The sequence below is a fragment of the Ursus maritimus genome, unplaced genomic scaffold, assembly GCF_017311325.1.
Source record: "Ursus maritimus isolate PB19 unplaced genomic scaffold, ASM1731132v1 scaffold_32, whole genome shotgun sequence".
Classification (NCBI taxonomy): Eukaryota; Metazoa; Chordata; class Mammalia; order Carnivora; family Ursidae; genus Ursus; species Ursus maritimus.
Window position 1 is genome coordinate 16,537,587 of NW_024425786.1, and position 69,978 is coordinate 16,607,564.

At 54.1% G+C, this 69,978-nt stretch overlaps 2 protein-coding genes across 2 annotated transcripts; both read left to right on the forward strand.

Moving 5' to 3' along the window:
- The first annotated feature begins 26,430 nt into the window (after positions 1 to 26,430).
- Positions 26,431 to 34,509, forward strand: LOC103666575 (complement C1q subcomponent subunit A-like). The gene is made up of 4 exons (XM_008694634.2): positions 26,431 to 26,587; positions 27,479 to 27,648; positions 28,680 to 29,264; positions 34,272 to 34,509. Exons 2-3 carry the CDS (start codon positions 27,486 to 27,488, stop codon positions 29,252 to 29,254), a joined length of 738 nt encoding a protein of 245 aa, XP_008692856.1. The 5' UTR covers positions 26,431 to 26,587; positions 27,479 to 27,485; the 3' UTR covers positions 29,255 to 29,264; positions 34,272 to 34,509.
- Positions 31,438 to 51,511, forward strand: LOC103666572. The gene is made up of 8 exons (XM_008694632.2): positions 31,438 to 31,594; positions 32,486 to 32,655; positions 33,687 to 34,259; positions 37,860 to 37,995; positions 38,294 to 38,487; positions 41,223 to 41,773; positions 49,449 to 49,635; positions 50,788 to 51,511. Exons 2-8 carry the CDS (start codon positions 32,493 to 32,495, stop codon positions 51,360 to 51,362), a joined length of 2,379 nt encoding a protein of 792 aa, XP_008692854.2. The 5' UTR covers positions 31,438 to 31,594; positions 32,486 to 32,492; the 3' UTR covers positions 51,363 to 51,511.
- The last annotated feature ends 18,467 nt before the right edge of the window (positions 51,512 to 69,978 follow it).

The following is a 69,978-nucleotide window of genomic DNA, read 5'->3' on the forward strand; positions in this document are numbered from 1 at the left end:
AGGGCTGTGAGGCAAATATGGCAAAATGTTAACACCCATTTAATCTTGGGGGGCACATCCGCATCTGTTACTTTATGGGTTTTCTGTATATTGAAATGTTTTGTAATTAAAAATAAAGATGTTTAAAAACCACAAGAGAGGAAGGAGTTCTGAGAGCTGCCCTCAGGAAGCTCAGTGTCTCTTGAGAAACGGAATCAGGCTTTCTGGGGGGAACCTGAGAGGCTTGCGCTGTCCGCGGTGCTGAATCCCAATGGCGGGAGCTCGTGGGTGTGCTGCAACAAATCTCTTGTCAGCTCTCTCTTCAAACTGTATTCCCAATGTAACCCTTTATCTCCATCTGCCCCGCCCCCCTCTGCAGGAGCTTCCTCACTGGTCTCCCTGCTTCCTCTCTCACCCCCGTAATCCATTCTCTGCAAGCGGCTGAAGGGAGCTTTTAAAAACCAGAGCATGCCACTTTCCTAATTATAACCCCCCAAAAGTTTCCTATCAAGTTTGTAGTAACATCTAAAGTCCTCACCTGGCCTACAACATCCCACATGATCAGCTCCTGCTGGCCTCTCTGACCTGCCTCCAACCATCCTCTCCCTCACTCATGCCTTTCATTTCTGGAATGTGCCAGGCCTCGGCATTAGTTCCTCCTTCCGCCTGGGATGTTCTTTCATGTCTGCAAAAGGTTCAGCCCAAATGTGACCACCTCCCACCTGAGTCACTCTCTACCATGTTACCCAATATTACCGTATTTGTAGCATTTACAACCAGTTGGATTTTTCTATCATTAACTTATTTGTTTCTTTTCTGCTCCCATAATTCAGTACGGTCTGAAAAAAGCAGGTACTCTAATTTACTCAGTGCTTTACCCACAGCACACAGCGAATCGATGGCCCTCATTCTCGATGGCCCTCATTCGTGTGCAACAGATATTTGTTGAAAAAATGAATGTATATCTTCTGAGCACCTGTCCTGTGACAGGCCCTGTGCTTGGCTAGGGATATGAATTCTAGAATAAATAAGATAATTCTTGCTCTCAAGATGCTCACAGGCTGGAAAAAACAGAGAAGCCAAATCACAAGATCACAGAATTCATAGAATGTTGGAATAAGTCCCTTTGCTCTTTTTAAAAAAGATTTTTTAATTAATTTATTTATTTGAGAGAGAGAGACACACACACACACACAGGTGTGAGAGGCAGAGGGAGAGAGAGAATCCCAAGTGGACTCCGTGCTCACATGGAGCCCAACACAGGGCTCATTCCCACAACCCTGAGATCATGACCTGAATCCAAAACAAGAGTTAGACGCCCAACTGACTGAGCCACCCAGGCATAGCCCCTTTGCTTTTATTATAGAATTAGAGAGCTTTAAGGGAATCAGATTGGTCATTCTCCACATGCTTCTTTTTTCTTAAATAAAGAAATCCAGCCTTACCCAGAGACAGAAAAGGGCACACCCAAGTTCACACAGCATCAGAGGCATACTCTGGGTATGAAATTCTCCACCTAATTTCTTATAGTTAGCACTTCAAGAAAGTCCTTCCACAAAGCAGCACTTTCACCACACTCTTCCACCACCTGGTTCTTGAGTGCCCTTCGAGGCACCGCCTGCAGAAGGGAAACAAATTCCCAGAGGAGTGGTTTGAGGAGCAACAGGAAATCCTCAGGCAGATGGATGCTTTAGCTTTTAATCAAACACAATGCCTGGATTTTCACCATTGGGACCTCATCTCTTTGAAGCAAGACTTGCTGTCTTTGGACTTCCCTGAGAAAACACAAAAGCCCCCTGGAAGTACAATTCTCTGAGCCCCCAGTGTGGGCAAAGCCAGCCAAACCTTCCCACCCCTATGAGGGGGCTCACTGGGACGGAAGAATAGATAATATGGTTGGGGGTTGGAGGAAGTATAGAAAGATAGTGTAGTCCAAGAAAGATAGCGTAATCCAAGACACCAAGAGAAACTTTCTAACCTGGTGCCACCCATGTCTCTTGCCTCATCCCCTGCTCTTACTCCCCAGCAAACCTACAGAGGAACTTCCAGCCAGGAAGAAGTACCTGCAGACCCATAAATACTCTTGGCCCTCTTCCATGACTGAGCCATAAGCGTTTTCCACTAGAGGAATGTTCCTCCTCTCCCTTCCCACCCTGTGTAATTCCTACTCATGCTTCAGCTCTCAATCTCTCTCTGGGGCCTCTCCCTAATTTAGGTTTGGGTTTCTCCCTTCTCTGAGATCCCACAGACCAGGCCTCCTCATTAAAAGCACTTATATTGCACTGTGATAGATCTCCCACCTTCACTGTGGACCAATTAAAGTCAAAACTGTCCCTATTTAGCTCGAGAACCCCAGTGCCCAGCCAAGGTCTGGCTCACGGTAAGGATTCAGTGACCAACAAAGGCACAGGCAAATAACCCTTCCTGGGGACCTGGGTATCCGTCCTGTTGTGGGGTCAGTTTCTTCTTCCTTCCCTTCCATGTGACTCTGAGCATGTCACTTGCTTCTTTGAGCCTCATTTCATCACTTATCACCTGCAATCTGAGGTCAGTACTTACACGCACTGCACAGGCTTGTCATGAGGTTTAGAGGATAATATGAAGGTAAGACAGAGGGACAGTGCCTGGTGTTGGTCACTATAGCAGGAGGAGAGTGGCTGGGTGGCTCTGGGATGGTGTAAGGGCAAGGCTGTTGGTGAGTGTGGGTGAGGTTTTAGAAGTGGGAAGGGGTGGAGAGCTCCAGAACCCAGGACAGTCCCCTCTATCTCTCGCTTCACCCAGTGGGTGATGACCTGGGCCCACGGGCCACCACCTGTCACATTCCATCCCCATTGCCCAGGCACCTCCTTCATTAGGTACACCTCCACCTCCCCAACCCCAGGCTGCTGGGGAAGGGTCAGCTGCTGGTGTGAAATTCGCAGTCCTTGGAGAGTTTGCATTTCCATGTCTCCTGTGTTGGGGCCGGTGGAAGGTGATGAATAAAAGATGGGAATAGGGGGAGCTCCTATGGCTTTAAGAGAAATGTGATGAGCATTTAAAGTGGAGAGATTAGTGCAAGAGCCTCTCTCTGAATACCAAAAATGAGGGGTCCAGTATCAAACGTAAAATAAACCAAAATAAACCAGAAAGCCACCTTGCTGCTTTGATATGGTAGGAACCCAAGGGAAGGAGCAGGGGGCCTGGGGGCGTTGAGTAAATGTAGAGACCCAGATGAAGGGTCTGGAACCATCAGGAGAAAAGTTCAAGAGGAGGCATGGTCAAGGTGACCCAAGGGCTGAGAACAGGGCAGTGAGGGGAGAGGAGTCCAGGTGCAGCCCCCTCCTTCCCTATGCTGACACTCTTTTTAGATGCTGAATGTAATTACTGCCCCCCCAACACAAACATATACTCCTGTGAAAGAGACCGTGAAGAAAAGGCTGTCTGTGTGGCATGTAATGGGAGCCTATGTGGGTGGCTTACTGTTATTAATAATAATGAATCACTATTTACTGCACTTCTGTCATGTACCAGACCCAGTGACAAGTGCTCTCCATGCATTACACTTTCCAGTCCCCACAGCAACCTTATGAGAGTGTCACTATTACTATCCCTCTTTCATTAGTAAGGAAACTGAGGCATCGAGAGGTTATGTAACATGCTCCATGTTACACAGCTAGTGAGTGGTGGATCAGGATTTGAATGCATGTCAGCCTGACTCCCTGGGGAGCACTAATGGTGGGGTGTGCTGAAGGCAGTGGTTAAGGACGTCAGCTGTGTCCTAAGCTCAGGAATCACCCAGCAGTTCACATCTGTATCTGTCTTCTGGACAGTTGCTCCTGGGGGAAAGCATCCGAGACCCACTGGCCAAAGGGATGAGTGATGGAGTAGTGGGGTGGGGTGCATTGCTGCCGATTTGTGCTCAGTGTAAGTGGATGACCACAAGGTGTTGTGTGGACATTTCTGTGCATTTGGTGGCATGAGACTATACAAAAGGGCACGTGTGACGTTATCTCCAGGTGTGTGTATGACTTGGCATATGATTGTATGTACCTGTGTCTGTGTGAATATGACTGTGATGGGTAAGCACATCCCATGAAGGTGAGGGGGGCTGACATTACTGCATGTGCTTTTGCATGTAGAATTCAGTGACTAACATACATAAAACACACAAACGTGCGTGATTGGTGTCGGTATGTTATTGTGTATATGTCTGTATGTGTGTGAAGGGCATAGGCATTTCCGTGACTAACACGAGCCCGTGTGTGACTGAGCAGATGAATGGTGCACCTGTGTGTAGACGCAGGTAGGAGCATGTGTGTATGTGTGTGTGTGCCAAGCCCAGATGGTCACCTCCGATTCCCTCCCTCCCCCAGTCTCTCTCCCAGTGACAGAACTGAATGTCTGTCAAGATGCTCAAAGTAGGAGTCATTGTGCCTCAATGTAAGGATTCCCAAGGCAACATTCTGGACATGGAACTTTCAAGTGCAGATACACAGCAGAGCCCCAGAGTCCTGCTTAGCCCTGAGATCCTCCCAGCAGCCCTCCCAGGCCAGGCAGGCACTCCTGGCTCTATCCTTAAGAAAGGTCAAGCCGCAGGGTGCCTGGGTGGTTCAGTCAGTTAAACGTCTGCCTTCGGCTCAGGTCATGATCCCAGGACCCTGGGATCGAGCCCCACATCGGGCCCCCTCTTCCATGGATCAGGGAACCTGCTTCTCCCTCTTCTTCTGACTGCTGCTCCCCCTGCTTGTGTGTGCTCTTTCTGTCAAATAAATAAATAAAATCTTAAAAAAAAAAAAGTCCAGCCTCAGAAGGATTACGTGTGTGTGTGTGTGTGTGTGTGTGTGTGTGTGTGTGTATCCACTCGTCTTCCCATCCTTTCACAGCTGGAGAAACTGAGGTTCAGACAAGTTAAGACTCTTACCTGCAACTTCAGGTCCAAATTGCTTCCCCCAAGGTCCCCTAATTTTCTGAGCTTTTGCTTCATAATTTTCCCTCTTGTCCTGTCTGAAATGAAGACAACCAATTATTCATTCAACAGTTATTCAGCACTTCCACCCTGTGACCAGATGATACTGTCTTTCAGCCTATAACCAACTCTTCAAGGACTAGGTAGTCATCTTCCCCAGACTCCCCTGAGCTTCAAATCCAGGGGGAAAGTCTTGCAGCCCCACAATGGTATGGAACTGTCCTTGGTGCTGATGCTGCACGGCCAGCATCTGCCTCCAAGGCCTGATCTGGGGTCACCTCTGGACTTTGGGAGGACCTGAAGCTGAATTATTGGAAGCACAGAGTCACGATCAGGGGAGGTGATTTTCCTGTCATGCACCATGCTGGCCTGTCACATCTAGAGCCTTGCCTCTTTTCTTGCCTGAACAATCTTCATGGAGCTTCTCAAAGGCTGGATATGGTTGATACAGCCCAGGTCCTGGTTTAGTGATATTTGCTGGACTGAGCTGAAGGAAAAATAACAGGCTCTTGACTGTGTCCATGGGAGCATACCATGGTGGAGGTGATCTGGGAGTCTTAGCAAGGGGAGTGTCACCAATCATTATCTTCAGATCCTGGAGGGACTGTCCTGGGAAAGAAACTCAGGCTAGCTCTTCCTGGGACCAGACACTGGACACTTCAGGAAGAGAGGAGCTTCCCAAAAGTGAGAAAGATAAAACATGCAGTTTTTTTAGGGTCTTCATGAGAGCAGACCAGTCCTTAGGCACAATGGCTACCATTTACTGAACACCTATCACATGCCTGCCGCAATGCAGGGACATATATATCATTAGCCCCATGTTACAGATAAGGAAACTGAGGCCCAGAGAGGGGAAGTGACTTGTTCATGGTCACGTGGCTGGCAAGTAATTGGGCTGAAATGATACCCAGGCATGTGATTCGGTGTGCTGTTAACCTGACCAATCCAGAAGGTGTAGAATTCCTACCTTCTCCCTCATGTCTCCCCGCAGCCTTCTCTCAGCTCCTTCCCCTCGTCCTCCCCTTGGGTTGAGTTTTAAGGAAAAAATAAATTAAAAATGGATGAGGCACCCAGCCCAGAGTGTGGGTCCTGATCCGATTAACACTGATGTTTCTTTCATGAGGGATGGGACAGTGTTTCTCACCCGCAGCAACCCAGGGCAGTGGAGGAAGCCGCCTGCAAGTCACCAGGCCTCCCGGCTCTGCAGGTTCTCCGACCCGCCCTGCCCCACCATCTGCCACCACCTTCCCCGCCTCCTGTGCTCCCCACGGCCCAGCCACAGCTCTCAGAAGCTCCACCGACCTCCAGCTGCATTTCCCAGACAGCCCGGGGCAGCAAAACAAGCCCAGACTTTGGATCAGACCAGAGTCTAGATCCTGGCTCTGCCTCTTTCCCTGAGATCTTAGAGAAGCCACGTAAGCTTTGGCTTCTCCTCCAGTAAAATGAGGAAGATGCCCGCCTCACAGAGCCATTGTGAGGTGAGCTCATACATCGAGGGCTTGCAACAGAGTTTATCTTCTCTTGGTTAACCCTCAACAAATGGTCATTACTGTTACTGCTGCTGCTGGAGTGGTGGTAGCAGCAACACTGCTGCAGCCACTACTACCAGTTGTAGTAATGCTACTAGTATTAGGAGTAATACTATTGCTGCTAGTAGTACTAGTAGTAATGCTGCTGCTGCTAGTAGTGCTAGTAGTAATGCTGCTGCTGCTAGTAGTGCTAGTAGTAATAGTGCTGCTACTACTAGTCCTAGTAATGCTGCTGCTTGTAGTACTCATAGTAATGCTACAACTTCTGTACTACCACTACTATCATTGTGTTGCTGAATGGAAGCATTTGCCATCCTGAGTGTTAATGACCAAAAAAGACATAGGTGAAAATCAAGATGGTCGGAGTTGAGGTGCATTCTTGGAGGAGCAGGACACGCCTTAGGGAAGCCCCCACTTTCTATCCACCAGCCATGTCACCAGGGGTAAAGGGGACAAGCAACGGAGATTCTGCTGGATCAGGCCCCAGTTATTGGGAATTTGCCTGGCCTGACTTTGCAGCTAACTGAGACAGGTGGGAGTGCCTCAGATGGAGACCAAAGGCATCTCGATCACTGGAAAAGCTGATGCTGGATGATGGGGCTGGCATCTGAGGACTAGTAGGTTTCCTATGGCTAATCCCAGGGTCCAACAGACTCACTGCACAGCCACAAGACCACTGACCAACCACAGGGGAGCAGGGCACACATGGGCTTCCTGTAGGCAGCCTGGCTCCCAGAAGGAAAGATCCCATCACCTTCATGCTGTGAGCCCTTGGCCTGAGCACTGCCCCTCTCTGAGCCCCTGTTGGCTACTCTGTGAAATGGGACAACAGCAGAACCGACCACATACAGCTGTGGCCTGGGTTACAGGGTGCAAATGGGGCAGAGGAGTAGCAGGGCAGAGGCTGCCTCCAAGCCTTCCCACACCCCATGTTCTCAGGGCTAGGACTTTTCACTGGGTCTGAACCCCCCCCCACAGACACCTGGCACAGGTGACCCACAGAGGGGTCCAGGAGCTGCCCCCACTCCCCAACCATGGAGCAGCCCTCAGCAGCAGCTCTGAGCCTCCCCGCGTTGCGTGCGAGACAATGCATGTGGCTGTGAGGAGGAGAAGGCGGGGAAGAAGCCGGGAAGCCTGGGGCCCAGGGGAGAACCCTGCTCGCCAGTCTCCCTCATGCAAGGGGCTTGACACGCAATGTGAAGGCCTCCGCCAGGCCTCTTCCTCACTCTTCCTCCCTCCCCTTAAGCACACCTAGGGAAGCTCAGTGACCCCAACCTCTGCCCCAGCTCCAGTTTCTCTTCCCCGTCCACCCATCTGTCCATCCATCCTCTCAATGGGTAGACTGGCTGCCTGCCTCTCCTTTGATCTGCTTCCTGGACTATCCCTATGTCTTTCTGTCTGCCTGTGATCCTGTCAGTCTGCTTGTCAGTTGTCAGGCTCCTTGTGGGTTAGACTGGCTGTCAGTCTGTCTTTCTGTTGGTCTTCTTTTCTGTTTTCCCATTAAGTCTGTCTGTCCTCCCAATGGACAGATTGGCCTCCTGTTTCTCAGTCTACCTGCTGTCTGTCATCACAACTGTCTGTCAGTCTGTCTGTTAACTATCCTTTTACTGGTCAGCCTGGCTGTCCATCTGTCTTTGAGTTTGTGTGTTTCCCTCTGTCTACCTGGCGGTCAGTCTGTCCTGCCTTCCTATCTGTCTGCCTGCCTATTCACCCCGTTATTCCCCATCCCCACTTCTCTCCATGTGTGGAGCTGGGTTTACTCTTCACCAAAAGCCACCTTGCTTGGCCCTGAACCAGGACTGGCTTCCCCCAGTGAGGCAGAGCAGGCAGCCAGTGAGCCAGGACCCCCCTCCAGCCCTCCGGCCCCAGCCCAGCCCCCAGCCTCCATGGCACAGCCTCCCCTTCGTTCAGCCCCACCCTCCTCTCTCCAGCCTTAGAGTCTTACAGAAAGATCTATCAAAAGGTATTTGGGGAAGACTAGGTTCAAATTAATGGTGAAAATAAGGTTTTATGATTCCATTTCGGCTTTATTTCTCCACTGATTTTCTCCATTACCACTGAGCGTCACTTGTGAATGGCTGCTCTCCGCAGTAGTTACGGTAATGCAGGTTAATGTCTGAGTTCGAGGAGCTCAATTAGCAAATTCATGGACAAGGGGGTCTGTTCGCACTTCTGAGCCCAATGATTCATTAGCCACGGGGAGAATGCTGGGTTTCACGTCCGCATGCAAAACACCAGCCACTGTTCTCCCAGGTGTGTGGTGCCTTGTTCAGAGCTGGTGTTTAGGGAGCAAGTGGCTCTTTGTTCCCTGTACCCATTGTAGTCCTTGGCAAAGAGTAGGACCTCAATATCTGTTTGGCACCCAGCCTCGAGCACATGGCAGTCATCTCTAAACATTAAGTCAATCAATCAATCACTTTGTCCTCAGTAGTGGCTGCGTCCTCAGTGCCAGGCAGAGAGCCTGGAACAAAGGAGGTGCTTGATATTTGCTAAAGAATTGATACATTCCTGATCTCCTGTGCCTAACATGGGGTTGCCACATGGTAAATGCTGGATGAGTGTCTGTTGACTGACCAACTGATCGATAACAAATGAATGGATGGATGGATGAACGTCACTGGTCTTTTCTAGTAGCATGGCTGTCTGGATCCCCAGAAATGCCCCGAGGGTGACTAGAAGAAACAGGATTTCAAGGAGGGGTCCCAGTATGGAGGGTCTAGGGCTGGAAGAGACGGGCAGAGCTCCTGCTCCCACCCCAGGGCCAGACTTGAGAAAGTCGAACAGCCACAACCAGGTTCATAGCTTCGGGGTTTGCTGGGCTGGGGCATCCAGGCTGAGTAGAAGAGTTGCAGGTGGCACCCACCTGTCCTCTGATAGTTGCCCAGCCCTGATTCTCAGGGTGGGAAAGCTGTAGAGAGAGAGGAGACTGGTCTCCCTAGTGCCTTCCCTTCTTGATCTCTTGGTAATGCAAGGCTGGGTGATTAGTCTCATTTTGCAAATGTGGAAACTAAAGCCCAGAGAGGGGAAGTGCTTTTTCCAAAGTTACACAGCAAGTTAGTGGCTGAGTTGGAATTTGAACAGAGGTGTTCCGTGTTCTTTCCTCTGCTTCCTGCTGCTCCCCAGCCCCATCCCTTGTCCTCTCTGGGCCTCTGATTTCCCACGCCCTCTCCCACTAGAATGTCAACTGCATGAGGGCAGGGATCTTTTCTGTGCTCACTGATGTCTTACCGATGCCTGGGACTGGGCAGGCAAATCACAGAAGTGTATAATAAAGCCTTATTGAATAAGTGAATGAAGAGCCCCATGCCCACCTGGGAGAGCAAGAGCATAACAACCTTCCTAGCATCTCCCACTCATGATGTTCCTACTGTATGTGTCAGAAATTGGCGGCTCTCCAGTCTTCCAACCGTCCTGTGGAGACAGCGTGAATCCTGTCCTCATTTTCAGTGAAAAAACCTGAGTTTAGAGAGCTGATCTGGCTTGCCCTAGGTTGCATGGCTAGTGAGTGGTAGAGTCAGGATCAGGATTTCAACCCAGTTCACTCTGTGTGTATCAGAGCCCTGAACCCATACCCACTGGCCACCTACCCTCTGCACCCCTTGCTCGAAGCTGAGCCCACCCAGCTGCCCACCCGCCAGCTCCAGTTAAGGCTGGTCCCTGGAATGATGGCTCCCGAGCCCCAGGCAACATTCGGGTGGCCTCCTGGGGCTGGAACCACAGCTGTGACAGGGAGACCAAGAAAGGCCAGGCCCAGGGGGAGCGAAGCTAGGCCCTGGGCCGCTCCCTGCCCACTCCGCCTGCCAGGGGTCTCATCAGTGTCAGCAGAGGCCTCTCCATGAGAGGAAGTTGACATTTCCTGCACAGCCTGCCATGGGCTGCCTGTCTCTCCCAGGAAGGGGCTCGGGTGGGAGGGGGTATGGCGTGAAAGGCAGGCATGACAGCAAGGCCCCGGAGACCGGCCCAGTGTGCCCTCTTTCTCCAAGTGCTTGACGAAGAAAGCAGATAAAGCTCCAGCCCCATGCTAAAGGCTAGCAAGAGGCGCTGTCAGCACTTAGGTCCGCGCGTGCCAGGCCCCATGCCGAGCACTTCACGGGCATCCTCTCCTTTGGCCTCACCGCTACACATAAAGGAGGCCTAAGGAATCGCCCCATTTTACAGTTAGGGAAACTGAGACTCAGAAGTGTAAAATCAATGGCCTAAGGTCACACAAACAGAGCAGCAGATGCAAGACCAGGTTCTGTTTGACCCCAAGCTCTCACCCTTAAGCTGCACTCCCTAGAGCCTCAGTAGAAAAATGTAAGCCACATAAACACAGCCCCAGGTTTCTGGAAACCTCCTCCTCCAGCTTAATGAGGCAGGGGAGTTAAAAGACACAGAATCAGTCCTGCTTCTACCACGGACTCCCCCGCTGTGTGACCTTGGGCGAGCCGCTTAACCCCTCTGATCTCCAGCTGTGACATCCTCAAAATGGAGATCTGCGCACCCATGCCTGAGGGATCATCCTGCTCAACTCACCCCCAGAGGCCCCTCCACCTGCCTCTTGATTTCCTGGGTTCAGGAAGACTTTCATATTGAGGAGGAGGGGGGGGGCCTGTGGCAGTAAGTCTTAGGGAGAACCAACAGCACAGTCTCTAAGAAGGCCCCCAAATGTGGAGCGGGATAGAACCAGTCAAACCCTCATTAGGGATGTGACAACCAGAGAGAAGGGACTTGCCCAAGGTCACACAGCACATGAGCATCCAGGAAAGGATTCCCACGTCAGCACCTTCCCCCACGCGGCTACCACGACAGTAAAAATGTTCAAAGAAATGTAAAAGCTTTACCTTTGGCCCTTAGTTTTTTCTTTTTAAAAATCTTTATTCCTTTTTCTTTGAAGAGAATAAAACATTGGGGTTCTTGAAAACTCTTTTCCCCCCCCAACCTTTCAAACAGAAAATAAGCAAACTCAGTCTAGAAGACCCTGAAGACAGAAATGGCATGTGGGCTTCCTCTTCACCCTCCCCCCACCCCTCCCCCGGAGACCCGGCGGCTGTCTCCCGGAGTCCCTGGCGGCTGGCACCACCGTGGAAAGGCCCGGCGGGGGTACTTTCTGGACCAGCTGCTGCATAAGCAGCTAGCAACTTCAGACAGACTGGAAAATCAGGCGCCACTTCAAAGGCTCAATGACAGGCGGCAGCGGAGGTAGGAGCATGGAGGTGGCCTCCCCTGACGACCAGCCATGAAGGGGAGGCACGGAGAAACAGCCAACAGAAGGACAGGCAGCACCTTTCCCCGCCAGCGACGAAGCTCTTACAATATTTGTCAACCCCTGAGTTCCAGGGGGCGGATGGGCCCACCGGGGGGAGGGGGGGGTGCGGTTGAACAGAGCACAGGCCCCGGGGTCTGGGACAGGGGGACCTGACCCCTCCCAGAGCCACGCTTCACCTACAGAGCTGCAGGTGTCGGCAGAGGGTGGGCGGCTGGGAGCCCAGCACGCCCCTGCCTGGCTGAGATGGGGGAACAGGAGAGGCCCGGCCCACTCACCAAGCCCCCCAGCACGTGCGCCAGGCGGCCAGCCGGCCACAGCAAGGAACCCCGCGGTCCCTCTCTCACTTCACGGATGGGGGAAGCTGGACTCACCAGCACCGGACAGGCAGCAGGAAACCCCGCTAGAAAGGTTGGGGGCGGTGCTCAGGTGTGTGCATGCGCATGCACGTGCATGAGTGTGCATGTGCGCATGCGTGTATATGCGCATGCGCGTGCGTGTGTGCGTGCGCATGCTCCCCCACACAGGCCTTTAGCGGCACATCTTTCATATCACCCTGTGCTAGTGTTCCCCAATTGCTCACCCCACCTGAGGGCCCCTCTCACCCTCCCTGCCCTCTGTCTTCCCTCCTCCTCTTCAGAGACAACCCAGTTCCAGACCCAGTTCCGGACCCAGCCCATCACTCCAGGCCCTGTGACGTCAGACTGGGGACGCCATCTCTCCAAGCCTCAGCTTCCCATCTGTGAAATGGGACACATTGCTCCGCGTTCACAGAGTGGTGGAGGTAAGGAAATCTCGCGCTGGCACGCACAAGCCCCTGGTGTCCACACGCCCTTCCCCTCCACCTTCCAACCTCCAAACTCTTCTCTCCTCCTCTCTCCTTAGTTCCTTCCAGGCCCGCTCTGTGCCTCTGTTTTCCCATCTGTAAAACAGGGATGACACTTCCTGTCTCTAAGCCTCATGGGAAAGATTAGGAAAGGTATGTGGTGACAGGGCCTGTGGTTTCATCACGTGCTGGCTGTCTTCCTTGTCATCCTCATGTCTTAACCCTGGCACGTAAAAGTGAGTTATTGTTACTGAATGGGAGGAGGCATTAGTCTGTGTGTGTGTATGTGTGTGTAGGCATGTGCACATGTGTGTATAACAGCTTGCACTGATCTTAAGCGTACTGCAAAAGGGCTTATTACATAGGTATACACCCATGAAACCACCACTCGAATAGAAATGTAGAGCATCCCCAGAGTCCTAGAGTGTTCTCTCCCAGTCCATAGCTGCCCCTACCACCAGAGCTAACCATTACTCTGGGTACAGCCCAAGTTTTAGTCTAGAAAATCTACCGGGTTAGACTGCACGCAGGAGACCGAATGGGACAGGCAAGGGTGAGGCGGGGTAGGGGGTGGAGGTGGGGGGGCCCCAGGCCACAGGGACGCGGGCAGGGATAGAGCAGAGATTGCATTTGAGGTGGGGCGGTAGGTAGAAAAATGCTGGCTGTCAGAGAAGGCCCCTGAGCCTGGGGTCTCAGGGGACCCCTTCTCCAGGAGCCTCCTGCTGCCTGAGGGAGAGACAGGAAGCGTGCACAGTGGCTTGCGGTCACATGCACCTGGGGACTCTGGGCTGGGCTGGCCCAGCAGAGCCAGAAACGTGGGCAGCTGCTGCCCCTGGGCCTTTGATGTGACAGAGATGGAGACACACACACGCCCGACAATTAATTAATTGTGACTTTCACCGTGCAGCGGCCGCTTCCTATTGATCTCCGCCGGTTTGGAGTGAGAGAGACAATTAGGAGGGAGCACAGTGGCGGCAGCTAATTACCCACAGAATGAAAACCGTGCCTTTCAATTTATTAAACTTTTATCACAAAATAACCGAGCCGCCCCCTCCTGCTGAGAAGCAAAGGGGGTGCTCTGGAGAGGCACCCCCAGTTAGCCTTTCCCAGATGTTGCAAGTGTTAGGACATCTGAACTGCCTCCTTGCAGCAGAAGACCTCGCACGCACACACGGGAGCTCTGGGAAACAGCTGGGAGGGGGGTGCCGACAGCCGAAACAAGCCCCGAGGCCTGTGGCCTGGGTTCGAAGCAAAATCAGGCAGAGGCCTTCAAGGAATCTGGAGGCTTCGATGAGGCCTGGGAATGTCCAAGTCAAGCTGCAAAGGCTCCCGGTGCCCACTGGCCCCCCTGCCGGGTGCCAGAGGCAGCCTGGTGTGCAAGTAGGACCAAGGGGTCCTGTAGCCCCCGGCTCAAACCTCAGCCAGGCCTCCTAGGGTTTTTGCTGCCTGCCACTATTTAGTGTCTGCCCCAGAGAGACTGCTACTTCCATTTCACAGGAGTAGAAACCGAAGCTTTGAGAGGCAAAGTGCTTGCTCGAGGCCACACAGCTGCCCGTGCTAAGGCCCAGGTGGAGCCTCCACTCCCCTAGTCTTTAGCAGGTGGCCTGGAGCAAATGACACCGTCTCCCAGAGCCCCCGCTTCCTTGTCTGTAGACTGGGAATGATTGTATCTACCATGCAGGAAAGTTAACGAACATTTAGATACTAGAAAATGAAGCAAACAAAACCCCTGCCTGTCGTGCAGCATGGCTAACTGCCGTTGCCCTCCACAACAGGGAAACTGAGGCCGAGACGGCATCCTGGCTCCAGGCCAGCGTGCAGGCTGCACAGGGGGCAGAGAACTGCCAGCCAGCGCACTTTCTGCTCCAGAGGTGTCTCTAAGTTCAGACCTGGCTCTGCCTCTTGCTGATGTCTGTGGGGGACCCCGAGTGAGTTACCCACTGGCGGGACCCTGATGCCCTTAGATGTGCCCGGCTTTGGGACGCTGATGAGCGTCCTCCCACGGAGCCAGCCCACAGCCCCACGAGGCAGGTGGGACAGTGCCTGCTAGAGATGAAGATGCCAACACCCTGAGGAGGTGGAGAGGAGGCCGAGGCAGCATGAACAGAGCCCGGAGGAGCACCGGCCTCTAGGCTCCCAAGCCAGGGCCCTTTCTCGGCACAGCTGGTGCTCCGGCCTGGCTCCCAGAGCAGCAGACCCCATGGCCCAGGCCGGCCCCAGAGGCCAGCCCACGAGCTGTGCTTCCTGTCTGCCCTACCAGGTCAGGCCAGCCTCTGGAAAGCCCCCTGCAGCCCCGGTTCCTGTGGGAGCTGGTAGGAACTAAGCCAGGGTGCTTCTCCCTCCAGCCCCTTTCCCAGTGTGTTCCAACCCCCACGAGCATGTCCCAGCAACTGCCTGGAGCCAGGGGGCTGCAGAAATTGAGCGGGGAGACCCCAGAGAGAGCTGCTCAGAAGCCCCTTTTGCAGGGGAGGCTATGGCTGAGCTGGGGGCCGTTTGCCCTGCTTCCCCCCCCCCATGCTTGCCCCTCAAGTCCCCCGTGATGTCCATGACAGCCTTGCAGTGAGGGCAACAAGAATCATGTTCTTCGTGTTGCGGAGGAGACAGGGAGACTCCCGGGGGCCAAGGAGCTCTCTCAGGGCAACCCGGGCACTTGCTGACTTTGAACACAAGCTCCTTCTGCAGGCTCAGCCTTCCCATTAATTCGGCCACGGTTCCCTGAGCAAGCAGTGTATATTTCTTGAATAAAAAATATCTGGTATTTCCTAAGCACTTGCTAGGTGCTTGACACCATTCTAAAGACATTACCATATTGACTTCATTCCTCCTCACTACAGTCATGTGAGGTGGCTTCTATTACTACCCCCATTTTGTGGATGGAGTCACTGAGGCACGGAGGAGTGAGGAAGAAAGTAACTTGCCTGGTATCACACAGCTAGGGAGGGGAAGGGGCAGGGGCAGGATGTGAACCCAGGCATCTAGGCTGCTTCTCTGGCCGGTGAGTAGGGGTGAGGGAAGCGAGCGGGAAGAAAGGGTAGGGGAGGTGCCACGTACATGCCACGCACTGTATCAAGCCGGGAGAAGGTGACTCGGACCTGTCCTGCCCTCCAGGATTCACAGTCTGCTGGGGTTTGTATGTGGTTCAAGGAATTCAATGTCCGTTATGACCCTTCCTGAGCTGTCATGGAGTCTAGACACAAGGACCTTCCAACTGAGGCATCCTCCACCCAGAAAAATAAGAGGTCTCTTACCTGGGGATCAGGGGCTATGCCAGAGAAAAAGGGGAGTCTGTATCCCTTGTCCCCCTGCCTCTGCCCTCCCCCATTTCCTCTGGAGAAGACAGAGCTAATGGGAACTTGGTTATGGCTGGGCCCCCTTTTCAATCAGGTGTTCTCACGGACAAGCTCCTGGGGCGGAGCCAGGCCTCAGATCCCCATCAATAAAGCACGATGAGGCCGCTGGGGCTCTTACCCACTGTTTCTCCCTGCCCACCTCCCCTCACTCTGGGGGGTCGGCTCCCAGGGCCCTCCCACCTATATCTCCCCAGGGCTTGCTCAGTTCCAAGGCTGCCTCAGAAGAGGAGTACTTAACTGTTGGCTCTGCTGCCTTTTTTAGCTTGAAAAGACAGAGTGTGGCAAGACCCAGCAAGCCACAGCGCTTCTAATGTGTCACACAGGTGCAGTAAAACCATAAGATTCATTGGTCACGTAAGCTGGACACATTTTGGAAGGGGACTCTCATTTTTGCTTTTCTTCACAAGGGGACGTTATCTCCACAATATTTATTTATTTATTTATTTATTTATTTATTTATTTATTTATTTAAAGATTTTATTTATATATATATATGTATGTACAAGCAGGGGAGTGGGAGAGGAAGAAGCAGGCTCATAGCGGAGGAGCCTGATGTGGGGCTCGGTCCTAGAACGCTGGGATCACGCCCTGAGCCAAAGGCAGATGCTTAACGACTGCGCCACCCAGGTGCCCCAATCTCCACAATATTTAAAGGAAATTCCCGATTCTGGAAGGGAGGGTGTAGTTGAGACCAGGCATAGATAGCAGTCATCTAAGGTTTAAAGTAATCAGAGACTGGAGCACGGGACAGATGGGGGGTCGGGTACCATAGGGGTAGGAGAAGGCCACGGAGGGTAGAGAGTGCTTCCTGGAGGGCTGGTTCACTCGAGATGAGCCTTGGGGAATGGGTGGATTTGGACCGTGGAGGTGGTGTAGAAGGACAGGCCAGGAGAGAGGAACTGACCGCAAGGGCATGGAGCTGACAGGACAGAAGGACGGGCAGTGTGCTGTGGGCTGGGTGGGGGTCCGGCTGCGGGATCATTGGGAACTCTGGGTCCTGGCAAGGCCCTTGGGGTGGCCCCGGAGGCGGTGGCCGCAGCGAGCAGACTCTAGCAGATAAACGTACACCCACCTTCGTGGCAGCAGTATTAATAGCCCAAAGGTGCCAGCAACCCAAGCATCCATCAGTGAATGAACGGATAAATCAAATGTGAAATATATACACAAAGGAATATTATTTGCCTTTAAGAAGGAAGAAAATTCTGACACCTGCTACAACATGGAGGAAACGCGAGAGCTTTATGCTAAGTGAAATAAGCCAGACAAAAAAGGACAAATAGTGCATGATTCCACGTATCTGAGGTGCCTAGAGTAGTCAGATTCATAGAGACAGAAGGTGGACTAGTGGTTGCCAGGGGCTGGGGGAGGGGAGGGATGGACTTAGTGTTTAATGAGGACAGAGTTTCAGTGTGGGAGGATGGTAACCGGTCTGGAGACGGACGGCGGTGGTGAAGATCACACAGCACGGTGACTGTAACTAATGCTACTACACTGTACCCTTAAAAGTGGTTTAAATGGTAAACATTTTTCTGTATATTTTGCCACAATAAGAAGACCGTGGGGTCTCAAAGGTCAGGCATCGAAAGAGTGGGAGATGCGGTCAAGCCAGAGGGAGTAATGAGGCTCCAGGTCTGAAGATACAAATCCTAACCCCAGACAGGCTCTGGTTAAAGGCAGGCCCAGCATACGTTACACGCTCAGGCACTTCCTAGCTGTGTGCTTTAAGCAAGTCACTGGCCCTCTCTGAGCCTTCTTTACCTCATCTGTAAAGCAGAGATAATCCTAGTTATTTCGATTCTCTTGCAGGGTTGTTGCAAGGGCCAAATGAGATTGTAATAACAGCTGTTTATTGAGCAATTGCTATATGCCAGGCACTGAGTAAAGCACTCTACCTGTATTAACTTGTTCGAGTCTCACGACAACCCTATGAAGGTGGACTTTTATGTCCCCATTTTACAGATGAGAAAACCAAGGCTTTAGGAGGGAAAAATGCCCGCTCGGCATTATCGAATGGGAAGTGGAAGAACTAGGACTCAGACCTGAGTCATGAGGGGAACCTATGAATATCCGGGAGGGAGTCCCTGCTGCCACCTCCTTCCTCTCCCCCCTCCCCCTCCGCCAAGGAGTCTCCCAAGATTCCTGCCCTGGGGTGACTCTTGTCTTACCTTTTGGGAGCTCCCACCTCTGGTTTCTAGGTGTCTCTGGCACCCCATGAGCTGCTCATTTTGGGAATTATGCCTGTCTGCCTCCCCTCACAGAACGTAAGCTCTCCAAAGGCGGGTCTGGGTATTTTTCACTGTAGAATCCCGGGTGCCCAGCCTGGATGGCATGGAACTGATGAAAGTCTGGGCAGTGGTGGAGGCTCAGGCAGAGGGCAGGACCCGGGACAGCTCAGCAGAGATGAGCCCCCTGAAGCATCCTGCCGCGTTGTCATGACAATGACAGCCCTGGAACCGGAGAGGAGGAGGGCGGGGACTAGACTATGAGGTTGGCAGTCATATCAGTGTCGGGCCCATCGGTCAGGATAAGTAAGTTATGCGGTAGTAACAGCCCACACCTCAGCGGCTTGACACCACCAGGGTTTACTCATCCCTCCTGCAAAGCCTGTTGTGGCCCAGATGACCCTCCGGGACAGTTGTCCTCTATGAAGACACTCAGCAAGCCGGGCCGTTGTAGCCTGGGGCGCCGCCATCACAACACGAGGTCTCTACAACAACATCAGGGCATGAGCATGTTGGCGGATCTGTACCGGCATCACTCTGCTCTGCAGTCGTTGCACGAACTAGCCCAGACCCCACCTAGCTGCGAGGATGGGCAGGGGAGGTGCAATTCACCTGTGTCTCCAGGTGTGCAGGAGCTCTTACTCTCTCCCCACAAGGGACAGACATTTCACATATCACACTTATGACGATTCCTGAGCACACACAATCCTGGGACAGTCAGTAGAGAAGAGACCAAGGCCTTGGACCCTGGAGTCAGATCTGGGTTCAAATCCCAGTCCCACGCCAAACAAGTGATATCCTGGCTCCACGGGTGGTGAGCTCCCCATCACAGGAGGTATACAAGCAGAAGCTGGATGACCACTTTGGTCATCATCATCATCACCATTGTACACTAATGTGTGATATCTCCCAGAAGATACCTACATTTGATTTACTTGTAAATTATGTTTTATTGAGGTCAAATGTATATACAGTGAAATGCATATAACTTAAATGTACCATTTGATGAATTTTGGCAAAGGGACACATCTGTGTAACTGACACTTCAGTTAGGATATAAAATATTTCTGTGACCCAGAACATGTGCTCAGGCCCCCATCCCTGCAGCGTTAGAGCGAAGTGCTGGATGCTGAGGGAGGTTGACTCAACAGAAGTAGAGTGCCAGCAGGAGCTGGACAAGGGGAGGGGAGCGAGATGCCTGCCTGGGGCATAGCCGTGTAAGCAGGTGCTCACTCCCAGGGTCGATTCTGCACTCGCACAACCTGAGAGTGAATGCCTCCGGAAATGTTGCTCCCGGGGTGCTTCACACTCTTACCCTGGGCCCGGTGCAGAATTTCAGGCAAGACAGGAGACTTACGTGCCTGGGAGCAGGAGGGCCATTCCTGAAGCCTTTCAAATCTTGTATCACAAGGCCGGCCGTACCCCTGAAAGGCAGACCAGGTGGTGATGAGCCTCCAAGGGGACTGGGCCTTGACCAGGCAGCACGTGGCCACAGGGATGCTATGGGCCTATCCTGATCCTTTCTGCAAAGAGCTCCTACTTACAGAACACCCACTAAGCACCAGACCATGTTAGGCACTTTATGTGTGGTCTAGCTCTCAGTATGAGCCTAAAAAGTATGTATTTGTATCCCCATCTCTCAACGAGGAAACTGAGGCTCAGGAGTGTGCAAGTGACTTGCCCAAGCCACATAGGTGAGGACCAGTGGGGCTCAGCCAGTCCTCTCTGAGCCTGGTTCCCCCTCAGCCTCCCCACAGTGCTCCAGACACAGGGACTGCAGATGTGCCGGGGAGCCCAAAAGGTGAACCTCCACTCCTACTCCGACCCCTCCAGCCCCCCTCAGCCTGAGGGATGAGGTCCCTGGCAGCTGGAACCACTGTTCCTAGAGCCTGTCCCTCCTTGGCAGCCAACGCTTCAGGCTCAGGCAGCCTTTCCCAGGAGCCCAGAGAGGTTGGTTTGCATACTATGGGTGTCATTTGCATACTACTTAGGAAAAGCCTTCGCTTTTCCCACCTGCAGCAAACTCCAGGCTGATTAGCTCTCCCCACATTGGAGAGTTAATTACTCTCCCGCGTAGACTGGGTGTTTATTTGTAATCAGCAGAGGGCTGGAAGAGGGGGAGGAAACGGGGCAGAAGCAGCTGTCCTTAGCCTCGGTTCTGGAGTTCTCCGCAGATGGAAGAATGAGTGTGAGCTGGAGCACCCCAGACCCGCACCCAGTCCCGGCTCTGTGTCAGGGCTTGCCCTGTGACCCTGGGCACGCCCTGGCTCAGGGAGAGGAGGAGGGATGATTGTGGATTGGACTTGAGCTGGGGAGGGGGACAGTCGCCCCCAGGGAGCTGCTGGCAGGACAGACATGGGGCTCAGAACATCACAATGAAGAAATGCCCAGAACCCAGGAGGCTGGGAAGGGAAGGGACTGGGAAAGGACCTTCCAGGACCACCCGAGGGTGGGGCTGCTGGGTAGAGTCCTGGCCCCAGAGACTGGAGAGTGGACCAGCTCTGCTGTGTGACACCAGGAACCCACTGCCCTCTCTGAGTCTTGGTCTTCCCATCAGTGGGGCTAACAACCTGGTGGGGAATCGTGAGCCAGTCAGAGGCTGTGAAAAACATAAATCTCTACTCAAATGTCAGACATATTTCTGGATTCCCAGGTTGGAAATGGTCCCAGCCCCAGGGGAGATTTAGTGACCTTCCCTCGCTCCTCCTCCCACCCAGCATATCTGGACTCTCCTACTCCATCAAGGCATTTCTAGATCTTTCTGCCCCTGGTCTCTACTTGTAAGATGCAGAATGGTCATGTTCAAAGGTCCAGGGTGGGCACAGCCAATGTGTCAAGGTTGGAAAGAGCCTCAGCTGCTGTCAGAGCTCCAGAACGGTGCTGAGCTGCCTGGATGAGATCACCCAGGGCACCTTTGATAAACCCCGAAGCCAGGGGTTCTAAAGCAGGAGGGAGGGGTGCAGCTGGGACAGGGGTGTCCCAGTGACTCTGACCCAAGGAAACCACTGCTCTGGTTCAACCCCTCCCTCTTTTCCACAGATGGAGAGACTGAGGCCCAGGAGGGTGATTTGTCTGACCACACCCAGCAGAGCTGGAAATAGAACCCAAGTCCCCTGCCTCCAGCCCCCAGTGGCCTCTTCTGATGAAAGTCTGGGGCAGGGAGAGATCCCCTAGAGGACAGCCTGTGATGGCAATGATGTAGGGGTCACGGTGGGGAAACCTGGCTGGGGTCCTTGGCTCAGCCACAAGAGCAGTAACGGGGACCCTAGGTGGGGACAAAGGCCCATATTCACCTGGGAGACAGAGAGGAGCCATCCCTTTAGTCCACCCTTCCTTCCCAAGATGGGCTTCCTAGTGCGTCAGGGACATGCAGGACACTAGCCACCAGGCTGTGTGACTTCTGTAGGTTGCTGGAGAAAATAAAGGACAAATAATTTTTTTGATACAAGTTTATCCCAGGCATACTGATGTTTATCTGAATTCAAATTTAACTGAACATCCTGTACTTTTATTTGTTAAATCTGGCAACCCTAGACCCATGAGCAAGTCACTTCACCTCTCTGAACCCCAATTTCTTTACGTTTGAAAATGAGTCAAAATGCTACCCTTTGAGGATACTGTGTAAATTAAATGGGATGATATACGTAAAACGCCCAACCCGGGGGAGGTTGCCTTCAGAGTGCCCATAGCCAATACATCCCCCTCCCCCGCTCCTCTCCCTTTCAGAGTCCATGTTTAGACCCCCCCCCCCCAAGTGGAACCACCGACTGGCTGTGTGACCTTATGAGAATCACTTACCCTCTCTGAGCCTCAGTTGCCTCTTATTAAGCACTGTTAGCAAGCCTAGCAGTTGGGTTTACTAAGGAGTGATGGTTAACATCTTGCGAATGCACCAGGACACAGCTCCAATTTTAAAACACCACAAGACAGCAAATGCTTACCCCTTTGGAAAGAATGGGTAACCATGGAATTTCAGGCCAGGTGAAGGGCAGATCAGGGAGATCATTTCTGCATGGTGGCGGGGGGCGGAGGAGGCTTTCCCTGGCGTCTGTGTGAGCTCCTTGAAGTGGGTATCATTCTGGCCTTCTAGGTGTCACGTTTCCCAGCTGTGGCGTCCCGATAGCCCTCAGAACCCAGGGTCAGGCCACCCCAAGGCAGAGGCAGTCTGTCCTTGCACTCTCCCACTACCTGCTCAGTTTGTGACCCTATCTCTCTTAATCCTGTTAATCTTTTTACATCTCACCTACCCACACGCTTGGTGGCTTCCATTAGCACCTTTTTCACTAGATCTGCCTGTTGGGAACTTTTCCCAGGGCTCCACCTGGCCCCTGGAAGGAAGGAAGGAAGGTGTGGGCTGCTTCCCTCTGGCTGTCTGGGATGCTGGGCTCCGGCTGGTACAGGGGGTTTGTTTTCTCCCTATTTTTCTTCACCCTCCCCCAGTGAAATTGCTTTTGCCTTGCTTTGTTTTCCTTTTACATTTTATTTCCCAAACTTCTCAACTGGAACAGTGCCCAGGCCCCCTGCAGGAGGAGACAGGACTTTTGCTAAGTGCCTGCCCCGCACCAGGGACAAGCCACACTGATCCGAAGCCTCGCCACAGTTGGAGGGGTCCATCGTCACCCCCCAAATACAGGAGTTCTCCGTGCAAGAGCACACAGCAAACGGAAGGGAGACGCTGAATTTGAACCCATGCTGCCTCTCATCTCCCCAACAAATTATTTGTTGTTTACAATCCCCTCCGTTTTTCATGAAACAATCCCCCAAAGCGCTTTTATCTGCTGAGAGCGGCAAAGAATAAAGAATGTGCACTGAAGACGTGTGGCAGGCTCTGACAGCTCCCTCCCCAATTCCCAACCCGCCGCCAACCTTGCCAAAGAGAACCCTGATCTTATTGGGTGGTGAGGAAGGAGAATACAAGGAGAGACCAGAAGGCCCAGGAGGAGGGAAGGATTCAGCCCAAAAGAGAAAGACCCGTGATTAAGACAATCTCCATAATAAAGAGCAAGGGGGGGGGCGGAGGAGAAAGAGAGATGCAGGCAGAGGGTCCAGGAGGTTTGTGGGTTTATTTGAGGGAGGGGCTGTTGAAGAGAGAGATGCGTGGCTGTGGACGGGTGTAAGCCCTGTGCCTCTTTCATGGCGTGCCCGCCGCACAGCAGAGAATGGAGTGCGTGAGGGCGGCCCAGGCAGAGGGGCTTGTACGAGAAGGTTCTTAGCAGCTCTATTCATCGTGACCAAAAATACCCACCAATGGGGAAGGGCTTGATACGGTGTGATATCTGCACTTATACTGCTCAGCTGTAAGAAACGGACAGACGCACACATGGAGGGGGGTGAGATCGAGCCCTGCTGGGCGCGGAGGCTGCTTAAGAGTCTCTCTCTCCCTCTCCCTCTGCCCCTCTCTCTCTTTCTCTCTCTCTCTCTCTAATAAAAGAAAAAGATTTCTGCATTTTACTGTATGTAAATTATACTTCAATTTTTTTGATTAAAAAAAATACAAGGAACTTCAGATCCAGGTTCTGTAACAGCTGACAATCTGCATTTTGTCTAATAAGATTCAGAGAGACAAAGAGTTACAAATACTCATTTCAATAAGGAAGGAATGCTGCCTGCCATCACTCTAGACCCTCAAGGAGCCTAGTTCTGGAGTGAGCGTGGACAGGGAGAGCTGAACGGACCTGCCTTCCCCAAGTCTGCCTCCGATCCCATGAGCCCCTCGTGGTCCAAACACCTCAGCACTGCATGGCCCCAGTCTTTAAAGATTCCATTCCTATTTTAGGGGGGAGGGGGATAGCCATTAGCCAACTGCTACCCCACTGAAGAAAGAGAACTCTGTTCTAATGTCAAAGCCAAAACTGACAGCGCAGGACTATAGCGAAGTGATAATACGGTCTCCAGCATGGCGCTTTCCTAAGACTTTTTTTGCCCCCAATGGTAATATTGACCATTTACAATTTTTGCCTAATATGCTGATTTTTGGAACCCAACCCTTGAGTGAGATGTGACTCCACCATAAAGAGTCTGAGTGATTTAAAAATTGTTTTTTTGGTTATTGCTTTAGACTCCTAACTACACCTGGGCCTCAGGGATCATTAATGCCTACGGGCATTACAGGGGGTTTCCTCTCATGCCCCCAGCTCCCCCACCCCTCCCACCCTCCACTTCCCCATCTCACCCCTTCCCTCCAGGAGTCTGAGCTCTGGAGAAAAAGGAAGAATACCGTCCATCCCTTCTGATTGAAGGCGTCTCTGTGGTGACATTCACAGGGCTATCACTGACCCATTTACTTTCACACTAACGATATGCTCGTTACTATCGATGGCCTTTATTTCTTTGGAAACGTTTATACTCTTGCAACAGACTGATAAGTAAAATCATCCAACACTTGGAAATAAGGCAAATAGATAACCAGTGTCCTTTCAAGGTCAAATTAAAGCATTGTCTAACAAGCCCTCCTAAGGGTCATCTGACACTCTAGGGGAATGTCACTTAGCTTGACTTTTTATTTGCTATTGATCAGGGCCCAGGCTCTGTAAAGATCGCTGGTAGCTGGTAGCAAACTGATAAGTTACAAATTATTTTTGTCTGGTAGAGAAATCATGCAAATGGTTTCTTTCAATAGAGAAGATAACCCCCGACATTATGACTTTATTGCCCTATAAACATGAACCAGTTTGCATCTAACTTAGCAACCTTATGAATATTCCAGAATTCTAGTTTTTGGGTTATTGTTGGTTTTACTACATGTCTCTCCTCTCTCTCTCCCTATATAGGTACATATAAATGCATTCTTTTCAAATCCTTCACTGACCTAGCTTTGTCATCCTGCTGGTTCCTTCATTAATAAGCTCCCCAAAAAACCAACCCATTCACCTGTGCTCACTATATATTTCTATAAGAATGGTGTATTTGAAATTCTGAAAACTATACTTTGAGAAACCTTTCACAGTACTTGCTTTTTGCTCCTGCCAACTCTGCCACTTTCTTTGTGACCTCGGGCAAGTGTTTCTGTCTCTGGTCTTTGGTTTCTTCATCAGGCTGGCCTTTCTGGCTCCGACGCGTGATATTTCTAAGTCCTCTTGCAGGGAAGCAAGACTGACAGGCTGCAGTCAAAGAAGCTGGGAGGGGTGTTACAGGGTGTAAACTTCCTGCAACCTTCCTGCCTCCTACAACTCCCTCACCTTGAGAGATGCCCAAGGTCACACAGATATTATTCATAATGACGACCTATTTTTAGGCGGTGTTTGACAGTATCATCTTCCTCATAGAATCCCTCAGCAGCCCAATGAAGAGGCTGTACCATCCCCATTTTATAGATAAACTGAGGTCCAGAGAAATGATGTGGCTTGCCCGAGGTTATACAGCGAGTTACATGTGGGCTCAGCCCGTGAGATTCCAGCTCTCCTAACCTCCTGAATCCCCAGGAGCAAGAGAGGGGCTGGCAGAAGTTGCTCTGGGCCCCCACTCCTATCCAGAGAACCCCCATTTGTATCTGTTGGATACATATTGGGTGCCACACAAGATTGCAAATGAAAAAGGAGCCCAGAAGCTTGAAAACCCCGATCCTAGACAGTCTTCATCTGTCCATGTGAATAGCCTTCTGTTTTCCCCTCCTCCTCTTCCCTTTGGTGAAATACTCGGAGGGGGGTGGTGGATAGAAACATGGTCATGGGAAGAAGTGAGGTGGGCCGACAGGTAAGTCTGCAAGTGTAAGTAAGTGTAAGTGTAAGTAAGGCTAGATGATCCAGCCTCCGGGTAATTCTCTAGATGGTAGCATTCATGGGCTTTTGTTGCTGTTTTTTAAATTTGATAAAAGCTAATTACAAGTGTTCATCACATACCAAGTGTTCTGTGCGTATATTACGTCATTGAAACTTTATAATAGATCGGGTGGGATCTGTTGTTCCCAATTTATGAATAAGAAAACCGAGGTCCCAGGAGGTTAAGTAACTTCCCAAGGGCAGCTAGGAAGTGTCAGGTCTAGAAAGCTGATTACTAAGCTTCTCATCACTACCGCACTGTCCTTTGTGTTTTTCTGTATTTTCCAAGCTTTTGACGATGAATACGTGTTGCTTTCATAATTGTGAAAAAGTCTTACAAGTTACTGACTTAAAAAAAAAAAAAACAACTCCATTTGCCCTGATGTTCTGTGCTTCCCTGGTTCTCACACCCCAACCAGGAACCCCTCCATGGACTCGGGCCTTGCAAACTCCCGCCTTGCTCTCCCTGCCCCCACGCCAGCTTGCATGCGTGGTTGGAGGAGGGGGGGTACGTCCAGTGTCCCAGTCTTGCTGAGGTCTGCTCAAACGGTCTCTGGGAGGCCTCTGGCCCCTGGGGCAAGGCTGGGGGCAGGCCCAGGGAAGGAGAAGGGGAAGTAGGAAGGGATGTGAAACTTGGCCACAGCCAGGCAGGCACCAACCCTGCTGGGTGTCCCACAGCAGTCCCTGGGCAGAGGACAGGAGCACCCAGTTGAACTGACTGCCAGCTGAGGCAGGTGAGGCCAGGACCCGAGGGGGAGGGGGCTGTGAAGTTCAGGGAGCCAGGGGAGCTGGCCTAGGGGGCTGGACGAGGAAGGCAGGGGAAGGAGAACACTGCCCCTGGTTCTGTGCCAAGACAGAGAGGGGGGGTGGCGGGGGGGGGCCTGATCCAGGACCCAGAATAAGTGAGTGGGAGACCTTCTTCATTCCTTGGGTTTGGGAGATGGTGGGAGGTGGCGATATGGACCCATCTGCTCTAACCAGAGTTCCTGGGTTTCGGCTCCCCCAGAACACAAGAAGCTGGGGAAAGGCTGGGAGTATCAGAGCCAGCACGGGGGTCCTATAGAGGGTCCAGCGGGTGCTGAAAGGGGCCAAGTGGGTAGGGGAGTGAGCACACGTGTCGTGTCAGGGGGCTGTGAATTCCTGTGTGGACGCACAGCGCTGCCATCTGGGTGAGAGAGTGTTAATTACATAAGGAGTAGGCGCTCAATAAATATTTGTTCGGTGCAGTTGATCATCCGTAGCAGTGCGTGAACGTGTGTGTCCGGCTGAGCGAGAGGTGGAGTCTCTCTGGGTGTCAGTTTGTGCATCCTGGAGTGTGTAGTGGGTTTTGAGTTTGCTCACTGTGTGTGTGTGGATGTGGGATCAGAGGCTAGGTTTGTGCGTCTAAGTGTGTAACGCAGTGGGAGTGCTCCGTTGTGTGTGGGTATCTGTGCGAACTTCTGGTTCTTCGTACAGGTGTGGGGTCGCTGGAGCTGGGTGGAAGGTAGGCATCGAAGGCCCTTGAGGGTGTGTATGTGCTTCGGCGGTGGGGGGATGTGTCGATATCACTGTAGGTGTGGGATTCACGTGTACGAGATGGGTGTGTGTGAGTGTGTGAGGTCTATCCCTGCCCCATGTCTCCACAGTGGCATCATGGAGGCCCCGTGGGGCTGGCTGGTGGTCTGTGTGCTGGCCGTATCCCTGGCCTCTACGGTGACCCAGGATGTGTGCCGAGCACCGAATGGGAGGGCTGGGGCTGCAGGACCACCCGGCCGAGACGGACGGCCAGGCCTCAAGGGGGAGCAAGGGGAGCCAGGTAAGCCCCTCCCTCTAGACCCCAGCCCCTCATCCCTTGGTAGGGCCTGGCCCCCCGCGGTGGAGGTTTGGGGTGGCACCAAGAGGCAGGAATCCACCTGGGCCCCCGCGTGAAGCCCCTACACTCTGCACTTGGTCCCAGGAGCTGAAGGGAACCTAGCCTTCTCCCTGGGCATGTCCACAGGGTGCCAGGCCTCTCTCTGTATCCCCTTCCCTGCCTGAGTCCTCTATCTCACGGACCACCACAAGCAACAAATGTGAAAGATCTTGGAGCAGCACACAGTCCTGGGTCATTGTTCAGTTACCAGAATGAATAAGGTCTTTAGACTCGGAAGACTCATCTTGCTGTGTGACCTCGAGCAAGTTACTGACCCTCTTTGAGCTTTGGTTCCCTCATCTGTAAAATGAAAAAATAATCCCACCCGGCACATGGAGAGGATCAATTCATGGCAACTATCCTTTTTGCTTCCTTCCAGTCCCCACACCCAGCTCTGTCCCTGCTTCCCCATTCCCAGCCCCTTCTGGCTTCAGAAACTCACATTCTAGAAAAAAGGTTGGGGGTGAAGGAGAAAGGAGGAGGACCTGCTCAGAGTGGAAAAGGAAAATCTCAGTCCCCTTGAGCCTCCCAGCCCATAAGCAGACCAGAAAGATCTGCATAGACATTTGCAATAATTGGCATCCAGCCATCCTAAATGTAGTCCTGAAACTGAAGAAGTCAGGGGCAGTGGCCCAGCGGGGGGTGGAGGACACGGCCATGGGCAGGGCACAGCGGAGGAGCCAGTGTCCTGCTTCTGCTTGAACCTGACAGCTTCCCAAGTACCTATTCCCAGTTTTCTCCACTTTAGAGATAAGGAAGCTGAGGCTCAGAGGTTGAAACACTTGCCCAAGGTCACACAGCCAGCCAGAATCAAGGTCTTGAAGGCCCAGGCACTCCCCCGTCCTCTATCCCAGAGCAGTCGAGGGTCCCAGCCATCTCCCTGAGAACAGGTGGACACTGGACTCTCCCTCCAGATCTGGCCTTTCTCCCCACAGGGGCTCCTGGCATGCGGACGGGCATCCAAGGCCTTAAAGGCGACCAGGGGGACCCTGGGCCCCCTGGAAACCCTGGCAACATGGGCTTCCCTGGGCCCAGTGGTCCCCTTGGGCTCCCTGGCTTCCCAGGACCGAAAGGCATCAAGGGCAACCCAGGAAACATCAAGGACCAGCCACGGCCGGCCTTCTCAGCCATAAGGCGGAACCCACCAATGGGTGGCAACGTGGTCATCTTTGACACGGTCATCACCAACCAGGAAGGCCCGTACCAGAACCACACAGGCCGGTTCATCTGTGCGGTGCCCGGCTACTACTACTTCACTTTCCAGGTGGTGTCCAAGTGGGACATCTGCCTGTCCATCGTGTCATCTGGGAGGGGCCGGTTCCGGCGCTCCTTGGGCTTCTGTGACACCAACAGCAAGGGAATCTTCCAGGTGGTGTCTGGGGGCACGGTTCTCCAGCTACAGCAGGGGGACCAGGTCTGGATTGAAAGAGACCCCGTCAAGGGCCGCATTTACCAGGGTTCTGAGGCAGACAGCGTCTTCAGCGGCTTCCTCATCTTCCCGTCCATCTGAGCCTGGGAAGGACCCCCCCCCCGCCGCTGGCTCCCTCCAGGAGTCTGAGCTCTGGAGAAAAAGGAAGAATACCGTCCATCCCTTCTGATTGAAGGCGTCTCTGTGGTGACATTCACAGGGCTATCACTGACCCATTTACTTTCACACTAACGATATGCTCGTTACTATCGATGGCCTTTATTTCTTTGGAAACGTTTATACTCTTGCAACAGACTGATAAGTAAAATCATCCAACACTTGGAAATAAGGCAAATAGATAACCAGTGTCCTTTCAAGGTCAAATTAAAGCATTGTCTAACAAGCCCTCCTAAGGGTCATCTGACACTCTAGGGGAATGTCACTTAGCTTGACTTTTTATTTGCTATTGATCAGGGCCCAGGCTCTGTAAAGATCGCTGGTAGCTGGTAGCAAACTGATAAGTTACAAATTATTTTTGTCTGGTAGAGAAATCATGCAAATGGTTTCTTTCAATAGAGAAGATAACCCCCGACATTATGACTTTATTGCCCTATAAACATGAACCAGTTTGCATCTAACTTAGCAACCTTATGAATATTCCAGAATTCTAGTTTTTGGGTTATTGTTGGTTTTACTACATGTCTCTCCTCTCTCTCTCCCTATATAGGTACATATAAATGCATTCTTTTCAAATCCTTCACTGACCTAGCTTTGTCATCCTGCTGGTTCCTTCATTAATAAGCTCCCCAAAAAACCAACCCATTCACCTGTGCTCACTATATATTTCTATAAGAATGGTGTATTTGAAATTCTGAAAACTATACTTTGAGAAACCTTTCACAGTACTTGCTTTTTGCTCCTGCCAACTCTGCCACTTTCTTTGTGACCTCGGGCAAGTGTTTCTGTCTCTGGTCTTTGGTTTCTTCATCAGGCTGGCCTTTCTGGCTCCGACGCGTGATATTTCTAAGTCCTCTTGCAGGGAAGCAAGACTGACAGGCTGCAGTCAAAGAAGCTGGGAGGGGTGTTACAGGGTGTAAACTTCCTGCAACCTTCCTGCCTCCTACAACTCCCTCACCTTGAGAGATGCCCAAGGTCACACAGATATTATTCATAATGACGACCTATTTTTAGGCGGTGTTTGACAGTATCATCTTCCTCATAGAATCCCTCAGCAGCCCAATGAAGAGGCTGTACCATCCCCATTTTATAGATAAACTGAGGTCCAGAGAAATGATGTGGCTTGCCCGAGGTTATACAGCGAGTTACATGTGGGCTCAGCCCGTGAGATTCCAGCTCTCCTAACCTCCTGAATCCCCAGGAGCAAGAGAGGGGCTGGCAGAAGTTGCTCTGGGCCCCCACTCCTATCCAGAGAACCCCCATTTGTATCTGTTGGATACATATTGGGTGCCACACAAGATTGCAAATGAAAAAGGAGCCCAGAAGCTTGAAAACCCCGATCCTAGACAGTCTTCATCTGTCCATGTGAATAGCCTTCTGTTTTCCCCTCCTCCTCTTCCCTTTGGTGAAATACTCGGAGGGGGGTGGTGGATAGAAACATGGTCATGGGAAGAAGTGAGGTGGGCCGACAGGTAGTGAGCACCCGGTCTGCAAGTGTAAGTAAGGCTAGATGATCCAGCCAAAAGGTAATTCTCTAGATGGTAGCATTCATGGGCTTTTGTTGCTGTTTTTTAAATTTGATAAAAGCTAATTACAAGTGTTCATCACATACCAAGTGTTCTGTGCGTATATTACGTCATTGAAACTTTATAATAGATCGGGTGGGATCTGTTGTTCCCAATTTATGAATAAGAAAACCGAGGTCCCAGGAGGTTAAGTAACTTCCCAAGGGCAGCTAGGAAGTGTCAGGTCTAGAAAGCTGATTACTAAGCTTCTCATCACTACCGCACTGTCCTTTGTGTTTTTCTGTATTTTCCAAGCTTTTGACGATGAATACGTGTTGCTTTCATAATTGTGAAAAAGTCTTACAAGTTACTGACTTAAAAAAAAAAAAAACAACTCCATTTGCCCTGATGTTCTGTGCTTCCCTGGTTCTCACACCCCAACCAGGAACCCCTCCATGGACTCGGGCCTTGCAAACTCCCGCCTTGCTCTCCCTGCCCCCACGCCAGCTTGCATGCGTGGTTGGAGGAGGGGGGGTACGTCCAGTGTCCCAGTCTTGCTGAGGTCTGCTCAAACGGTCTCTGGGAGGCCTCTGGCCCCTGGGGCAAGGCTGGGGGCAGGCCCAGGGAAGGAGAAGGGGAAGTAGGAAGGGATGTGAAACTTGGCCACAGCCAGGCAGGCACCAACCCTGCTGGGTGTCCCACAGCAGTCCCTGGGCAGAGGACAGGAGCACCCAGTTGAACTGACTGCCAGCTGAGGCAGGTGAGGCCAGGACCCGAGGGGGAGGGGGCTGTGAAGTTCAGGGAGCCAGGGGAGCTGGCCTAGGGGGCTGGACGAGGAAGGCAGGGGAAGGAGAACACTGCCCCTGGTTCTGTGCCAAGACAGAGAGGGGGGGTGGCGGGGGGGGGCCTGATCCAGGACCCAGAATAAGTGAGTGGGAGACCTTCTTCATTCCTTGGGTTTGGGAGATGGTGGGAGGTGGCGATATGGACCCATCTGCTCTAACCAGAGTTCCTGGGTTTCGGCTCCCCCAGAACACAAGAAGCTGGGGAAAGGCTGGGAGTATCAGAGCCAGCACGGGGGTCCTATAGAGGGTCCAGCGGGTGCTGAAAGGGGCCAAGTGGGTAGGGGAGTGAGCACACGTGTCGTGTCAGGGGGCTGTGAATTCCTGTGTGGACGCACAGCGCTGCCATCTGGGTGAGAGAGTGTTAATTACATAAGGAGTAGGCGCTCAATAAATATTTGTTCGGTGCAGTTGATCATCCGTAGCAGTGCGTGAACGTGTGTGTCCGGCTGAGCGAGAGGTGGAGTCTCTCTGGGTGTCAGTTTGTGCATCCTGGAGTGTGTAGTGGGTTTTGAGTTTGCTCACTGTGTGTGTGTGGATGTGGGATCAGAGGCTAGGTTTGTGCGTCTAAGTGTGTAACGCAGTGGGAGTGCTCCGTTGTGTGTGGGTATCTGTGCGAACTTCTGGTTCTTCGTACAGGTGTGGGGTCGCTGGAGCTGGGTGGAAGGTAGGCATCGAAGGCCCTTGAGGGTGTGTATGTGCTTCGGCGGTGGGGGGATGTGTCGATATCACTGTAGGTGTGGGATTCACGTGTACGAGATGGGTGTGTGTGAGTGTGTGAGGTCTATCCCTGCCCCATGTCTCCACAGTGGCATCATGGAGGCCCCGTGGGGCTGGCTGGTGGTCTGTGTGCTGGCCGTATCCCTGGCCTCTACGGTGACCCAGGATGTGTGCCGAGCACCGAATGGGAGGGCTGGGGCTGCAGGACCACCCGGCCGAGACGGACGGCCAGGCCTCAAGGGGGAGCAAGGGGAGCCAGGTAAGCCCCTCCCTCTAGACCCCAGCCCCTCATCCCTTGGTAGGGCCTGGCCCCCCGCGGTGGAGGTTTGGGGTGGCACCAAGAGGCAGGAATCCACCTGGGCCCCCGCGTGAAGCCCCTACACTCTGCACTTGGTCCCAGGAGCTGAAGGGAACCTAGCCTTCTCCCTGGGCATGTCCACAGGGTGCCAGGCCTCTCTCTGTATCCCCTTCCCTGCCTGAGTCCTCTATCTCACGGACCACCACAAGCAACAAATGTGAAAGATCTTGGAGCAGCACACAGTCCTGGGTCATTGTTCAGTTACCAGAATGAATAAGGTCTTTAGACTCGGAAGACTCATCTTGCTGTGTGACCTCGAGCAAGTTACTGACCCTCTTTGAGCTTTGGTTCCCTCATCTGTAAAATGAAAAAATAATCCCACCCGGCACATGGAGAGGATCAATTCATGGCAACTATCCTTTTTGCTTCCTTCCAGTCCCCACACCCAGCTCTGTCCCTGCTTCCCCATTCCCAGCCCCTTCTGGCTTCAGAAACTCACATTCTAGAAAAAAGGTTGGGGGTGAAGGAGAAAGGAGGAGGACCTGCTCAGAGTGGAAAAGGAAAATCTCAGTCCCCTTGAGCCTCCCAGCCCATAAGCAGACCAGAAAGATCTGCATAGACATTTGCAATAATTGGCATCCAGCCATCCTAAATGTAGTCCTGAAACTGAAGAAGTCAGGGGCAGTGGCCCAGCGGGGGGTGGAGGACACGGCCATGGGCAGGGCACAGCGGAGGAGCCAGTGTCCTGCTTCTGCTTGAACCTGACAGCTTCCCAAGTACCTATTCCCAGTTTTCTCCACTTTAGAGATAAGGAAGCTGAGGCTCAGAGGTTGAAACACTTGCCCAAGGTCACACAGCCAGCCAGAATCAAGGTCTTGAAGGCCCAGGCACTCCCCCGTCCTCTATCCCAGAGCAGTCGAGGGTCCCAGCCATCTCCCTGAGAACAGGTGGACACTGGACTCTCCCTCCAGATCTGGCCTTTCTCCCCACAGGGGCTCCTGGCATGCGGACGGGCATCCAAGGCCTTAAAGGCGACCAGGGGGACCCTGGGCCCCCTGGAAACCCTGGCAACATGGGCTTCCCTGGGCCCAGTGGTCCCCTTGGGCTCCCTGGCTTCCCAGGACCGAAAGGCATCAAGGGCAACCCAGGAAACATCAAGGACCAGCCACGGCCGGCCTTCTCAGCCATAAGGCGGAACCCACCAATGGGTGGCAACGTGGTCATCTTTGACACGGTCATCACCAACCAGGAAGGCCCGTACCAGAACCACACAGGCCGGTTCATCTGTGCGGTGCCCGGCTACTACTACTTCACTTTCCAGGTGGTGTCCAAGTGGGACATCTGCCTGTCCATCGTGTCATCTGGGAGGGGCCGGTTCCGGCGCTCCTTGGGCTTCTGTGACACCAACAGCAAGGGAATCTTCCAGGTGGTGTCTGGGGGCACGGTTCTCCAGCTACAGCAGGGGGACCAGGTCTGGATTGAAAGAGACCCCGTCAAGGGCCGCATTTACCAGGGTTCTGAGGCAGACAGCGTCTTCAGCGGCTTCCTCATCTTCCCGTCCATCTGAGCCTGGGAAGGACCCCCGCCCCGCCGCTGGCCCCTGGCCGCACATGCTTCCTGCTGTGTGACTCTGGCCCACTCGCTCCACCTCTCTGGTTTCTGTGGTCTGCTCTGTATGGGGGTGCTGTTGCTTTAGCTGCCTGCAGAGAGAGGGCTGGCTCCTGGAGCCCCGAGCACTTGCTGCCCACTGCCCACTGTAAGAAGGTGGGTTTCTTAGGGTTCTTCCTGGAATAAACACCCAAGTCCGCGTGCTGAGCCTGAAGTTCGGTCGCTACGCCGGGCACTGGGAGGGAGCATACGAATGACGATCGTTGAGTGCTTACAAGGCAGGCCCGTATTTTGTATTTTATAACGTGTTTAGGAGGTCCTGGGAGCTTCATCGGCCTGGGTTCAAATCCTAGCACCACCACTTACCAGTTGGCCAACCGTGTGCATATGATATAACTTCAGTGAACTCTGTTTCCTCATCTGTAAATAAGGACGAACAATGGAATCACAAGGGCACTTGCTTCAAAGGCTTGTTGGGAGGATTGAATGGCTTAATACGTGAGAATCGCAGAGCCGTGTCTCATTCATAGTAAGGGCTATGGAAGCGTGAGCTACTACTGTATTTTGTTTAATCTGTACAGCTGAGGGCTGAGGTGGGGCTCATGGCCCTATAATAAAGCAGGCTGGAGCATGGGGTGGTCATGGAGCCCAAGGTCAGTGTTGAAGAGGTAGAGTCAGGATTTAAACCCAGATCTTACTGGTACCCAAGCCTGTGTGTGTAACTGCGACCCTTTCTAGCCTCCACAGCCACATGCCCGACACACCTGTTTTCCAACCCTCGACCAGCAAAACAAGGGCAAGACTCAGAAGTGGGGGGCAGTTGGCCCAAGGGCAGCCTCCCTCCTCCCCAAAGCGAGGTTTTGGGAATCCAGCCCCCAGGCTTCCCCCCCGGGCAGACATGGAGGTGGGGGCTGCCTCCCTCCCGGGCTGGGCATCCGTCCCGGGCTGGGACTGAGAAGGTCTGGAGTGCTCGTGGTGCACATTCCCAGGGTCCCACTTAGCCTGTCCGGAGCTGCTCAGAGGCAAGAAGCCCCACCATGTCCTCTGAATGTGAAGACAGTAAGGAGCCGGGAGTTCGGTCCTGAGGATGTCTAATGCCCTGTGCTTTTCCCAAGGAAGCCGTTTGTGCCCCGTGCTGCGCAGACACCACACCTGCACTCGTCTCCCATGAGATGCACGTGGACCCACATTCCCGGCCTGAGACCTGCCCACTCCCCACTGGCAGGGATCCCCTCCCGCAGCACACACCCCAGCCACTCCCCGAGACGCACCGTGCACAGCCCTGCCAGGCACACCAGCTGCACCTTCAAACCCACGGGCATCCTTGGGGTGTAGGTGCTGTCGTACCCAGGCACTCCCCGCCTCAGATACCCACATGCCCCCCGAACTGTCAGAAGTACACTCACACGCACACACACACCCCTCGAGACCTGTGTCCCAGACACACCCCTGCCATGCAGGTGTGAACGTCCTCCTCCCCCTCCAACGCGCATGCGCCATAGAAATGCCCAGTTCTCTCACCTGCTGACCCTCACACACGCTCCCGCTCCCGCTGGGCCACGCTCCCAGCCACAGGAACGGTCTTTCCCCCCTACTAACTGACACGCAAGCAGCCTGAGAGTCCTCACAAACCCGTACCTCCCCCCCAGGCCTCTGACAGACACCCAAGACTCTCGCCTGGGGCTACCCGGCCCTGCCAACTTCTGGGGGTGGGGAGGAAGAGGGCGACTCCTCTGCGGCCCCAGGGCAGTGCTGGACACCTCCGGCCCCTCTGCGTCCTTCGGGCCTCGGCTGTGCCCCAGCTCTCTGCCTCCCTGCGCAGAACACACGCTCCCGTGGACCAGCAAAAGAAACAGATCTTCGAGCACCTGGACATTTCCTAGCCATTGATGCATTGAATCTCAGCAATCCCTCCTAACTGAGGCTCAGAGAAAGGAGACCCCTACCCAAGGTCACACTGCCAGAGAGTGGCAGGACCTAGATTTGAATCCGCTCTGCCAGACCCCAAAGTGGAGGAGAGCTCTTTTTGTTGCAATGGGACTCAAAGATGTCAGGAGTGCAGCCCCTGTAAGTGGTGGGAGAGACTAGGCTAGAGAAATGTGAGTGCAGGGAGTGTCCAGCTGCTCCTTCTGCTAAATTCCACCCATACGCACCCCCTCACCACCCTCCCCTGAGGCAAATCACTGGCAGGGCATGGAGAAGGGGAGCAGGCTCTGGCGGAGCCCGACTGGGCTGGGCAGCTGGGGCAGGGCGGGCTGAGCACGGGCCGAGGCTGCCACCTGCTGGACGACACAGACCCAGGCGCAAACAAGGTGAGAATGGAAGATGGGGGCTCCCCACCAATGCTGTGTCTACTGTTGCTGCTCTTCCCAGTCCTCCACCTGCTGGGGCTTCCAGGGCCAAGTTCATTCACATCCTTTCTGTCATCCCACACTCTGCAGTCCTGTGCCACAGGGTGGAGGGACAGATGGGGAGACCAAGGCCGTCGGGGTCACTTGGTGGGGCAGGAGCAGAGCTGTGAACTCCTGCTCCTTTCCGGCACCAGGCTGAGCACTGCCCATGCATCACGCACGGGGTCCTCCCACTGCCCTGCATGGGAGCTATTGGAACCCCCCCCCCATTTATGGAGGAGGAACTGATGCTCAGGGAGGTCAAAGGCCTCACCCTGAGTGACACCGGTGGCAAGTGTGGGGTCAGGGTTGGAACCCTCAGCTGCTCGACAGCCCCTCGTCCTCAGAATGTCATAGGAGAAGAGGGAGAGAGGAGAGGACCCTCTCCCAGCTCTGCCAGCCTGGCCCCAACCAGCAGCCCTCCAGCAGCCACCACAGTCTCCAAGGCCAGAGGCAGGGTGCCGGAGATGGAGGCGAGGGAGGCAGGGGCCCCAGCAAAGGAAGAGGCATCCACATGCAAAGCCTGGACCTCCCCCACCACTCAGTATACAGATGGGAAGCCTGAAGCCTAGAGTGGTTCGCGGAGGGCCTCCGAGCGAGGGAGTGGCAGGGCCGGAAGGAGATCCGAGGCCACTGACTCCACAGCCAGTGTCTGTCCACCACAGCAGGCTGCCTGCTATAGAAGCTTGCCCATCCTGGGTGTCCACCTCCAAGTATAACAAACGAGAAGGGCAAATGGAAGTTTCTAGAAAAAGGCCTGCCACTTGACAAGTGTGCGTGAGGTTTGTTTCTGGGGGCAGCTAAGCAGAAGGGTCAGAGCAAGGCTTTGGACCCCAAGAAACCATTTACACGTGATTTTTGGTAAGGGCTTTCACCCCCCTGAGACTCAGTTTCCTCATCTCTAAAGGGGGTGTTATAACTTCCTCCTAGGGACATTGTAAAACAGCTGTCTCAGGCACAATAAATGCCACAACTGGACACACACACTCACACACAGTCCCTCCCGCAGATCCGGGGCAGTGGACATTTCCTCATTTCAGACACGCATGACCCTGGGGTGGGGAACACAGGGGCATTGCCGCGGTCAGCCAGGCTCAGTACCCAGAAGAAAGTACTGAGTCAGGAAAAATTATGGGAAAGGGGATGTGGGATTGGGGGCAGGATGAGCAGAGGGGAGGGGGCCGCCCAGCCTGCTCTGGGCCCTCCTCGCTGTGTCTACTCTGACACGGTGTCCTCCTGCCCGGGAGAAGGGAAGCAGATTTGAGGACATCTCTGTGAGCAGATCAGAGTCCTGCCACCCCAGGTGAGGCCAGGACCTCCGCCCAGGCGGGGGCAAATGGCAGTTTCCCCCGGCCGCCTCCCTGAAATATGGGGCCAATTTGATTCGTGAGAGGAACGAGGGTCCCCGTTGCTGCTGAGCTGAGGGCCTGGGCTCAAAGGAGGTCCCATCCTCTGTCCATCTTGCGGTCCCAGGCCCCAAGGGGCAAGGGGCCTGGGGAAGGGAGGTAGGCTCCTGAGGGCTGAGAAGCAAGAGAGTGAGCATAGAGTGAGGAAGGTGGGTGAGGGGCTGGGTGGGCCATCTCAGCTCTCTCCCCACCCAGATCCTTCCTCTGGATGGTCATGGGGTCCAGCTCCCGGCCCCACCTTGGACTAGACCTGCTGCTGCTCCTGCTGGCGCTGCCACTCGGGGGCCAGGCCAGCACAGGCTGCTACGGGATCCCCGGGATGCCGGGCCTACCAGGGGCCCCAGGGAAGGATGGATACGATGGACTGCCAGGGCCCAAGGGTGAGCCAGGTGAGTCTGCCGGCCTGCTGGGGCGGGGTCCCCTGAGGCCTGGGGGCAGCGGGCAAAGTGTCCATCTGGGGCTGAGCTGGGGGGAGAAGGACAGCAACTTGTTGGCAAGACGTACAGTCCTTCCTGTCGCACCTGCTCCCAGAGCAGAGTCCAGCTTTCCTGGCAGGTGCAGCCCATCTCTCCTCAGAGCCCAGGACTCCGTCCCCCCATTCCCTAATTTTGTGCCTCAGTTTCTCGTCTGACACCAGGGAGAGAAAAGGGGCACCTGTCCCAGGAGGTGGCAGGGAGGATCACAGGAGACGATCTTGTAGACCTCTGGCAAACTCTAAAGTGCTGTGCTCTTTGATTACAGCCCCTCCACCACCTGCCCTGCAGCACGGACCCCGGGGGGGGGGTGGAAAGGGGGGCCCACACAGTGAGTGTCCACAACGCACAGACGGCGGGGATTCAAATCCCAGCCCTACCACTTCCCTGTGCGAAGTGCCTCAGTGTCCTCATCTGTCGAATGGGGAGATGGTGGTACCTTCTGCCCAGGGGTGCTGGGATGATTAAACATGTTGAAACGTAAAACAGCACCGCACACACGGTAAGGGCTCAGGGACGCGTAAACTATGCGTGTTATAGCTGTTGTCATCACTGTTTTTATGGGAGGTCTGTGCTTACCTCCCTCCCTAGGATCCTGAGTAGTTGGGGGCAGGGAGAAGTCAGGATCGCAGAATGATGGGCAAGCCCTAGCCTGAGCAAAGGGGGCTGAGGACACGAGGGGGCGCGGGTGCTGGGCAAGTGCTGGAGTCCGGGGGTGCCTTCTCGGTCAGAAGGTGCATATGTGGGACGCACATGTCTGGAGCCCACGTGGGGGAGACTGGGGTGAGGTTGGACAGAGGTGATGGGGGGGGCAGAAGAGGTGGGGGGGCAGGCTAGGGGCGAGGAATGTCCTTAGGAATTTCCCCAGTGTCGTCTTCCCTGCTGGCTATAGAATGGAATTTTGCCAACATTCCAGAAGGAATTCTCTGATTCAGGGTGAGCCAAATGAGGCCCCTGGGTCTGCCATTTTTCCAGAACTTATACTGTGCAGCTGCCTCTGGCCATCTCGTGGCCCAGAGTGGCTGATGGCCACCAATTTTTATTGAGCTCCTGCTATATGCCAGGCATGGTTCCGAATGCTCAGCGTATGTGTACCTTATGGAGTAGATAAAATTGTTAACTCTGTTTTACAAGTGAGAAAAACGCAGCCAAATCTTTTTTTAAAAGTAAATGTCAAAGCTGCGGTTCAGAGAAACTGAGCAACTTACCCAAAGTCACACAGTGGAATCCTGTCCTACTCCAAAGGCCACGCCTTTAGCCCCTACCCGCCACTGCTGCTCAGGTCCCCCCCACTGCATGTCCTCCCCCTCCCAATCAGTTGCTGGAAGATATCGGGAAAGGATGAGACATCGCCCTGCACCCCTTGCAGCTCTCAGCAGCAGCTCTCCGGGTTCCGTTCTGTTACGTCCTTTCCTCAGTTAGGCACGCAGAGGCTGGGGGAGGGGAGGTCACCTGCCCAGGTCACACAGCTTTCGCCTAGGTCTGTTGGGTCCTGAGCCCCCTCTCCTAACCCCAGGATCTAAAAGGCTCACAGAGCCGTAGAGGGAGAATCTGTCACAAACCGGTCGGCACAGACAGCCCACCGTAAGGAAGTCAGAGGAGGAAGTGGCCACGAGGGTTGGCAGGCTTGACCAGAGAGGGCTTCCGGGACGAGGAGACTAGAGCCAGGCCCTCAAAGATAAGTACAGTTTGGACAAGGGGAGAAAAATCTCACAGAGGCTCAGATAGTCAGGGCTGTCAAATAAAAGAATCACACGCTCTGACCGGACTCAGCCAGACTCGAGTTTCAGTCCCGACTCCTCCTCCTACTGGCTGCTTGGCCTCGAGCGGGTCTCTGGCCTTAGTTTCCTCCTCTGTACCACGAGAGAAGCTGAGCCAGCCCAGGTGTCATAAGAGGCTCCAGGGGGCTGAATGGGGCCGGGGAGCCGGAGACAGCAACCCCGTTAGTGGGGCCGTTTCTGTTTGGCTCCATCCGGTGGTTCCCGTGTGCTAAGCTGGCCCGGGGTGGTTCCGTCTCAGAAACAGATACAAGTTTTGTGGGGTTCTGAAGCTTATAAAATGTCGAGGACCCTCTTTTAAAAAATACTGCAGGGGCGCCTGGGTGGCACAGCGGTTGAGCGTCTGCCTTCGGCTCAGGGCATGATCCCGGCGTTCTGGGATCGAGCCCCACATCAGGCTCCTCCGCTATGAGCCTGCTTCTTCCTCTCCCACTCCCCCTGCTTGTGTTCCCTCTCTCGCTGGCTGTCTCTATCTCTGTCGAATAAATAAATAAAATCTTTTAAAAAAATAATGCAAAATTATGGGTACATTTGATTGCGGGGAGGGGGTGGTCACACAACCTGCGCGTGCTACGGAGTCGTGTTGGAACGAGCTCGACACCTCCTGGGGCTGCCTAGTCCTCCCCTCTCCATCACAAATATGGAAACTGAGGCCGACAGACAGGGCACCGCCTTAGCCACGGTCCGAGGCCGTCACGGGAAGGCAGGGCTCCAACCAGGGCCTCCCTCCCCTCTGACTCCCTGCCCCTGCCCCCAGGTGATAATCCTTCTGGGGAAGGAGGTTCCAGAGGCTAAACTCCGGTGTTATGTCCTTTGGAGGACACCCCCAGGGTCCTTGCCCCATCACTTCTCTCCCACCTGCTCTCTCCCCAGGAATCCCAGCTATCCCTGGAACACGAGGACCCAAGGGTCAGAAGGGAGAACCCGGCACTCCTGGCTTTCCTGGGAAAAATGGCCCCATGGGAACCCCTGGAATTCCAGGGCTTCCCGGCCTCAAAGGACCCCCGGGGGAGCCAGGCGAGGAGGGCAGATACAAGCAGAAGCACCAGTCTGTGTTCACAGTCACACGGCAGACGGCCGAGTACCCCAGGCCCAACAGCCTGGTCAAGTTCAACACGGTCATCACCAACCCGCAGGGGGATTATGACACGAGCACCGGCAAGTTCACCTGCAAAGTCCCGGGGCTTTACTACTTTGTGTACCACGCGTCGCAGACGGCCAACCTGTGCGTGCACCTGTACCGAAGCGGCAACAAGGTGACCACCTTCTGCGACCACATGTCCAACAGCAAGCAGGTCAGCTCGGGCGGCGTGCTGCTGCGGCTGCAGGTGGGTGAGCAGGTGTGGCTGGCGGTCAATGACTACCACGGCATGGTGGGCACCGAAGGCTCCGACAGCGTCTTCTCTGGCTTCCTGCTCTTTCCTGACTAGGGCGGTCAGGCCTGCTCCAGCCCCAGAGCCGCCCCGCCTCCCTCAGCTTCCCGGCAAGAACCGCTACGCTCCGGCCGTTCTCCCCACCTGATGGACTCTTCCTCCAGGAAGCCCACCCTGACCCCCGGCCCCACGTTCTCTCCCTCCTCTGAGCTCCTTCAGGAGTCACTGCTTTGAGACTTAACCAACACCTTCTAATACTGTCAATTGTTTTTTTTTTTTTTTCCACCCAAGTCTTGGGAAAGGCAAGGAGATATATAAATAAATAAATAAATAAATTGATAAATGCGTGGCTCAGGCTTCTCACTGCCAAGTTCGCGAAGAAGCCTCTCCATCCTCAGCTTTGCACCTGCCGCAGCCATCTGCAGGCTCTAGATTTAGACAGAGCATCTAGTTCGTGCTTAGTAAAGGTTGGCGCCAATGTTGAGACACTCAGCGTCCTGTGGCCATTTGGGAGAGTGTGATTGAAGGCCCCAAGTGGTCCCCAGTGGGCCATCTGCTGTCACTTGTTTGGGTGAGAGGTGCTACTGTCAGTACAGTTATCCGCGCTCACAGGTAATAGGAGTGTTTGAATTCCCAGACCGATGGTGACCTACGTTAAATTGTGGTTGCACCCGTCACAGGAAGGGTTTGGGCTCAGGTAAGTCCCATGTTGACCAAGAACAGATGTGTGATGAATTTGTGCTGAATTAATGAGTTAGTTGGGGCAAATGAATGAATGAATAGTGGGTAAATGAGTGACTAAAAGCAGAGTAAAAGAATGAGTGAGATGGGCATGAGCCTGTAAGAGAGAGAATCTGTCCCCCCAGTCGTCTGATTCACCCCAAATAACTGACAAACTCTGGGAGCCTCCAGGAGCTCAACGAAAACCACTTCCGCCCCCAGGCCTGCAGACTTCCACGGCAAGGCTTCTGACGGTTGGGCCCAGCTGGTATGATCTTGGTTGGAGGACCAGGAAGCCCGACACTAGCCATAGCACTTGCACTGTGGTGACCATGAGAAGGATTGACAGTTCAAGTTCTAAAGAGATGAAAGGTTATAACTTTCCTGGGCAGACTGCCGGTCTGGCCTCGGAGCCCACGGAGACCCAAGGAGAACCCACCCTGGCCTGGCTGGGATCTCAGCTTGCTTCCACAAGGCCCCACGGAGCTCACAGAGGCACTGACCCACCGGGCGGGCTGTCAGAGCAGTGGCTGCAACCCACGACCACCTCCACCCACTTTGGCTCCTTTGTTCGTAAAAAGAGCCAGTCCACACCCTCCTGCCTTTGCCATGTTGTTTCTTCGTCCTGTAGAGACCCCACCCCGCTCACACTAGTCCTCTATCCACCTGGGTAATACACACTCAACTGTCAGGGTTCAACACAAAGATCACCTCCTCCACGAAGCCTTCCCTGATTCTCCCACAGTGCCCTCCAGAGCCTTGGATCACAAACTAGTGACTTTTTAGAACCTAGGTTCCTTAATCTGGAGGTACAACAAAACCATGTGTGTACACACACACACACACACACACACACACACACACACACAGTGGGAACAGAGGCAAGAACCTAGGAGCCCCGGCTGGGTCATGGGGTGCCTCTGGCAGAGACAGGGCTAGGTCACAGGGCCACTCCCCGCATGGCTCTCCTCCATCAGCCACTTAGCAGTCCACCCAGCAGTGCCCCAAGTGATACATCTTTCTTCTCATTTCTCTTTTGTTTAAAAAATCAATACACCGTTTATGGAGGCCACAGGGTCAGATCAGAAACCTGTACTTTGGAAGCGACAATTTTTGTGCCATTTTTATTTTCCATAATTGTTTCCTTGTTGTTCTCGCTTTGTCAGGAGAGACAGGCCTTTGAAAATGCCAACTTGTCTGCTGGGCTGAGGTGAACCCGGCGAGGGCTTCGAAGGGGGGCAGGCAAGGAGGAGTGGGGGTGGGACAGGAGTGGGGCTAGGACACCCCGAGGGGCGGCTTGAGTCTGCTTGAGATTGTCTCTCTCCCTCTCCTGCAGCCCCTCCCCCCTCAAATAAAATAAATAAAATATTTTTTTAAATGAATAAGACACCCTGAGCCTCAAGGAATCCCTCTTGGGTCACAGAATCTTGAGTAATTGCACATTTCTTCCCCCACCCTTGCTAGGGATCATCCCCTCTGTGTCAGGGATGCAAGACAGAGATTTTTACAGGTACAGACACTAGCTGACTCCTACTCAGGGGCCGAGGCTCCGAGACCCTTCCACTCCTGGTTCCTGATCCAGGCATGGCTCCCATGCACCCAGGCTCCAAGAATTCAGTCCTCTCTTCATACATATAACACTGTCCCCAGGCTCACATGGGGGGCCCACAGAAGGCTGGGCCCTGGACATGCCTGGTTACCTCACTGGCCCCCCATAACCCATGCCTTCCATTCATATATGGGGAAACTGAGGCCAGTAAATATGCCTGAGGCCACATAACTAGACCAAGGCAAAGCTGGGATTCAGACTTGGGAGAGGCTGATTCCTAAGCCCGTGCCGGTCCTCCCCTCCCTGCTGCCTCCTGCTCTTAGTCTCGAGCTGTCTCCTTGAACGCCAAGTTCAAGCTTACCTTTTCTCTTTGCCATCAGCCACCAAACAATTAGAAGCCCAGGCCCAGGGGGCCCTTGGGACCCTCAGAAGAACCCTGGCCCTGCCACCTATGAATTTACAATTTTATAGGTACAGAGACCAAGTGGTACAGAGCTCCACCCTCCTCCCTGCTCAGAATCCACTCCCTTCCCCTCCTCATCCAGGCCGAGTCCCCTCGGGTCTACGTTGGCTGAGCCCAGAGACCCTTTGGTTTTACCAAACTAGTCTCTTCTTTCCCTAATCGCCACTGCAGGTAACCCTTAATTTCCATCAATCAACATCCACAAGTCCGAAGGTGTTCTATCTGCAAGCACAGCCGTCAAGTGGGGCCCTCCTGACCTGTGGCAGCAGCTGGCACTGGCTGGGTACCCGGCCCTGCGAGGGGCATGCATCACATTGCCCTAGACGCACCCCCAGCCAGCAGGCCGACACCCCGGTGCCAGCGACGTCTGGCTCTGAGTCCTGCAGCTGCCGCTTGTATGAGGTATGGGTTCCAGCAGTCCCCTCTTTTTTCTTTTCTTTTTTTCAAGATTTATTTATGTTAGAGAGCGAGAGCACACGCACGTGCAGAGGGGCAGAGGGAGAGAGAAGGCGAGAAGGGGACTCCCCGCTGAGCAGAGCCCGGCGTAGGGCTCGACCCCACCACCTAGGGGATCACAACCTGAGCCGAAACCGAAGAGTCCGACGTTCAACCAGCTGAGCCACCCAGGCACCCCTGGTCCTTTTTCTCTGACATTTATCACAGCGGCCATGAGACCACTGTGCCACTCAATGTTTAACGCCATCTCCCCCAGTAGAAGGAACTCTCCGTGGGGACAGGAGCCATGGCTGATCCGCTCGTGACTCTGTCTCCAGCACCTGGCACAGAGACGTTCGTGATAAACATTTGCTCAGTGATGACTTTCTCCCCTCTCAGCCTCAGTTTTCCCATATCTAAGGTGAGAGGAATGAGCCGGGTGACCTCCAAGCCCCTCTCCAGCCCTGACCTGGTGTGATTCCAGGAGCAACAAGCAATAAGCCCCTGCCTATGCCCATCGCTGTCATCAGCTCCGAGCCCTGCTGTAAGCAGAGGAAGGGCTATCAATAAATAATGACTGCATTTAAAATTCATTATTAGATAATTTTCTGAGAACAGGGCAAGAGCGGAAGTATAGAATGAGAAGAAGGCGGAGAGAAGATGAGCCCAGAAAAGGGAAGCCTGAGACATGGCGTGATATTAACAATTAACACGTGCCCTTTACTTTCTAGTTTACCCACCACTTTCTCCTCCACGATCGCAAATGAGGCCCCAGTGCCCTGTGCTGTCTACAGAGCAGGTGTAATTATAGTCTCATCATCCAGCAGAGGAAATTGGGGCTCCCTTGGGTCCTCTTGGCGGAGAACATGGAGGCCCCCATTTGAGACCTCAGGAATCAAACTCTCTGATGAGTGGCAGAGCCAGAATATGAATCACGATTTCTGACTCCAAATCCAGTGCTCAGGCACCAGGCCAGCCATGTTCTCATTCCAGTGAGGAACACCCAGGCCTACTGTAGGGGGTCACAAGGCCGGCGGCCCTGGCACGCAAACCACCAGTTGTGGACATTCTCCCAGCACCGCCTGTTCCCCCAACAGCTGCTGAGCTGGCGAAACCAAACTGGCCACCTACCCTCCCCATTTACAGTAAACCCCTGCGAGATCGCAGAAATGGGACCTGAAACTGCCTGGATGGGCTAAAAGTGGGGGGGGGGACGTCCTGCTGGGCCCGCGGGAGGGGGCCGTCAGGGGAAGGCCCTCCCTGTCTCTGGGGAATGGAACTTCCGCTTTGGCCTGAGAGCAGCAGGCGTCTGGCTCCTGGTCCCACTGCTGCCCAGTCCAGCGGCCTCCCCGGACACCAGGTTCCCAGGTGAGGATGGGGCTCGGCGCCTGGGGGGACGGGCCAGCAGGACCCATGTGGCAGAGGGTGACAATTTCCAAAGGGGAGCCCTTGCATCCCCTGCCTCAGAGCCCCCGGGGGTGATTAACCGTGTGGATCCCCAGGCCCGATCCCAGACCTGGGGAATCAGACCCCCTGGGCTGCACTTGGGAGCCTGCCTGGGAGTCTCTCCGGGGCCCCAAGTGCTGGGAGGCAGCCTCACATGGGGAGCCACTAACATAGGGACTTTGGAGTCCCGGCAACTGAAGCTGAGTCCTGCTTCTGTCTCTTAGATGCTGGCGACCTAGGGCGAGGCCTATCACCTCTCTCAGTTTGGACCCTCTCTGGGAATAATAGAACCTTCTAGGGGTACTGGGAACCCCACAGGAGGTCAAGCTCACCCAGTGCTTAGCAAACAACATGGTTCAAGATATGTCAGAGGCAGAGGTGAAATTAGAACCCAGGCCTCCTTCTACCCAGCCCAGCTTTTTCCAACACCTGCCTTCTCTCATTTCCTCTCTGTCTGCTGAGAAAACTCAGCTCGACTCTTTCAAGGAACGAATTTGACTTGTCGGTGGAGTTGCGATTAGCTATTAGTTAGCACTGAGTGAACTGAATCATATTGGTAAAGAGGGGGTGGGATCAGATGCCCCACGGGAGACCTCATTCCTCTTAGACTCCGTCTCATTTAATCCTCTGGCAGCCCTGACAGGTAGCAGTTAGCTTTGCTAAAGAGGCTCAGAGAGGTTAAGGCACTCGCCTGAGGCCACACAGCGAGGTGCCGGCGGAGGGGGAGTTCCAAGTCCAGTTGGCCTGATTCCAAGTGGTGGGGGGGTGTGGGAAGGGACTGTCAGGGGCTGGAAGGAGATGGGAGGGCTGGTGACACGGGAAAGAGGTGAGGAGCAAGGTTGGCGGTGGTGACAGGCGCGGGGGCAGGGATCAGACCAGATGAGTCCTAGGTCCCTGCCCACATCTGAGACTCAGTGGCCCCTGAGATGAGCCAGACCCCGGATCTTCCCACTTCCCCTAGGAAGCCTGAGTCTCACTGTGGGTCTGGGTCTGGACCCACTGCCCTCATCCCCTCACCCCCAGGTTGGAGCTCTCCCCCCCCCTCCCCGAGCTGCATTCACCTGAGAACTCCTCTCCGCAAGCCCCATCTCCCAAAGGGGCTAGATCCTATTTTATACTTTTCCAGACATCCTCCATCATATCCCGGACCTTGGGGATTCTTGGATGACGGGGATAATACAGAAACAGCTAATATTCCTTTAGCATTTCCGCCATGCCAGACCCTACCTCATCCGTCCTCCCACCGACCCTACATGGCAGAGATTAGTATTATCCCCACTTCGTGGAAGGGGAAAGGTGCCAGAGAGAAGTGATTTGCCTGAGGCCCTCTCCTGGAAGTGGCGGCGGCCGGATTCGGACCCTGGCAGGGTTGCTATCCTTCTGACACCAGGGGCCTCTCACCACGGCCTCTGACACATAGTCTCTGGGCAGCCACAGCGGCAGGAGCAGTAAGGATAGACGCCTCCTGCCCCGACACCGGCCCATCCCCAGCGCGGCTCAAAATGCCCCCGCACATTAGCCACCGTCAGCCTGTCTGGCTCCAAGGCCCATGTTTGAACCACCAGACCTAACAGCCTCTTCACGGAACACCCTGTGAGGTTTAAGGTCCAGTGGACGTGGGTTGGAATCCCAGCCACAAGGCGGCCGTGTGACCTTGATGGGGGTCCCACCCTCTCTAATACCCCATTGCCCCATCTGGAGAAGGAGAAAGCCGGGTGCTTTCCTGGGGGGTTGTGGTAAGGACCCCATGAGATGAGATATTGGCTCGTAAAGTGTTTGGCCCAGAGCCTGGCTCAGTGCCCGATGCACGGGTTGTTGAAGTTGTCAGATCCGCCGTTTCATAAAACTTCCAGGAAGAGTAGGAACTGATACTTATGCAAAGATAAAGGTTTTAGGTTAAATATATATTATGTGAATGTCACCTTAATTTTTTGTAAGGATTTATTTATTTTATTTTAGAGAGAGAGAGCGAGCACGAGTGGGAGGGGCAGAGGGAGAGGGGGAGAGAATCCCAAGCAGACGCCGCACTGAGCGCAGAGCCCGACGTGGGGCTCGACCCCATGACCCCAAGATCGCAACCTGAGCCGAAACCAAGAGTCAGGTGCCTAACCGACGGTGCCACCCAGGTGCCCCTGTCACCTCAATTTTTTAAAACAATGTCGGATTCGATGCGTTTTAAGGTTCCTTCTGTCTTGAGAATTAATGCTATGGGGTGCTGGCTGTGCTGATTGGCTCAAGACAGCTCAGTTCTTCCTGGTTCTCTGGGATTCAGAAGGGGCCAGTGCTTCCCTCTGACCCGGGCCTGTGGAGGGACCTGAGAATATTGCATTGGCTGAGATGGCCTGGTGGGTGGGCAGGGATACTGGCTTCAGAGCCAGACAGGCCTGGGTTTGAGTCCTGGCTACGGTCCTTCCTGTATGACCCTGTGCGAGTGTCTGGGCCTCCCTGAGCTTCAGTGTCCTCTTCCGTATAAAAATAATAGCTTCCTCCAGGCAGGGCTGCCCTGAGGATATGAGGTGGCCCGCTGTGGAAACAGCACAGGCATCCTGAACTCCGAAGCTCTAATGAGTGAGAACGCTTGCATGCAGACCGGAAGCCCGTGAACCGCAGCCTCGACCTCCCATCCCTCTGACCCCTACTCCCCTCCAGCCACACTGGCCTCCCTGCGGGTCCTTGATACTCCCGGTGCTGTCCTACCCCTGGGCCTTTGTCCCCGCTTCCTTTCCTCCCGGAACATTCTTGCTCCAGCCGTTTCTGAGCCTCCAGGTCAGAACCCCCCTTTCCAGAAAGCCACCCACCTGCCCCTCAACCCCAGTTGCTCTCCCTCTCCCTCCAAGCCCCCGCGTTTCCTACCAAGCGCTCTGCACAGTCTCTCGCTACTTCCATTTACTTGTATGTTGACCTGTTTATCGTCCGCCTTCCCCTAAGACGGTCAGCTCCGTGAAAGCAGGAGCCATATCTGTGTTACCCCGGCACCCGGTGCGGGGTCTGCTCTGGTGCAAAGGACACACTCAGTGAATACATGAAGGGGTGAATGAATGATTGCACACGTGCTAGGAGTCTCCATGGTAGTAACCCACTCCACCTTCTCGTCCCCCCGCAGGAGTAGCTGAGACAGGGCGGTGATGAAGACCCCGCGGGGCGGCGTTCTGGCGCTGCTGCTGCTCCTGGGTCTGCTGGATGTCTCCCGGGCCCAAGACAGCTGTACCGGACACCCGGGCATCCCTGGCATTCCGGGCATCCCCGGCGCACCGGGCTCTAACGGCAAACCTGGGACCCCGGGGACAAAGGGAGAGAAAGGTACTGCAGGTTTTGGGGGTACCCTTGTGTCATTGAGCAAGGCCCCGTCTCCTGCCTCCCGGTCACAGCTGCTCACCCGAGAGACGGCAAAAGCGCTTGCACATCCATCCGTTGCCAAGCCCATCCTCCACAATGACTTTGCGAACAGGGGATTCCGATTCCCATTTTACAGCCTGGAAAACTGATGTCCGGAAAGGCTACTGATTTGCCCAAGGGAGCCGGGTCTATGTTGAGGCTGAGAGCAGACCGTGGCTCTCTCACCCCGTGGCTCTCTCTTCAGGCAGAGAGAAAGCACTGTGGCAGACGGGCAGCCCCGGGCTGCCTCCTGGGGGAGTGGCTTCCCCTCTCTGAAATGCGGGATCTTCACCTATAAAACGAGGGCAGATTCTTTGCGGGGTTGTCACAGGGTTCAAATAAGACTTCCCACCAAGACACCCCGCCCCTGTAAAATGTACTTCATTTAACCCAAACCAACCACTGTCCTCACGTAATCGCAAGTAACCCTCACAATCCCGCAAAATATCCTCGTGCCCATTTTACAGAGCAGGAAGCTGAGCCCCAAAGACTGTGACTCCGTCAAGGCAACAGGACTGATAATGGCAGGTGTGGCAGGACATCTGTCGGTCCCCTGGGCCCAAGGTCTCAGCCACCATACTCTACCACTTTCCTGGAAAAGAGGTTTTCTCTCGCACTGTCCCAGACTGAGGGGTAGCAGCTGCTTGGGTGGCCGTGACAAGGTTTCTAAGGTCCACTTCCAGGCTCTGGTGAAAGGAACGTCGGGATTGATTAAAGATGCCTGCCGTGGGGGCGGGAGTGGGGAGGGACAGCATGCGGGCCAGGAAATCATTACCCAGCTCCAGGCCGGAGTAAGAGAGCCTGCATGAGCAGGCGAGGAGCGCAGGCCCAGCACCTTCCCGGAGCAGACACCGCTGTCCGCGCCTCGGGCATCAGGTCCCATTGCTGTCAGGAAAGTGGGGCTGAGAGGAGAGCCCCCCTTCTCCTCTCTTCCGCACATGGGAACCTGAGGCCCAGAAAGCAGCAGGGACACGTCGGAGGTTACAGGGCCAGGCCCCCAGCCTCCCAGCCCAGGGCTCCTCCCTTTGGTTCTCAGTGATCTCCAGCCCATCATGTCTCTTGTCTCTCCTTTTCCAGGGCTGCCAGGGCTGGCTGGAGACCATGGCGAGTTTGGGGAGAAGGGAGATCCAGGGATTCCTGGGAAACCAGGCAAAGTAGGCCCCAAGGGCCCTATTGGCCCCAAAGGTTCCCCAGGGCCCCCCGGAGCCCGTGGCCCCAAGGGTGAATCAGGGGACTACAGGGCCACACAGAAAATCGCCTTCTCCGCCACGAGGACCATCAACAGTGTCCTGCGGCGGGACCAGACCATCCGCTTCGACCACGTGATCACCAACGAGAACCGCAACTACGAACCTCGAAGTGGCAAGTTCACCTGCAGCGTGCCCGGCATTTACTACTTCACCTACCACGCCAGCTCGCGAGGAAACCTGTGCGTGAACCTCGTGCGGGGCCGGGAGCGCGTGGAGAAGGTGGTCACCTTCTGCGATTACGTCCAGAGCACCTTCCAGGTCACCACGGGCGGCGTGGTCCTCAAGCTGAACGAGGGGGAGAACGTCTTCCTGCAGGCCACAGACAAGAACTCCCTGCTGGGCATGGAAGGTGCCAATAGCATCTTCTCTGGGTTCCTGCTCTTCCCAGACGCAGAGGCATAAGCTGTGGGGCTGGCTCACTCCCTCCCCATCCCCTCCCCCACCAGCAAGGCTCCCTTTTACTCCCAACGCCACCCTCACCAGGCCAAAACTCACAGTAGGGCTCCATGGATGTTGCTGAATGAATGAGAAAATAAATTTTCAAGGCCAAAGGACAGGGGTCTAGTTCAACTCTGTGTCCCAACACCTGGCACACCGTAGGTGCTCAGAAATGCTGCTTGAACACTGGGTGAATGAATGAATGAATGAATGCATGACCTCTGAAAACAGAAACTCTGATTGGAGGTGACTAGAGAGCCCGACTCTGTGCCCAGCTCTGTGACAGCCCCACAGTGGGAGATGGGGAGGGAACACCATCTATCGAGTACCTATTATGCTCCAAGCACGGGCTAAACCCTTTCGTTCTCTCACTAAGCCTCACACTCATCCTGGGAGATAAGTTGCTTCGTGCCCAGTTTACAGAACACGAAAGCAGAACTGGGTTGGCTCACTGAGGACTTGAGACCTCTTTCAAGGCCACATATTGGGGCCAACCACAACAGGGGTTTTCTTTTCTTTTCTTTTTAAAGATTTATTTATTTATTTGAGAGAGAGAGAGAGAGAGAGAGCTCATGAGAACAAGGGGAGGGGCAGTGGCAGAGAGAGACAGAATCTCGCACAGACTCCACACTGAGCGTGGAGGCTGACGCAGGGCTCGATCCCACGACCCTGAGATCTTGAACTGAGTTGAAATCATTAGCTGGAGGCTTCATCGACTGAGCCATCCAGGCGCCCCACTTACAGAGATTTTCTGCTTATAACGTCACATACCCCCACCCAAGGGATCAAGGGGTCCTCCTGCAACATCTTAACTGACTGAGAAACCAAGACGCCTTCCCTCTTGATTCTCCCCACACGCCCCCCACCCAAACTCTTTCCAGCCTGGCACAAGCTCGGCCATCCAGTTGGGACAAACGTCACTTCCCTGCTTGATAACCTTCAGTGGTCCCTCACTGCCAAATGGGTATCGTCCCAGCCCATGAGCCTGGCCTTCAGGGCTCTCCACAGGCTGACCTTCCAGTCTCATCCCCTCTACTCCTGGACAAAGACTCCACTCGGGACCACCAGGCCCTCTATCTTTCAGGCAAGCCCCGTGCTGTCCCCCCGGGGTGCCCTTATGCCCATAGTTCCCCTCTGTTCCTCCTGTCTTACTGTCCAGCACAGCCCCACTCAAGCTGCATCACCTGCCTGCAGCTGGGCCGTCCCTGCGCTCATTCTTCTAGCTCCTCTGAGCTCCCTCGCCCGCTCCTCACGTGTGCAGGCCTGAGCACACACAGCCTGCCCCTGGCTTTTCACTCATGCCCAGCCCATCTGCCCAGCTTGGCCTTGGTGAGCTCCTTGCCCTGCCCACCTCTGAGCCCCACAGAGCCCAGTGTGCACAGCAGCCAGTCCATAAAGACACATGCCTGAGTGGCCAAGGACGCAGGCATAGGACCCTCCGGAGTCCCAGCCCCTGTACCTGCTGGCTGTAGCCCCTCCTACTAGCCCTAGTCCACCAAGCCTGTGGACCAATCCTGGCCTGGGGTAGGAGGAATTTAAGGCACTCCAGCCTATCACAGAGGGTCATGGCAATCAGACGGTTTGGAAGCTGGCCTGTTTCTCAGGCCTCCATTCACCAGGCATAGCTTCCTGTCTCCTGGGCCTCAGGCCTGGCCTTTGACTTGCCCCAACCTCAGACTCCCCAACAGGGACCAGGAGCCTTTTCTCTAGGGGCTGGGCCTTCTTTTTGCTGTTCAACCCGTTCAGTCCACAGCGTCTGCTTGGCCTTTGGCTCTAACGGTAGTAGTTGTAATAGCCACAGCACAGTTGAGTTACGGTGGCCCTACTGCTCAGTGCACGTTAGCTCCACTTCCATCGCAAACCCTCGCAGGTGCAAAGTGCTATTCCCGTTTCACAGATGAGAATCGGAGGCTCAGAGAGAGCAAGTAATTTGCCCAGGGTCACACAGCGGCAGGTAGGCAGCTAGGTTTGGAGCCTGCTTCCGTTTGTCTCAAAGCTCTGGCTAAACCTGTGAATCCTCCTTCACAGCCCCCCAGGCTTTCACCCAAAGCCATCAGACCTTGGGGGGGATTCTCGAGCCTTTGCAGTTGGGTCTATCTATAAAGGGCTGTGCTCCCCCCGCAGGGGCAGACCCAGCTGCTGGTGTCAAGCACGTGCAGGACACCCCCTCTTGCTGCAAGGACCCAGGCACAGCCGGCCGTGGCTATGAAATCATCGCTTGTCTCCAGGGGTGTCTCAAGCCAGCTGGTTCTCCTGCAGGACCTACACTCCTCCGACTCCTGCCGCCGCCGCCTTCCCTCCACCAGAACCCCCACCCCCACCCCAGGCAGGACCCTCTTAACAGTGCCCCTTTTGTGCCCTCCCCAGTCAGCTCCCAGATCTGCCAGAAATCCAGGGCTCCCTGGGTGTCCAGCCATGCCCGCCGCAAGCACACCTGACTGTGCACAATCATGAATGCCTCGAAACCCTTCACATTTATCATTGCTCTTTCCCAGCCAGTGGGGAGGGTTCACCTCCATGGCTCTCTGGGGAGATGGCTGGGGTTTCAGCACAGGAACCAGGACCAAGACAGCAGGGGAGCCCCGAGATGACCCCCGACAGCTCTCAGGACCTTGCCTATCCCATCACTGCCTCGAGGCCTCCTTGTCCCTTTGCCGCCTTCTCCTAGGGAATGGGAATGGGGTTGAAACTCAGATCTCCTGGCTGGGCTAGCAGTTGTAGTAGCCCACAGGCCTGTGACCCCTGACCTTTGCACACCCCCCTTGACCCTGACTCCCAGCCCTCCACATGCCAGAGCCCTTTCAGTTGCAAGTGACAGAAACCTCCTCGATGCAACTTAGGAGCAAAGGAGGAAATTCTCAGGGGAGCCCAGAGGTGTCCTACAGGACCCAGGAGCAGGTGGGAGCCCAGTCTCCGTGGACGTGGGATCCAGACATGGGTGGCCCCAGCCCAGGGCTGGCGGGTCTCCCTTTAAGACATCTCAGCTCTGAGCTTCTTTCTGCAGGTTGGCCCTCTCGACTGTTAAGACAAGTGGAGAAAAATGGATGTTGCCAAACAACGGCCTTGCCCACCAACCTAGCCCCTACCTTTCACGGGAGTGACATGGAGACACGGGAGTGACATGTCTCCAATTCCCAGATCCCAGGAGAGGAGATCCAACTGGCCCACTTTGGAACAGGGATTCTCCCTGCCTCATCAGCAAAGGCCAAGAAGGGGCAAGCCTGTAGCAATGATAGCAGCTCATAAGACCTGGCAAGCATTTTCTGCTGTACTAGTCACAACAAGCCTAATCCGGTGATTCTCAAACTGCGAGAGTCCCCGGGAGGGCTTGCTGGAATGAGCATTTCTTCAGAACTCCCTCGTCCTGTTGCTGCTACATCCTTGAAGGACCACACTTCAAGAACCACTGCTCTAATCTTCTTGCTTCCATTCTATAGATAAGAACACTGAGGCTCAGGGAGAGGATGTTACCTCCCATGTCACCCAGAAGATCTAGGATTTAGATCCAGGCCTATCTAACCCAACGGTCCACGTGTTCAGCTCTCTCCCCTATTGCCCAGACCCCAGGATCCCGTGAAGAAGAGGAAAGGAGGTGGGCCGTCCGGGTGGCTCAGTGGGTTAAGTGTCTGCCTTCGGCTCAGGTCATGATCCCAGGGTCCTGGGATCGAGTCCCGTGTCGATCGAGTCCTGCTGGGCAGGGAGCCTGCCTCTTCCTCTGCCTACCACTCCCGGTTTGTTCTCTTTCTCTCTCTGACAAGTAAATAAAATCTTTCAGAAGAAGAAGAAGAAGAGGAAAGGAGGGTAAAGGGCAAAGAAGAAGGCAGGTGGGGGCCGATGACAGTAATAACAGCTCACACGGCACACGGCTCTGAGCACTCATGTTAACTCTTGTAGCCTTTACGATTATGTTCCCCTTTCACAGATGGGAGCACTAAGGCACAGAGCAGTTAAGTGACTTGCCCAACATCGCGCAGTTAGTAATAGAACCAGGATTCAACGCAAGGCAGTTCAGCTCCGGAGGCCACGCTCCTGGTCACCGCTCTGCGACAGCAGGTGGGAAGCATCCCAAAGGGTTGTGCCGTGTAGCAGGTAAGAGCACTAGCTCTTGAATCAGACCCAGGTTCAAGTCCCGCCTGGGCTTCTCACCAGCTGTGTGACCATGTGTAGTGACCGCCCCGGTTTCCTATTTTACCCTCTTACAAACAAACAATACAGTCATGAGCACCCTTGATTCTTCTCTCCGATTAAATTCCTGGAAGCGGACTCCCTAAGGGCAAGGGTGTGCAAACTCAGAAAGCTTTGAAATGCGTTTCCAAATGCAGGGATGGGTGATGAAGGCTGAGTGTGCCAGGCCAGCTCCAGGCTTGCTGCCACCAGGGGGGAGCAGACACCACGAGAAGGACAGCTTGGAAGAGGGGCTCGTGGACGGGTGGGTCAGATGGGACCCAGAGGGTGGGAGCTCCACCTTCCACTCTCTCTTCTCCCCACCCCACTCCCAGCCTGGACTATGAGCTGCCCAGGTGGGGCCGAAGGTCAGCTTCGGAGACCCAGTGTCCTCAAATCGAGGCTCCAGCATCAACATCAGCTGGGAGCTTTTTAGAAAAGCAGATTCTCTAGCCCCAGGCGAGGTGACTCAGACTCGGGAGGAGGCCCTGCCGTCAGTGTTTCTACAGCCCTGCAGGTGATTTTGAGGGAGCTAAAGTGTGAGAAATACTGCTGTAGACCAGGGGTTGCCAAACTTTTTCCATAAAAAGCCAGGCAGGAACGATTTCAGGCTTTGTGGACCATAAATACGGTTTCTTTTGCAACTACTCAGCCCTGCTTCTGATGCCCAGGAATGGCCATAGACAGTAGACAAAGCAGCGAGAACGGCTACGTTCCAATCAGACTTTATGGACACTGGCAGGAGAATTTTACACTACTTTCACATGTCACAAGATATTTCTTTCTTTTGATTTCTCTTCAGCCATGTAGAGATGTAAAAGCCATTCTTAGCAAATTGCACACCATCTGTGGGCTAGATTTGCCAACCTGCTCCAGACCCAGGTGTGGTTCTAGGCTTGGAAGAAGAGGAGTGGGAACTTGACCCCACAAGTGCCTGATTCCCAAGTCAAGCCCCTTCCATTAGGCTGGTCTGCAGCATTCCAACCTTGGGACGTGGACAGGAAAACTCTCGACAGTAAAATGGGCATCGCAACCCCTGCCCGGAGCGATCTGAGGCACAGGGTCTCCGACTGTAGGGCAGTGAAATCCCCTGGAGACTGGCTAGTATCTAGGCCCCATCCCAGGGGTTCTGATTCTGTGGAATCCGGAGGGACCCAGGGATCTGCACCTTTCTCGAACACCCCACGTGCCTCCAATGGAGGGGGCTCTCTGCCCCCAGTGTGAAGGCTGAGCTAATGGATATGAAAGTGTGACCACGAGTAGCCCAGTATCTGTCCACAGAAGCCTGTCGGCTCTACGGGGCTGAGGGAAGAAGGGGGAACAGACTTCTTATCTGTTGGAACGTATCCAAGATGAGAAATGCAGCAAAGGAGGAAAGCCTGGGGGTTCAGGAAGTGGAAGGACAGAGAAGCTGTATTAAATTCCACCTCTGTCACTTACAGGCTGTGTGTTTTCCGGCTAAGTACTTAACCTCTCTGGGTTATAGTTTCCCCATCTGTAACATGAGGGTGATAATCCTATCCGCCCCAAAAAGCTGATGAGGGTTACATGAGATCCTATGTGCAAAGCCCGTGGCACACAGGAAGTCCTCCACAAGTATGAGCCACTGCTACTGGTGGGTTGCAATTAGAATTGAGGTGCTGCAAGGGGTAGGGCACCTCAAAATTTAATGATTTGCACCTGGAGTCTTGGTAAAACGCATATTCTGATTCAGGGGACCTGGGGTGGGGCCTGAGAGTTTGCTTTTTCTAATAAGCTGAGGTCGGGGACAAGGTGATGCCACTGAGCCAGGAACCGCTCTGGAAGTGGCCGGGGCTAGGAGCACTGGTTCGGCTTGCTGATAGCCATGAACTGGAATTCTCTCACACCTGGGCAAGCACTGGGTGACGAACTTCCTACTGTCCTTGCTGCCACTGTGGTCATCGTGATTACATCCTGAGGGTGATGGCGAGGGAGCTCACAGGCAGACCAAGGAAAGGACGGGCGCAGGCAGTCGGTTTCCTGCCCCCGAGCACCCCTTGCTCTGAGCACTGCGGGCCTCACCCCGTTTCTCCTCCATATCCTCGCCGCTCTGGTCTCCTGCTGACAACGGGGCACCAGGTGCCCTGCCTTCAACCACCCCCACCCCGCGCGCACACAAGCACATGCCCTCCTTGTAGAGCAAAAGCTGCAAGCTGCGTTTATTTTTGTACAGAGCCAGAGGCATTCTCATAGACAACCCTGTTGGCCAGATGCAGGAGAAAAAGGGGTGTTTGTTCAAGAAATGCAGCAGGGCCCACCCAGGGAGGGACACCCACAGCGAGGGGACCCAGGAGAGCAGGAAGCCCCCTGGATGGTAAGTCAAGAGCTCCCAGTTCTAGGCTGGCCTCGGAACCTGACTGTGTGATCTCAGATGAGTCACTACTCTTCTCTGAGGCTCAGACTTCCCCACAGAAAGAGGGGCTTGAACTAGGTCAGTGGCTTGGACTCACTTGGGACAGACACAGATTCTCAGGCCCACCCCAAGGCTGCTGATCAGAAAACTAGGGGAGCCTGTAACACCCTCAGGAGAAGGGAGAAGGGCTCTGACAGGGTCATGACAGGGGAGAAAGCTATGGCCAAGTCCCCCATCACACCTCACGTATCCGGCAGCCCCACCTACAGAGAGCACAACGAGGACCCAGGTGGGAACAAAGGAGGCCAGACAGGGACATGTCACAGCCCAGAAGATTCATATTTATCAGATGAATGCATGAAAGCATGGGTGTACAGAATCATTTATTGATTGAAGAATCTTTCTTACTTCAGAGCGTGCAGGACCTGGAGACAGATATACATAATATATGCTCGGGAAATAGTTCAATGCAAGGAAGAAAGACAAAATGGAAGGAATGCCAAAATTATGTCCTGCCTGGGGCACCTGGGTGGCACAGTCGGTGAAGCATCCGACTCTTGGTCTCAGCTCAGGTCATGGTTTCAGGTCATGGTTTCGGCTCAGGTCATGATCTCAGGGTTGTGAGATCGATCCCTGCATCAGGCTCCATGCTGAGCGTGGAGCCTGCTTAAGATTCTCTCTCTCTCCCTCTGCCCCTCCCCCATCTCGCCCTCCCTCTCAAAAAAAAAAAAGAGGAAGAAGAAGAAGAAAGAAAGAAGGAAAAAAGAAAAAGAAAAAGAAATTATGTCTTTCCTTCCTAGAAGGAGAGGCTGTGTAATAATATTTCCTAGGACCGTGGGGCAATTTCGATGGGAAGGCTTGGCATTTCCAGGGGAAACAAAGGCAGGCAGGAAGAAACGTAACTGACGTCATGAATGGACCCGTTTAATTCTCACAACACCCCCCACCCCGACATGGGCGCCATTGTCCCCATTCAGGTGCACGGAGACTACGGTTTATGCCCCGAGGAATGTCCAGAGGGGCGCCAGCCGCGGGCATGCACGTCCATGCGGAACAGAGTTTCTTGATAGCCCCCTTCCTCCCTGTGGTTGTTAGGAAGAACCACATGCCACGCCCAACACATAGTAGGTCCTCAACACATATCAGCATTGTCATCTATAAAGCGAGACTATCAGTTGTTGTGAAGGTCCTTCTCATGGACTACAAGGGATGAAAAACCTTTGCAAAGAGAAAGGTCCTGCACTCGCCTTGGGACAGATTTCTCTTCCTCCCCCCAGTGTGCACCGGTCGCTGGGGAGTATGGGCTACGCCACGGTGCAGGCCTGTCTGCGGCTCCGGGGCCCAGAGTCTGGAGCAACTCTCTCTGCGGGCCCAGGGATCCACAAGAGAGACAGCTGGGCCCTCGTTAAAAAGGTGTCTGCTCACCTTGTTTGGAACGCGTCCGCTGCTGTGATTAAGGACAGCACATAAATGTCAGCTTTGCCGGGACCCACCCCAGCTGCCTTCCGGGGAAGGGGACCGAAACTGTCTTCATTCCTTCTGTGTCATGGCTCGAGCCATCGACGGCTTGTACGGAGGGGTTCACAGGGCTGGAAGTCTGTACAGAGCCCGTGAGGAGCAGCGAGGAGGGCCGTCTGCCTTCAACCAGGAGGATAAGAGTGTGACCCGGAGTCACTTGTCCCCTTAGAGCCTGCGTCCTCATCTATAAAATGGGGACAATTAAAATAAAATAAAATAAAATAAAATAAAATAAAATAAAATAAAATAAAATAACCAATGTGCCATGGGCTACTGAGAAGATAAAAAGAACGTTTGTAAGGTACCCAGGGCAGTGCCTGGCACAGAGGAAGCGCTCACCGCAAATCAGAAAAATGAAAACGCAGACACTGGGAAGTCAAGCCGCGCACTTTGGATACAAAGGTGCTCGATGACCATTCCTTTAATAGGATCCAGGCTAGGAAGGACTTGGAGATTCTCCGGAAATGATATTGAAAGCAGGTAAGGGGGCAGAGTAAGGTTCAGGAGCACTGGTCCCAGAGTCATTGACCTGCTGTATGACCTCTGGCAAGTGACTCGACCCTCTGGGACTCAGTTCCCTCATCTGTAAAATGGGGGGCTTATCCCTGGCCTGCCCAGGCTCTTTCTTCTGGAGCATTGTGATTAAGCCAAAGCCTGGCCGGCCAGGTCCTTGCTGGACTGATGGATGGGGCATAGACCATGCTCAGATTTCGCTGCTCCCCGGGCCTGGGTTCGAATCCTGCCCCCACCCTCCACCCCGCTGCCATGGGCTGTGAGACTCTGAGCCAGTCCCCTCGCATCTCCGGACCCCCGTATGCTCAGTAGGATGGGGTGTTAGTTACAGCCAGGCCCCCAGAGGCAGGCTGGTGTAGACTGGCAACCAGAGGTCTGGGTTCAAGTTCTGGCCTGAGCATCCACTTGCCATGGGGCTTTGGGAACCACCTTTCCCCTCTTAAGCCCCAGTTTCCCTACCTGTAATGGGAGGAGGCTAGCCCACATGATCTCTAGGTCACCTCAGCTCGGGCCCATCAGATTTCTCCCAGGAAGTGAAATTATGGTTGGCGTGGGGCTATGGGAAAAAGGCAGTGTAATGATAACCAAAGGGCAGAACTGCATGGTGGGAGAAGCCCCCGGATGCTATTGGAGTTCCCCAACAGGGCCAAAAGGTAAACCCAGAGCAGGGAGGGAGCTCACTGTGCTACAACCCCAAGCCCCAAAGGTGGCATGAGGAGGCCTGCATCCCCAGACCCGGGGACGGTGGGGGAGGGGAGCAAAAACTCCGTTCCTAACTGCTTCTTAACCTCAGAAGCAGAGAATAAGAGCAGCTGGCATTGACCAGGCTCCTTCTTTGTTCCAGGCTCTGTTTTCAACACTTTCTATATCTTAACTTGTTTAATTCTCACGAGGCAATCACTGATATTATGCCCATTTCGCAGATATGGAAACTGAGGTACAGGGAGGCTATGTCACTTGGCCAAGTCCTCACAGCTCGTACATGGCAGAGCTGGGACACGGACTAAAAGAGTGTGGCCCCTAAGCTGCTCTCTCGAAGTGTTGATGATGACTCATTTAATGAGCTCCTACTGTGTGACAGGCTCTAAATAGTCATCTGTATTGAGTGCTGTCTTTTCACTGTAATTGTAACAGCATCGTTATGAGGAAGTGTTTCATTGATCGCATTTTGCAGACAGGAGCCTGAAGGCCCAGAGAGATGCTGGGCCTGCCCCTCGTCGCACAGCCAGAATGCGGCTGATGGGCTTCTGACCCACATCTGTCTGTGTCCAGGGCCTGTGCCCCTTCTATGCCACCAGGCTGGCCAGTACCCCTCCCCCAGAAACGCTGACGGGGGGCTAAAGCAGGTGTCAAGAGAGACACAACCACGGCTGTGTAGAATGTGATGAAAGCCCTTTAGGCCCTACGCCAGGGCTAGAGAGGAGGGGCCCAGGACATAGCGAGGTGGTGGGGAGGCCCCCATGAAGGAAGTTGGGGAACTTTGAAGAGCTGCCGTGAGGCTCACACAGCAGCAGAGTCACAAGGGCAGGTGTCTTTATTGAGTGCCTGCTGTGTCCGGGGCATCAGACTAGTTCTTTGTATTTGCCGTCGCTGAGTCCTTACCTGTGATGTAGGTGCCATTATTATCACCCTCATTTTCTGGATGAGGAAATTGAGGCTCAGACAGGGGGAGTCATCAGTCCAGGGTCACACGCATAGCAGGAGGCAAACTCAGGTCCGTGTGTCTCAAAGTCAGTGCCTTTCAACAGGCCAAACCTTCCCTCCCGAGTTCAAGTCCTCAACCCATCAGAAGTGCCTGGTATCGGGGGCCAAGCAGGTACACCGTGAATGGAAGCCTGCCCTGCCCCCTCCTGGCTCCTTCCCAGGGCCCTCAGAGGGTTAACTTCCCTGCAGCCCCACGTCACCCCCATTAGCCCTGTCCTTTCTCTTGCGTTATGAGGACCAGACCAGCTCCTTGCTCCCAGCAGCTGATGGGTTCTCTGCTCAGTGGTTCGCGCTCCAGATATTAAATTACTCATAAAATATTTGGCCTGTCCCCAAAGTGGCTGCTGCCTCCTCCCCGTGCCTGCAGCTCACCCCCCACTACCAGGTCGAGTTCTTCGGTGTTGGGGGGAGGCTCAGAATATGAACCGAACTTCATCTGGAATTAGCCTATGTTAGTTCATCGGGGGGAGCCCGGGGGGGAAGAGGCTCTGGTAGGGTTGGTATTTTTCAGGGGCAGGGATCCTGTCTGTGACCCTTATTCTGGGACCACCAGGGCTGGCCCGAGCTGAGGCTACAGCCCCAAATCTGATACTGCAGGGTATGAAGAACCCAGGACTCCTGACCACCCCAAGTCCCTTAAGGCAAGGCCAAGGGTGATCCGGAATAGGTTCCCATTGTCTGAGGGGCAAGTGGTCTCTCCTCTCCTCTTCCCTCCCCCACTCGGTTGTTATGGTAACCACAGTGGGGGGTGGGAGGCTGGACCGCTCAGCTCCTGGCCAGGCTACCCAGCATGCTCTGCTTTCACCCAGTTTTCTCCCTCACTGCCCTTCGGCAGGCAGCGGAGGGGGGGCGGGGTCAATCCTTCCCTGTCACCGGCCTATGGACGGTTCGTATGCAAGGGTCACCACCTCCAGTCCCCTGCCTTTAGGCAGGACGTTTTCCTGCACAACCCTCAGGAATGGGACTTTTATGAACGTGGTTTGACAGAGAATGATTTGGGGGGTCTCTTTCGAGCCCCCTGGAGTTAATGAAGTCAGTTAAGCCCTGGGATTAGAAGGTCGGGGTCATGGGTACAGCCCATGTTTGCAGAGTAACACCCCACCCCACCCCTAGCTCCCACCAGCTGTTTCAGAAATGCCTGATGCTGGTTGTCTAGGGAACTGGTGAAGGGGTGTGGATGGGGCCTGGCAACCCCAATCCCAAGTACCACAGTTGTAGCCCCTTAGCGCCCACACCCTGCAGGCTGTGCGTTGGGAGCCTCGCCTCTTTCCGTCCGAGAGAAGACACATTTTTACAACAATAGTAGCTGTATTAGCAACTTCTCATCACCCTCACTCAGTGTTCATAAATGCGACACCCAAATAAACTGGGCCTTGCCCTTTATCATGGCACCTTCATTTGGGGTACACTGCCACCAGGTGGCAGTAGTCACTGCCAAGGTGTAGGGTTTCCCTGAGATTCCAGAAGGCCATTTTTCAGTTTATATTCCTCCACAAACTATAAAATATAATGCCATGCTTTTTTTTTTTTTACTTTTACATTAAGGTTACAGGACTTTATAAATAGCTGAAGTTAAGCAGACTTTAAACAAACTACATGTTGGCAGTGTAACGGCAGACAGCACAGACACAGGAACCAGACTGCCTGACTGCGAATCCCGGCTCAGCCGCTCGCTAGCTGTGTACTTGGGCAAGCTCCTTGCTGTCTCTGTGCCTCGGTGTCTTTCTCTGCAAAACGGAAATGCTAGAAGGTATCTCCTTCACGGGGTTGTTGTGAGGACTTGAGTTAGTGCATATGTGGTGCTTAGAATGGTGCCTGGCACAGCATTAAGCTCTTAAAAAATGTTGGTTATTAATATTTAAAGATGATGCATGAGAGCAAAGTTTCAGGAATAATTTGCATTCTGAGATTTCATGGGCATATCTTTCTCTATTCGGTCTTTTATCTGGTGTTTCTAATCTGGTGATTCGTTTCAGGGCTGCACTCTAGGCACCCACAGTCTGTCCAGATGCTGCCTGCTGCTCGCTCCGCCCCGCATGCAAGTCCCTATCTTAATGCTTTCGCTTCCTAAGTGTCTGTGGGCATCTGCCCCCTCCACTCCAGGCTCACTGACACCCTAATCTCACTCTTGAACCTCTGCCACTAGCCCCTGTCTCTCGACCTGCTCCCCGCGGAACCCGTCTCCTCACTGTAGCGGCAGTGATTTTTCTAAAATAAAAATACTCCCATGCTCGAATACCCTGATCAGCATCTCCAGGATAAAAGTCCAGGCTCTGTAGCTGAGTCCCACTCCTCCCCACTTCCCATTGCAGCCTCATCTGCCTCCCTTTGCTGTCAGAATGCTGTGCTTGTATCCTAGCAGACACCTCGCCGGTCCCCCAAAGCCCCAGGCGCTCTCTGGCGCTATGGCTGATGTGTGTTGCAGGGAGAGGGGGAGCTGTGCCCTCTTCCCCTATCTTCTGTCTCTCTCCCCTGCCTGCTCAGCCTCAAGACTTGGCTCCTGTCTCCCCTCCTCTGGGAAGTCTCTCCTGATCCCTCTGCAGCCTCCGGAGAGGGTGAAGACCCTTCTTCGCATGCCCTGACCCGTCCGCGTTCCAGAAAGGGCCTGTCTTCATCCGTCTGCACCCTCGGACATGCTCTGCACACTGCAGGCCCTCCGTGAACCTCTGGGGAACCCATCCGGGATGGCCATTTCATCCTGTTCAGTGTAAAATGTCCCTCTTTTCCATCTTCTCTGTCCCTGTACCTTCTAATCATCCTTCCTGGCCTGGCTAAATGGCACTTTCTCGGAGGCTTTTGGTCACCCTGACCCCCAGTTTTATCCGTGCATGACATATTTCACCCCCTCCTCCCGCAGGCGAATGCAGTGGGCACGAACTCAACACTGGGAACGCCACAGCTGAAGCTGCAGGTCCTGCAAGAGTGCCCCGCACACGCTCGGAGCTCGGGAGACTGATGTCCGATACGTGCACATATAATTCTGAAGGACAGAATTATAGTCCAGACCAACGGTTTTCAACCGAGGTGATTTTGCTCCCCAGCGGACATTTGGCAATGTCTGGAGACGTGGTTTGTCACACAGTTGGGGGTGTGAAGTTGCTACTGAGATCTAGTGGGACTGGACGGCCCCCAGGATAAAGAGGTATCTGTCCCAAAGTGTCCATAGTGCCAGGCAGAGGACCCTTTGTCTAGAGCCGGTTACATTCAAATCTGTTCCCTTTGCACACTGAGGGCCCTCAAGGGTGGGATCTGACCTTTGTTCTCAGTTTCCTCCACATGCACCAAATAGTAGGCACTCAACTGTTTTTTTAAATAAAAATTGTATTTTTTTAGTATTTTCTTAAAAGATTTTATTTATTTGACAGAGAGAGACACAGCAAGAGAGGGAACATAAGCAGGGGGAGTGGGAGAGGGAGAAGCAGGCTTCCTGCTGAGCAGGGAGCCTGATGGGGGCTCCATCCCAGGATCCTGGGATCAGGACCTGAGCTGAAGGCAGACGCTTAACAACTGAGCAACTCAGGCACCCCTATTTTTTTTTTTTTAGTATTTTAAAAAATTTATTTATTTATTTATTTAAGAGAGAGAGAGAGTGAGCGAGAGAGAGAGAGAGAGAGCACAAACTGGGGGAGGGACAGAGGGAGAAGCAGGCTCCCCACTGAGTAGGGAGCCCAACATGGGGCTTAAACCCAGGACCCCAGGATCATGACCTGAGTTGAAGGCTAACACTTAACAGACTGAGCCACCCAGGCACCCCTAAATAAAAATGTTAAATAAGGGGCGCCTGGGTGGCACAGCAGTTAAGCATCTGCCTTCGGCTCAGGGCGTGATCCTGGCATTATGGGATCAAGCCCCACATCAGGCTCCTCCGCTATGAGCCTGCTTCTTCCTCTCCCACTCCCCCTGCTTGTGTTCCCTCTCTTGCTGGCTGTCTCTATCTCTGTCGAATAAATAAATAAAATCTTTTTTAAAAAATGTTAAATAAATTCTCCCATTGGTGAGATAATTCCTGCCCCTTTCCTCTCCGCAGCTGCCACCTCTCTCTTGTGACCTGGTCTCAAACGTGCTGTCAGATGCCCCTTCTGGGGTGATTGCCTGGTCTCTTGGCTCCAGTCTGCCAAGTCCCTCCCGTTTCTGCTGGCCCCAAGCTTCCTTTCCTCAGGTTTTCCTGATCCCCCCACTCATGAAGAATGAGCCCACAGAGAAGGGACAGCACAGGTCCAAAATGGAAGGGAAACGCCAGGTGTTGGGGGCCCCAGAAGCAAGAATGGGCAGGGCACTAACTTGCCCTGTGACTTGGCTTTGTCCTAACCCCTCCGGGTCTCAGGTCCTCAGCGAGGTGATGAGAGGGGACGCAGACCCTCTCTGAACCTGTCCTTGGCATCACCCCTACTCCCTGCCTGGAAGCATGCTTTCCGCTAACCCCAGCAGGTAGCCAGGACTTCTGATCCCTCCCAGAGCCTGGGTGCTCCAGGTGCTCCGGGCACTCCAGCACACATGGGGTGCTGCTGTCTCCAAGGGAGCCACTGTCAGCTGTGACCCCTGCGCCCCCAGAGGCAGTCAAACAAGCGGCCTTTGTGGTCTGGGCTGAGGCGGCCTCAGGGAGCGGCACAAAGGGTGGGAAGAAAGACGCCAATCCTCTTAGGGCCATCGCCGCGCTTTCCCACTGCGGCCCATCTGCTCCTGGGGAGTTGGGCATAGCCGGCCGGCCGGCCCCACAGCAGAAAGCAAGCAAAAGCTGCCCCAGAATGAAAGACGGGCCTGGCCGGCCCAGATCCCCACAGCAAACACAGGCCTGGCCCAGGGCCTGGGAGGGGGCAGGGCTGAGCCGGCAGGAGAACACGGTTAAAAGCACCGCCCCAGGAGGGGGACCCCGGGCTAATCCCTGCCTGCCCTGTGCCTTCCCTTCCCACACCCATGCGCCAGGCTGGGGCAAGGGGACAGGGGAGGAGGGGAGGGGCTGCGATCCGAGGTCCTCCCTCAAGCGCCAGGCCCTCAGTGGGGTCCTTTGTATGCAGACCTTCTGTGTTCCTTGCAGCGCCCTGTTTGACAAATGGGCTCAGCAAGGCGGCCTTGCCCAGAGTCACCCAGCTGCTGCATGGCAGAGCGGGGATCGGGGATCTCAGCTCGGGCCCGAATCTAAATTCGCTCATCCGCGTAACTGCGGTTTACTCAGCCAGGGCTCTCCAACCACCTCTGTTTCTCACAGCAACCCTTGGGCAGAGGGGGAAACTGAGGCCCAGGGGCAGAAGGTGATTTACCCAAGGTCACAGACCTCATAAAGTCCTGGCTCTCCCCTGCCCGCTGGTCCCAGCTGCCGCAACTCCACGGGCAACCTTGGTTAGCCTCTATGGGCCTCAAGACCTTCACCTGTAAAACGGGGTAATATTAACCACTCATAGGGTTGTTCCGAACACTAAATGAGTTAAACCATTACTTACAGTCACTTTGAATGGTGTCTAGTTCACGTTTACGTGTCCCTCAGTGTTAGCTGTTACTGGTGGCAGAACCGTTCACAGCAGTTTTGAGACGTGGACAGACGATGTTACGTGTCCCGTCCTGCCGATGAAGAAGCCGAGGTTCAGAGCAGGGGGTGAGGTACTCGAGTGGAGGAGCAGAACCGGGACCAAAGTCACCTCTCAGGCTGCTTGTCTAGCACCTCTGGAGTCCCAGAGTTGGGGTGGCGTTCAGGGGAGCCCCAGCTTCAGACTCTGCCTGACGCGGGCCCGAGGCCCCGCTCTGCTGTCTCCGGCTCACATTCTCAGGCTGGTCACTGCGCTCCCCCAGCCTCCCTCTCCTCACACGTGAAGTGGGCACCTGCAGAGAGGGTCATTCGGAGGGTTTGATGAGAGGACGTATTCGAGACGTTCGTCCCGGGCCTGGCACACAGTAGGTGCTCAATAATGGCAGCCGCCGTCGGTATTAAATGGCCCAGAGCAGGATGGATCCCAGAAAGGGAAGAGAAGGAAAGCACCCATTGATGACTGACCGGCGAGGGGGTGGGAGGTATTGGGATGAGGAAGGGGAGGTAGCCGCTGAGGCCCAGGCTCAATCCCTTCCAGGGAGGGGAGTGTGGACCAGCCGCCCACCCCCCCGCCACACTTCCCAGCCCCGTGGGGCCTTGAGCCCAGGAGTGCTGGAATCCAGGACATCAGAGGCCAGATGCTGTCCTGTACACAAACACACCCCCTGACCCCACTCTGACCACTTTACAGATGCCGAAACTGAGGCTCACGAAAGGGGCCGTACCTCTCGGATCACCCAGCTCCTGAGCGCAGCCCAGGCCTCCAGCCGGCCTCTCCCCTTCCAGAGGGCATCCGGCCCTGGATCCCACACGCCTCCCTCCACTGAGGAGACCCACAGGGGCAAGGCGGCCAGGGTCTTCATACTCCGTTGAAACAGGCTGAGTAAGCTGTCCCAGCCCCTGCATGCCCCAGCTCTGGAAGTGGGCTCTGCCCAGAGAATGGAAGTGAGTCCATGGTTCTCTCCTCTCTCCTCCGCCTCCCCTCCTGCCTTCCTTTCTATCATTTTGCTGCTTGCTTTCCACTTCTCTGTCTCTCCTCTTGCATACTGTCTCTCCTGTCTCTCACACTGTCTCTCCTCTCTCTCTCACACTGTCCTCTCTCTTGCTCGCCCTGCCTCTCCCCGCCCCACCTAATGCACACTTTCTGCCAGAGAACCTGGCTGTGTGTCCCTCTCCCTGACCCAGGGGCTTTCCTGGGAGCTTCCCAGACTGCTTGTGTCCCTCTGGGTCATGGTGTGGGACCGGTTCCAGCCCTGTCACCAACCCCAGGCAACTCTTTGCTCTTCTCATAGACCCTCTTCCTTCGCACACCCAGCTTGGGGTACATGGCCTCACAAACATTCCGTCCCCAAGAACCGGGCCATTCAGTGATTTGAGAAGTTATATAAGAACTTTATTCACCTTCGGGAATGATTCTTCTTCCAAATCCTGGTGTCTCTGCCAGCCTCCCTGAACAAACTTCCCATGCTCTGTGCCCCTAGGGACCCCCCTCTCAATCACCCAACCCGACCTCCTGCCCACGGCTCTAAGATTTCCCCTTCCCAGAGTACCATGAGCCTGTGGGTCCTGATTCTGATTCGCCGCAAGATATCACCAGCTGACCACAGCATTCCCAGTTAACCTTGGCCTTGGGGGTCACAGGAATAAGACTAAGAATTAGACAACCAAGGTTCAAATCCCACCTATACCCCATACCTGGTTGAGGGGGTTGGACGGGTTACTTTATCTCTCTTGGCCTCACTGTTCCTCATCAGTAAGCTGGGGATAATTACTGATTTGTAGTTGAAATTTAAGAAGCAGATATTACGAAAGAAAGGGGGGAGCTGAGGTGACATTTCGCTGAATTCATGGATTAGCTAATTTACAAACAACAGAATGTCTGCTCAGCATGAGTCCCTCATTCTTAAAGAGAAACTGAGGCTGGGAGAAGGAGGGCCACCTGCCAAGGGTCCAAGAGCGAGCAGCAGCAGCGCCCAGACTTGAATTCCGGCCTGGCTCTCAGCAGTTACTCAGTGCAGACTATCAAAGACAGCCAATTCCAGAAGGGAGATCAAAGGCCTACTTCTTTATTCACAAAGAGAAATCCTCATTAAAACATGGCCAATGGCTGAGGCAACCAGGGAGACGGGCCACGTATGCACAAAAAGAGAATAAATGATCCCGGGCAGACTGTGCTGAGCCGCAAGGGAGCCATTCAGAGGGTCAGGTGTGGAGAGCTGGGGTCAGGGCAGGAGTGGTCCGGGAGGGCTTCCTGCAGGAGGAAAAGACTCAGGCCAGCCTCGTGGGGAAGATAGGATGTCCAAGGACAGCTGACTATAGCTACCATTTATTGAGCACCTACTGTGTTCTAGGCACTGAAAGAATGGGGATCCTCTCCCCATTTCTAGAGGAACAAACTGAGAGCTAAGGGACCAGTCTGAGTGATGTCATTGGGCAAGCCAGGGTCAGAATTTAAACCAGGTCTGGGGTCCCCACACCTCTAAGCTTGTCTCCACGAGACTGCGCTGCCCTTGTAGGGATAGTGGGTGTGTCTAGGGGGAAGAAGGGGATGGGAACATGGCCACTGCAATTTGTCAAAGCAAAATGCCTAGGAAGTGGTGGGGGAGGGTCTGGGAAGGGCCTGACTGGAATGGCAGGTTGGGGCCAGGCTGAGAAAATGTCCTTCGAGAATCCCCAGGTAGGGAATTCGTGCATTCACCCATTCTTTGATTTGGCCAAAGGTTTCGTGAGCACCTACCACGCAACAGGTCCTGTTCCAGATACTGGGGACACAGCAGTGACAAAAA

Coding starts and splice junctions, on each gene's coding strand:
- LOC103666575 (XM_008694634.2), top strand. CDS start 27,486: ATGGAGGCCCCGTGGGGCTGGCTGGTGGTCTGTGTGCTGGCCGTATCC. Junction 27,649..28,679: donor GGGGGAGCAAGGGGAGCCAG/GTAAGCCCCTCC, acceptor TTCTCCCCACAG/GGGCTCCTGGCATGCGGACG.
- LOC103666572 (XM_008694632.2), top strand. CDS start 32,493: ATGGAGGCCCCGTGGGGCTGGCTGGTGGTCTGTGTGCTGGCCGTATCC. Junction 32,656..33,686: donor GGGGGAGCAAGGGGAGCCAG/GTAAGCCCCTCC, acceptor TTCTCCCCACAG/GGGCTCCTGGCATGCGGACG. Junction 38,488..41,222: donor AGGGCCCAAGGGTGAGCCAG/GTGAGTCTGCCG, acceptor CTCTCTCCCCAG/GAATCCCAGCTATCCCTGGA.